The 72,089-nt window shown below is 35.2% G+C and overlaps 2 protein-coding genes and 1 long non-coding RNA gene across 3 annotated transcripts in view; 2 read left to right on the top strand and 1 right to left on the bottom strand.

The window, feature by feature from the left end:
- The first annotated feature begins 1,509 nt into the window (after positions 1–1,509).
- On the top strand, positions 1,510–2,060 carry LOC142241821 (uncharacterized). Its single transcript, XR_012723827.1, has 2 exons — positions 1,510–1,702; positions 1,778–2,060. It is a non-coding gene; the product is annotated as an uncharacterized LOC142241821 (long non-coding RNA).
- A 28,877-nt stretch (positions 2,061–30,937) lies between these two features.
- On the top strand, positions 30,938–66,349 carry resilin. The gene is made up of 6 exons (XM_075309085.1): positions 30,938–32,333; positions 32,822–32,956; positions 40,578–41,166; positions 53,837–54,783; positions 56,588–56,722; positions 65,051–66,349. Exons 1-6 carry the CDS (start codon positions 31,122–31,124, stop codon positions 65,831–65,833), a joined length of 3,801 nt encoding a protein of 1,266 aa, XP_075165200.1. The 5' UTR covers positions 30,938–31,121; the 3' UTR covers positions 65,834–66,349.
- A 4,881-nt stretch (positions 66,350–71,230) lies between these two features.
- LOC142239376 (arylsulfatase B) overlaps positions 71,231–72,089 on the bottom strand; it is a 21,411-nt gene continuing 20,552 nt past the window's right edge. The window contains exons 7-8 of the mRNA XM_075311158.1: positions 71,524–71,961; positions 71,231–71,466 (exon numbers count right to left, since the gene is read on the bottom strand). Of these exons, the coding sequence (XP_075167273.1) occupies positions 71,295–71,466; positions 71,524–71,961 (610 nt within the window). The 3' untranslated portion in view covers positions 71,231–71,294. The remainder of the gene's footprint in view (positions 71,467–71,523; positions 71,962–72,089) is intronic.

Raw genomic sequence — 72,089 nt, 5'->3', positions numbered from 1 at the left:
AGTTCAACAAATTTACTGTAATATAGTTCATTTTTCGTAACCACAACGAAAATTAACTTAGCTAAAGGAAAACTTATAAAAATTCAGTAAATGTTTTTTAGTTCACTAACTACGAAATGGGAAGGATTTTTCCTTAAATAAATTTCCAACACAGAAGTTAATGCATCGTTGATTCTATTATAAAAATACATGGGCAATATAAAAATCTTACTACGAAATGTGGACAATTTACTAAGAAAAAATTTTGTATGGAAAAAAAATTTTGTAGTAAAAATTAACTTAACGACATTACCGATTCGTACGATGGCTACCTACAGATTATTTCCCATTTTATTATAAGTTGGAGTGTTTTTCCTCACATTGAAAATTGTAGATAAAGTAGAATAAAAAGTAGTTAATATAATCCTTGCCGGGTGTATATCATTTTTTATAGATTCCTCATAGATTTGGTATATATTTTACCTTAACTTATAGATAGAATTCCAACTAATCAATAAACGTGCTACTGGAAAATGTGAGTGCATCATGTGAGGGAGTTTTTAGAGACATTTTGAATATATCTCGTATAATTGTTTGTGTTTGTTATTGCGTCATTTATGCTGTTGTTGGTTGTTTTGATTCTAGAGACAATGGAATGTTCCTTGTGTGTTGTTGGTATCTTTTGTGGTGAGAGTTGTTTTCTTGCAATAGCGAGATTAGAAAGGGATCGTGTGTGTGTGGAGTTGTTTTTCTTTACGGAGTTGTTTTTCTTTATGGCTATTTGTGTCTTTGAGTTTTATTGTTGCATTCAGTTATGTTGATGCATTTATGAAGTGCACACGTGGTTTTAATTTTGCAAAATTGTACGTGAGGTATTGGTGATTATTAATGAAAATACATTTATTTCGAAACATTTTATAAACTGAGAATTGAATGATGTGATGTTAGAGTAATCAAAAACGCTTTTTATTGATAAAAATTCTGTTATTAACTGTATATTTCTGTTAATAGTTTAAAATTAGTGCGGATTTTTAATTGATTTACATAAAAAATATACAACATGAGTGGTAATAGGATGATCTATATTTATTCTACATCTGGATCACAGGTTGGAGATGCAACCAAGTTTTTGAATCTATATTTTTTATGTTACAGCAATTCCTACAGGTGAGTACTAAGTTCGAGTTTAGACGCTAAAAATAAAAATAAATTACTAAGAAAAGTGTAAAATTGTAGGTCTTCCGATAAAAATTTAAATATAACTTGATGGAGAATAGCCCAAACCAAGTTTTTTATAAAGATTTATTTTTTTATAATGGTTTATTAAAGAAAACATATCATGAAAATTGCGATTTTAGCCTCTAAACTCGAACTTAATATCCACCTTAAATACTAAATGCTATACTGACAATTGGAAATTATGTCTATTTTTTTTTCATTTTTTATTTCAAATATATTCTGAGAATAATTTCAAAAACGTCCCATTAGTCCATGGATATGATTTCAATAATGTACCAACTGGATGGATTTTTCAATGTGGTAAGTTTTCTATAAACGGTATTTTGTCCGTTTTTAATAAAACTAAAATTTCAATTTATTAAAAATTATTATTTTCACTTGCAGGTAAACAGGTCTTGTAATGGTAATTTTTTTGAATATTCTTACTGTTTAATGCTAATTAAGCTGATATCCTTATTGGCTCTAGGAAATACTCTTGAAAACCGTAAGTTAAAAATCAATATGAACGATAGAATTTGATAATATTTTTCTTATATTTTGTATAACTTTGCAATTTCAGATGCTTATAAGACAAATCCGCCCAACAAAAGTTAGCCAAAATCGATGAAATTGGACAATTCAATATATCTTTCATCTGGATAGAAAACATGGAAATTTAAATTAATTAGTTTAGTCCTAATAACGTAGAATATTACTCTTTTGAAGAAGCAATTACTAACTACCGACAAGTAACTGCATCCAACGTACTAATAAAAATATTTCCTTTATTGTATATCATAAACCATAGTTTTGTGTAATATAATAATAATTTTTTGGAATAAAATACTGGTGGTTATAGAAAATTGACTTGTTTTGTACGAAAAATTTATTAGTTGTATACAGGCTTGTTGTACCTTTGATTCCTCAATTTCTCTACTCTTTTGAAAATTATACCGACAAACAGTTTATTTCAAACCAATTTCTTAATACAGGTTTCCCAAAAAATTGTTCATTTTTCCGGATAGCAGGAATATTTTGAATGAGTTTAACTATATTCTTCCCACAGCATAGTAATAATGAACTAAAATACGATGCAATACATGAACTAATTTATAAGAAAATCATGAACTTATCTAGATGAAAAAAATCTTTGGCGCCAAATCATGGTCATTCTTACTATGGGTTAGTTCATTTTTCATAAAAAATAGTAAACTTTTTTTTCGGTGCGATTTCCCCCCGATCCAGACTTCCTAGCTGTCGACAAACGTTCCCCAAACACTTTAATTACATTTGTAATGGTTGATTTGGCAACTTTTAGCGATTTTGCCAGCTTTGCGTGCGAGTAGCTCGGATTTTCGCGAAGCGCGAGCAAAATTTTGATACTCTGCTCTTCTTGCTTGGACGGCATTTTGACAACTGAAGAGTGAATTCCAAAATCAAAATAGGAGCAACATTCTACACACACACCTTCAAAATGAGGGGTGTTCAGGTTTTTTAAATGCAAAATTGAAAGAAATACGTCAAGTTTATATTGACCAAATTTTGCCCGTATCACCCTTTATATCAGATTCTGGATTTATAAGAAAATACCTCTAGATTTCCAATTTAAGGAAATTGGATAAAAACTTCGGATTCTAGAAGCCCAAGAAGTAAAATCGGGATATCGGTCTATATGGGGGCTATACCAAAACATGGACCGATACTCACCATTTATGGTCCTAAAATACCTATAAATTTCCAATTTCAGGCAAATTGTATATAAGCTACGGATTCTATAAACCCAAGATGTAAAATCGGGAGATCGGTCTATATGGGGGCTATACCAAAACATGAAACGATACGAACCATTTTCGACACACCTTTTGATAGTCCTCAAGTACCTCTAGATTTTCAATTTCAGGCAAATTGGATAAAAACTACGGTTTCTATAAGCCCAAGACCCCAAATCGGGAGATCGGTTTATATGGGGGCTATACCAAAATATGGACCGATACTCACAATTTTTGGCACACGTATTTGTGGTCCTACAATACCTCTAGATTTCCAATTTCAGGTAAATTGAATAAAAACTGCGGTTTCTATAAGCCCAAGAAGTAAAATCGGGAGATCGGTTTATATGGGGGCTATACCAAAATATGGACCGATACTCACCATTTTTGGCACACCTCTTTATGGTCATAAAATACCTCTAGATTTCAAATTTCACGCAAATTGGATAAAAACTACTATTTCTATAAGCCCAAGACCCCAAATCGGGAGGTCGGTTTATATGGGGACTATACCAAAACCTGGACCGATATAGCCTATCTTCGAACTTTATGTGCCTGCAGACAAAAGACGAGTTTGTGCAAAATTTCAGCACGATTGCTGCATTATTGAAGACTGTAGCGTGATTACAACAGACAGACAGACAGACGGACGGACATGGCTATATCATCTTAGAATTTCTCCCTGATCAAGAATATATATACTTTATATAGTCGGAAATCGATATTTCGATGTGTTACAAACGGAATGACAAACTTATTACACCCACGTCATCATTCTATGGTGGTGGGTATAAAAACCTATGAAAGTAAAGGAAACTTTCTAATAACATAATAATTCCATGAACTAAAAAGAGTTAAACTGCAAAAATATGCAAAAAACGAACAAATTATTTTTTTTTCATAGAATCAAGTACGCAAAACTCAAATTTAAAAGAAAACAGTGTCTTAAATTTTTCCTTACTTCAATTCTCCGCTTCATTGGCTCGGAATCAATACCAAAATCATTAGTGTAAAGACAAAATCTTTGGAACCGGGTAGGCTTTTGTTTTCAGTATATGACCACAATGTAAATACCTTCTAATGGAATTTACTACCGCTTCCGAATGCACCACTGTTTCAAGAAAAATAAATTTGAAGGTTTTATATACCAAAGCAAGCACTTCACTTGCAAGGTTTCCTTTAGTAATTTCTTTACTGCTTCCAATAATGTTATAAACATGTGCAAACCCTTATTATTAAAAACTACCAAAATAAAAACAAAAATTATTCCAAAGGTACTTACATTTTTTCAGCATGTCTAAAATTGACAAAAGTTTATGTCTTTTTACCAATGTACATCACAATTCGTATGTCTGTCCGAATTTTTCGTTTTTTTTTATGAGATTCATGGTATCCTACTAGCCATGGTATTTTGTCGGTAAATTGTAAATTATATTTGCTATTATGTTAACTTTGTCATTGTCGATATTATTGTTTTTTTTTGTGATTGCTGTTGTTGTTCATACTAAATTTAGATTAAATGTATGTCAAGTGTCAAACGATGAAAAAAGGCAATAACAACAACCACAACAAAAAGAATCCCTTCTAAATGAATGATTTTTATGTCACATCAAATGTACTCCACCATGGCATTCTACTAACTAACGATTACTGTGAGTGGCATGTAGCTACCAAATAATGCATATTTATAAAAATAAAAAAAATAAAAAAAAAAACATTAAATAAAATGTGTTTAATGTCTGCATTAACGTGGAAGTTTTAAATGATTTTTGTTATATTGCCATTGGCCAAAAAAAAAAAAAACTAATAAAATCTTCTTAATGATATAAAACAATCATAAATTATTCGAAAATTTTAGATTAAAATTTGATTTGTTGTCATTTTTGATGTTGGTATCAGAGTGCAATGACATTCATCCAACATGCATACGAAGATGTAATCAATTCGGTAACTGCCAGAGATGGCCTTTTAGATAACAACAAAATTTGATTTTGAGAATAACAAATCAAAAGCTGTCATACACATGCAGCAATTACTTGATGAGAAAATTCCTGTTTTATACAGTTTTGTGAGAACAAAATGTAAGCAATCGCAAAGAATTTTCGTAAGCAGTCGCAAGGAATTTTCGTTTCGAAAAGCAGTGTTGCCAGCTTTTTTACTCTTATCGCGAAATTGGGTTACTTTCGTCCCCAAAAATCCCCAATTCCTCACCAAAATCCCCAAGATTTCGAAATACAAAACGAGAAGACCTGTAATCGTCTTTCAAATGCTCGTGAAATTAAAATGAGAGTTCGATCACATTGCATTTATTAACGAAAATGAACTTCTATATACTCAAGTAATAAAATTGGGTAGTAGATCAATATAAAGGTGACACATCTTCATCATTTCTATATTTACCACACTGATGAGTCCGCACGAAATTATTTCATAACTGTAGAAAAATGTCTTAGCCTAGCTAAGTAAAATTATAAATTAGCACTTTGGCCTCCATAATATAGACCTGTGTCTGCCTCTAACCCAAATGCTCCATTTGCTCCCTATTACATGCACTGAAAAAATATTGTCGTGAGGCCAAAGATTCTATGTCCTAACGATACTAAGGTCAATTTGACTTTAATATTACTTCTGAAAAAATCCTCAAAATTAATGAAATCGTCTTTACGGTTCGCTGGGCTTCTTTTTTAATAATGTAGAAATAACAAGTATATACAGCAGTAAGTTCGACCGGGCCGAATCTTAAATACCCACCAACAAGAATCAAATATAATACTTTACTTTGAAAACTCTTTGTCGATTGGCTGATAAGTCTGACACATAGATGGCGTCGCTAGTATTAAATGCATATTATTTTTATATAGTACCAACCTTCAACTGATTCGTGACAAAATTTGACGTCTGTAAGTAAATTAGTTTTTGAGATAGAATGTCTTTTGTGAAGCAACTTTTGTTATTGTGAAAAAATGGAAAAAAAAGGAATTTCGTGTTTTGATAAAATACTGTTTTCTGAAAGGAAAAAATACGGTAGAAGCAAAAACTTGGCTTGATAATGAGTTTCCGGACTCTGCCCCAGGAAAATCAACAATAATTAATTGGTATGCAAAATTGAAGCTCATTTCACGAGCACGGAGGACGGTGAACGCAGTGGACGCCCGAAAGAGGTGGTTACCGACGAAAACATCAAAAAATCCAAAATGATTTTGAATGACCGTAAAATTAAGTTGATCGAGATAGCAGAGGCCTTAAAGATATCAAAGGAACGTGTTGGTCATATCATTAATCAATATTTGGATATGCGGAAGCACTGTGCAAAATGGGTGCCGCGCGAGCTCACATTTGACCAAAAACAACAACGTGTTGATGATTCTGAGCGGTGTTTGCAGCTGTTAACTCGTAATACACCCGAGTTTTTCCGTCGATATGTGACAATGGATGAAACATGGCTCCATCACTACACTCCTGAGACCAATCGACAGTCGGCTGAGTGGACAGCGACCGGTGAACCGTCTCCGAAGCGTGGAAAGGCTCAAAAGTCCGCTGGCAAAGTAATGGCCTCTGTTTTTTGGGATGCGCATGGAATAATTTTTATCGATTATCTTGAGAAGGGAAAAACCATCAACAGTGACTATTATATGGCGTTATTGGAGCGTTTGAAGGTCGAAATTGCGGTAAAACGGCCCCATATGAAGAAGAAAAAAGTGTTGTTCCACCAGGACAACGCACCGTGCCACAAGTCATTGAGAACGATGGCAAAAATTCATGAATTGGGCTTCGAATTGCTTCCCCACCCACCGTATTCTCCAGATCTGGCGCCCAGCGACTTTTTTGTTCTCAGACCTCAAAAGGATGCTCGCAGGGAAAACAATGTGGCTGCAATAAAGAGGTGATCACCGAAACTGATGCCTGAAGGAGTACTACCAAAATGGTATCAAAAAATTGGAAGGTCGTTATAATCGTTGTACCGCTCTTGAAGGGAACTATGTTGAATAATAAAAACGAATTTTGACAAAAAATGTGTTTTTCTTTGTTAGACCGGGGACTTATCAGCCAACCTGTTATATAGCATTTTGGGGGGTTTGATGACAAATCTTCTCCCAAGCAAATCAGTTAAACCAGTACGCTTCCCGAAGAAAAAATTTAAAGATTCTACCTATGAAGACCAGATCAGATTGTGGATTTATGAGAACCAATTTTGTTTGAGTTTTAGAGAAATCATAGACATATCGTGCATATGATGAAATAACGCCTTGATTTGAAATCTTAAATGTGTAGATTTTTTTCGCCATTATTTAAATGAATACGATGAATAAAAACTGGAAATTTTACTTTCAGTTTCAAACAATTTTCATTATCAGTGTGCCTGATATACCCTGAAAGAAGTGTTTTCTTTTCTGAGGAACGAAATTTTAGGCAAGCAAAGTTTTCTTCTGACACAAAATTTTAGAGACAATCGTTGAATCGCTTATCAAAAATTCGGATTAATTTGCTCTAAACGAAAATACTTTAGACGAAAGGGGAATTTCGTTTGTCTAAAATTTCATTCCGGATGAAAATAGTTTTTCTTTGATCGGTCTATATCGATGCCTTACCAAACGGACCGGTAAAAATAAATGCGATACAGATTTTTGAGGGTCTAAAATTCCAGTATATTTAAATTTTTGTGCAAATCGGATAAAAACTACGGTTTCTAGAAACCCAAAGAGTTAAATCTGGAGATCGGTCTATGTGGAGGCCATACTAAAACATGGGTCGACACACACCATATTCGGCTGACCTATTTGTGGTCAACCGGATTCCAGAAGTCCTAGAAATAAATTCGGGTGTTAGGTCTATATGGGGGCTACACCAAAACATGGACCAATATTCACCACCTCTTAATGTTGCTCAAATACCTGTAGAATTCCACTTTCAAACGAATTGGGTGAAAACTACAAATTCTAGAAGCCCAAGAAGTAAAAACGGGAGATCGGTCTATATGGGGGCTATACCAAACCATGGACCGATATGGACCATTTTCGACACACCTCTTTATGGTCCTAAGATACGTCTATATTTCTTATTTCCGGGAAATTGGATAACAACTACGGATTCTAGAAGCCCAATAAACAAAGTCGGTAGATCGGTCTATATGGGGCCATACCAAACTATGGACCAATAGGCACCATTTGCGACACACCTATTTGTGATCTTGAAATACCTCTAGATTTTCAATTTCAAGCAAATCGGCTAGAAAATATAGTCTCTAGACGCCCAAGAAGTAAAATCGAGAGATCGATCTATATGGGGGTTATACCAAAAAATGGACCGATACACCTCAATTTCTAGAAGCCCAAGAAGCAAAATCGGGAGATCGGTCTATATGGGGGCTATACCAAAACATAGACCGATACTCAACATTTGTTATCGATTATGTACATTGTTCTCCCAGAAGAAATGCATGTTAATAGTGTAATATTTGTACACAAAAAATATATACACTGCACTCAACAAAAAAAAATGGTTGCAATAAAGCAAATTTAACTTTTAGTTCATTGTAATTATTATGCACACAGAGAACAGACTGGTTGGAAATTTGTTGTAGCAATGAAAATTCCACATTTCGAAGTCATTGATAGTCGGGTCAAATTACATTCACTTTTTACAAGCATTTTTTCGTCATTTCTACCACTTGGTGATAAGAGGAATGGATTTTCGTTTGTGATACAAGACAAACAGTTGTAGCAGCCAAATGTCTCTCCATTCAAAAAATTTTCTCAAAATCGATCAATACAACCTACTTCAAATCGAATTAGTAACTGAGAGTTAATAATCACAACTTACATACGGTAGCCACTGCCGAATGTTATCTTAAATATTTTTCAAATGTCATTTTAATCATTGCTAATTTAAGTTTAAGGGAAACTTACTTTTACAAATGTCAAAATTCTAAATCGAATTTATTATATTTGTCTTCTAACATGGACATGACCAATATTAGCTGTGGATGCAAAATTTCAAAAATCGGTTCGAAATATTCCTGAACGTTTGAGAAGTCATTTTATGTCCCAAACATAATATGTTCTAACATATTAACATATATGTCCCAAACATGTTATGCTAGTTTATGAACATTATATGCTTGCACTCAAAAATATTGTGTTTAAAAATTTGTGTTCCAAACATATAATGTTTATAGCCAAACATATGAAAAACAGTCTTTTTCATCCGTGTAGACACAATTTTGTATCTAATATTGCCTCAAATTAAACATACATTTAGCGATTTAGATTTATTTTTGCTATACATATATATAAATAAAATATTTAACTGGAAAGTAATTGAGTTTTAATTCGGTCATGAGTATTAGTTAGGTTGGGCAACACAACCGAATAATGAAGTTTGCCACAACCAATTGTCGTCGGCAGACCCAATCAACACCATATGTGGTGTTAGTTGTGTCGACCGAATCAGTCGGGTGACACAACTACCAACTGATAGTAGCTGCAACTGCCAAAAGGAGGTTGGCAATAAATTCGGTTATCACAACCTATCTGTATTCTCTGTGTGTTTTATTAAAATTTCCCCAATATAGGAAAGTTTCCTTCACTTTATTTATTTATTTCACACATTATCCTACACAACAAGATTTTAATCTTACAATCTTGCAGAAGAAAAAATATACACAAGTGAACCAAAAAGATTTATCAAATTCGTATTTTCCATAAAATAGTTCAGAATTTCCTAAAATTTTACAAAAAAAAAAAACCATGCCCCGTTCCAAAGATTTTGTCTTTACACTAATGACTTTGGTATTGATTCCGAGCCAAATAAGCGGAGCATTGAAGTAAGGATACTTTTAAAAGATAAATCTATAAAGATAATTTAAGTTTTGCTTACTTGATTCTAGGTCAAACAAAATTTTCTTTATTTTAAAGATAACCATTTTTAAGGCGAATCGCCTAACAGGTTGGCCGCTAAGTCCCCGGTCTAACAAAGAAAACCACTTTTTTTTGTCAAAATTCGTTTTTATACCCTTCACCATAGGATGGCGGGTATATTAACTTTGTCATTCCGTTTGTAACACATCGAAATATTGCTCTAAGACCCCATAAAGTATATATATTCTGGGTCGTGGTGAAATTCTGAGTCGATCTGAGCATGTCCGTCCGTCTTTTGAAATCACGCTAACTTCCGAACGAAACAAGCTATCGACTTGAAACTTGGCACAAGTAGTTGTTATTGATGTAGGTCGAATGGTATTGCAAATGGGCCATATCGGTCCACTTTTACGTATAGCCCCCATAAAAACGGTCCCCCAAATTTGCCTTGCAGAGCCTATAAGAGAAGCATATTTCATCCGATCTGGCTAAAATTTGGTACATGGTGTTAGTATATGGTCCCTAACACCCATGCAAAAATTGGTCCATATCGGTCAATAATTATATATAGCCCCCATATAAACCGATCCCCCGATTTGGCTTGTTGAGCCTCAAAGAGAAGCAAATTTCACCCGATCCGGCTGAAATTTGGCACATGTTGTTGGTATATGGTCCCTAACAACCGTGCAAAAATTGGTTCACATCGGTCCATAATTATATATAGCCCCCATATAAACCGATCCCCAGATTTGGCTAGCGGAGCCTCAAAGAGAATCAAATTTCATCCGAAGCGGCTGAAATTTGGTACATGGTATTAGTATATGGTATCTAACAACCATGCAAAAATTGGTCCATATCGGTCCATAATTATATATAGCCCCCATATAAACAGATCCCCAGATTTGACATCCGGTGCCTTTTGGAGAAGCAAAATTCATCCGATCTGGTTGAAATTTGGTACGTGGTGGTAGTATATGATATTTAACAACCATGACAAAAGTGGTCCATATCAGTCCGTAATCATATATAGCCCCCATATAAACCGATCACGAGATTTGGTTTTGGAGCCTCTTGGAGGAGCAAATTTCATCCGAGTCAGTTGAAATTTGGTACATTGTTCTAGTATATGGCTGTTAACAACCATGCCTAACTAGGTCCATATCGGTCTATAGTTATATATAGCCTTCAGATAAATCGATCCCCAATCACACAAATATTGGTCCATATCAAGTTCATAATTGTATATAGCCCCCATATAAACGACCCCCATATTTCAATTCTGGCTCTCTACGTATGGTGCAAAAAGTCCATACGATTCGTAATTATTTGTAGACTTACCTATACATAACTTTTTTGTCTAATATATACCACGTATGGACTAACTCACAATTTAGAAAACGATGTTAAGAAGTTTTAAGATACCACAACCCAAGTAATTCGATTGTGGATGACAGTCTTTAGTAGAAGTTTCTACGCAATCCATGGTGGAGGGTACATAAGATTCGGCCTGGCCGAACTTACGGCCGTATATACTTGTTTTTATTGTTTTAGTTAATTTTTAAAATTTTTTACAATGAAATTTTCTTTATTTTAAGTATGCCTCAAAATAGTATGAACTAATCGCGAGTATAAATTTCCATGACCGTACAAATAAGTTCAATGCTAACTAAAGCAAAATATACTTTTTCTACACTTTTCAAAAAATAGTAAGAATGAACTACGATGTGGTTGTTATGGTAATGATTTAAGCTAATGATATGTTTCTTTACTTTTAGTTAATTTTGGTAGCGAAAAATCAAAAAAAAAAAAATATCAGTAAATTTTCGCATTAGATTGTTCTTCCCATAAAACAGTTCACTTTTTTTTCTGTATATATAGAATTTAGCTAAAGATTTCTAAAATTAAAAATGTTCGTTCCTGGTGGGTTTTGTCCTTAGAATTGGCAATGTTGTTGTTGTTGTAACAGTTTATTGTGATCTCATCCATTTCATGTTATACGCTTGGTACATCAGCTTGTTGGCAGATCAAGGAACTCTGCGACTAAGGTGGGGTGTGTCCAGAGTGATCTGGTGGTAAGTCGGGTTGGTTTGGCTGGGCAAGATAAAAGATGACGCGTGTCGTGTGGCCCTTGGTTGCAACTTGGACAAACGTCAGCTACGCTGCTATCAATCACCGATAAGTAGGAATTGAGGCGGCTGCACTTGCCTGATCTTAATTGGGCCAAAACTACCCTAGTCTGCCGTGGGAGGTCTCTTTCCTCCGGTGCTATGGGCGGTGGTCGGACTCCAAGAACAGGATTAAACTTGTAGCTTCTCACCGCTTCAGCTACAGTATCCTCATGAATCCTGTTCAAACCTGCCTGGTACGCTGCTTGATCTAGAGGCTCTCTTTTATAGCGCTGGATCTCGCGCTCTAGATTATGTATATCAACCCTTACGTTCCTGGATGGTGGTTGTGTATCCATAAGATGGTGGTTTGGATGATTACTGCGATAACAACCCAGGAGATACTGCTTTGACAACATGTAGTTGTGTCTTCGCACAGGGATGATCTTTGTCTCCACATAAAGGCGATCCAGGGGTGTGCTGCGGAGACACCCAGTCGCAGTTCTAAGAGCAGCGTTCTGGCAGGTTTGTATGTTATTCCACTGCGTATCACTGGTCTGTGGTGTCCACACCGGCGCTGCATAGTTTACGGAATTATTACTCCATCGACTCTGATATTCAACTGTCTGCGCACTTCTGCCGTCCATGTAGTAAATAGTGTGGCTGAGGATTTGGTGGGGGATATCCTCAAGTTTCTCGCAGTGAAATAACTGGTAAGATTAGCTATGTAGACGTTCAACCGATCGCAAATGTCATCAACATTGGGCCCAGATGCCAAAATTGTACAGTCATCCGCATATGATACAATCTCGACGCCGTCAGGAGGGGGTGGAATCGAGGACATGTAGAGGTTAAACAGTGCCGGAGATATCACCCCACCTTGGGGAACTACTCCCTGTTTAACTCTACGCGGTATCACAATGGACTGAATAGTCTAAGTGAGCCTGATACATCGGGCTGCCACATAACCTAACCTAACCTAACCTAACCTAACTCTACGCGGTCTTGACTTTCTGTCCCTGAATTCCACGTACGACTGGCGTCCACACATATAATTCAGCACCCAACGCTTCGCTCCTGCCGGTAGGGACGTATTCTCGATGTCCTCAAATAATGTGGCATGGTTGACCGTATCGAATGCTTTCGATAGGTCAAGCGCCACGAGGACCGTCCTATGACACGGCCTGGGCTGGTTAAGTCCCTATTTAATATGTGTCGAAATGGCATGTAAGGCTGTTGTCGTACTATGTACCTTACGGAATCCATGTTGATGGTGGGCAGCTGGAAAATTCTCCACAAGGCTGGGGAGGAGTAATGCCTCAAGTGTCTTGGCTACTGGCGAAAGAAGGGATATCGGTCTGTACGATTCACCTTTGCTCGAATCTTTGCCCGGTTTCAGTAGTGGAATCACCCTTCCCATTTTCCAGGCATCGGGTATAATGTGTGATTCCAAAGACAAATTGAGGAGTCTGGTCAGGTACTCAACTCCCAGTATTCCCAGATGCTTCAGCATTAGCATTGAAATTTCGTCAGGGCCCAGCGCCTTAGATGGTTTCGCGCTGTTGATGACATTGGTAACTTCGGCTGCAGTACATTGTGGTGTGTCATCGGCTCGGAGACCACGTACACGACGGGTGGCTCTCCTTTTCGCTCTATCATTCTCGGGATGCTCGACAAACTGTCGGTTGAAGTATTTGGCGCACCTCTTCGGATCAGTCACAGTCACGTCGCCAAATGTGACTGAAATCCCATCATCCCTTGTGGAGGGGTTCGAGAGGGCTCTAACTGTTGACCACAATTTACCAGTTCCTGTTTCTAAGTTACATTGCTTCAGGTGCTCTAACCAAGTGTTCCGCTTGTGCTCGTCGACTATCTTACTAATCTCTAGATTTAGTTCTCTGATTCTAGGATCAGCAGGGTTAGCACGACGGCGTTCATCACGCTCGTCTGCGAGTCCCGCCGCTTCGGCTGGGAAGTTGGGCCTCACTTGGGCAATTCGACCAGCGGGTATGAAGCGAGCGGCTGCTGCGTTGATGATGTCCCGGAACTCCCTCTGGGCAACATGAACATGTGAAGGGGACGGGAGCTCACTGAAGCGGCGATCGGTGTATTCTCTGAAGCCTTCCCAGTTGGCTTTCTTTTGATTAATAAACGTCCGGCGTTCAGAGGTTATGAAATCGGCGAGCGATGGTGGATTCGATTTCGGCAGACGGCACAGTACCATGGTCCGGGGTTTTCCTCCATCCCGGCTCGGACCAAAAGCAGGCGGAGAAGGCTCCCCGGGATGGACCTTCTCCAACACGAAAAAACGGACGAGACAACACGTACACTGAGGTGGCAGCCGCTGGCCGATGGCTGGTATCCATCGGGTCAATCCGGTGCGTAGAACCCGCCGCCGTGGGATTGGATAGAATTGGCAATGCTTCGAGTCACCTGCTTTGGGGACACATACGATCTAATTATGACTTTTTTTCCAAATTCCAAGAGATCGTTTTTCAGTGAAAACAAAAGGAAGATATTGCTCTTGTAACACATTTTAATGTGCCTTAGCCAAATAGTGGTGTAGGTTAAACAAACAAACGCACCAAATGCCGATTGATTGATGCTAGTGTTGGTGTTACCAACTTCCTCGAAACGTGATAGCAATTCCAATTTAGGTTTCCGTTCGAGCTAAACAACAAAACTATTCTTGGCTAATTATAAAATTCTGCTCGTCTATTCAATTAAAAATTAAATAATATTTAATAAACCTACGTAATGAAATGTGTGTCTGTAGATTTCAGAATGCATTGTCACATTAAGAGGATTGCGTTTGCTTTTGTCGCATCGTTCCGTTTTTTTTTTTGTTTTCTATGGTAAATCTTAAGTTTTGCAAAAGGTTTCACGACTTTTTATTGTACTCCTAATCCAAGCAAGTGTATATACAAAGGTACTGATTTTTTTTCTTGGCAAAACAATCTCCCAGGTTTTAAACAATGACATAAAAATGGGGGAAAAAAATAAAATACTGAATGGCTGCATTGAAGCTTAAACAAAAATAAATTTACTACAATCGACTTTAAAATCCCTGCAAATTAAACTTCAAAAGATGGATTATTCCAAAACAAGATTTCTCATCACTTTTGTAAATACAATAAAATCCCCAAAAATATATGAAAACATTGGTATTAACAGTACACTCAAAAAAAAAAAGTTGAGACCAATATGCGAGTTTCATACACGGATGAAAAAGACTGTTTTCCATATGTTTGGCTATAAACATTATATGTTTGGAACACAAATTTTTAAACACAATATTTTTGAGTTCAAGCATATAATGTTCATAAACTAGCATAACATGTTTGGGACATATATGTTAATATGTTAGAACATATTATATTTGGGACATAAAATATTTGTAAATATAATATGCTTGGATGCAAACATATATTAATTTAGAAATAGCCTATAAACATATATGTGTTTAGTAGCTTGGAGCGCTATTTAACAGGGAGCGATATTGAATTAAGTTGGTGGTTGTTGCTTGTTATTACAAAATTAACATTTTATTTTTCCTTGGGCAATTGATCAGCTACTTCTTTGATCCTTACAAACTGCGTGGTCCGCTGTTCGAATCCCCGTCTGGCAAAAGGTAAAATTAAAATAAAAAAATTGAATAATTTCTTCTACAATGTTTGTATTACAGAAAAAGTGCTAAGAACTAAAAAATGTCGTGGAAGTGAGAAAGATGTGGGGGAATATACAATTAGGCAGAAACAAAATTTTTTATTTCTATTTTTATTCTATAAACTCGGTCCCTTTTTTAAAATTTTTAAAAAGTCAAATGAATGCAAATTCAATTTTCGACAGTCTCTACTCAACCCGCATAGCCTTATGGGCAGTTTGGTGTATAATTTAACCATGAATGAAAGTCGTACAAACTAATAAATTATGGATTTTTATACCCTTCACCACTACTGTGGTACAGGGTATAATAAGTTTGTGCATTTGTATGTAACGCCAAGAAGGAGCAATCATAGACCAACCTTTTAGTATACGGATCGGCTTAGAATTAAATTCTGAGTCGATTTAGCGATGTCCGTCTGTCTGTCTGTCCGTCTGTCTGTCTGTCTGTCTGTCTGTTGATGTATTTTTGTGTGCAAAGTACAGCTCGCAGTTTTAGTCCGATTGTCCTAAAATTTGGTATAGGGTCCTGTTTCGGCTCAAAGACGATCCCTATTGATTTTGGAAAAAATCGGTTCAGATTTAGATATAGCTGCCATATATATTTTTCACCGATCTGGTCATAATTGGCGTGTATATCAACCGATCTTCCTCAAATTCCGTACATCCGAATATTTTATGAGTCTCGAAAAACTTGCAAAATATCAGCAAAATCGGTTCAGATTTAGATATAGCTCCCATATATAGCTTTCGCCCGATTTACACTCATTTGCCCACAGAGGCCAATTTTTTTCTCCGATTTAGTTGAAATTTTGCATAGGGAGTAGAATTAGCGTTGTAACTATGCGTGCCAAATTTGCTTGAAATCGGTTCAGATTTGGATATATCTCCCATATAAAGCTTTCGCCCGATTTACACTCATATGACCACAGAGGCCAATTTTTAACTCCAATTTAGTTGAAATTTTGCACAGGGAGTAGAATTAGCATTGTAGCTATGCGTGTTAAATTTGGTTGAAATCGGTTCAGATTTAGATATAGCTCCCATATATATGTTTTTCTGATTTCGACAAAAATGGTCAAAATACCAACATTTTCCTTGTAAAATCGCCACTGCTTAGTCGAAAAGTTGTAAAAATGACTCTAATTTTCCTAAACTTCTAACACATATATATCGAGCGATAAATCATAAAAAAACTTTTTCGAAGTTTCCTTAAAATTGCTTCAGATTTAAACGTTTCCCATATTTTTTACTAACATTGTGTTCCACCCTAGTGCATTAGCCGACTTAAATTTTGAGTCTATAGATTTTGTAGAAGTCTATCAAATTCTTCCAGATCGAGTGATATTTAAATGTATGTATTTGTGACAAACCTTTATATATAGCCTCCAACACATTTGACGGATGTGATATGGTATCGGAAATTTAGATCTACAAAGTGGTGCAGGGTATAATATAGTCGGCCCCGCCCGACTTTAGACTTTCCTTACTGGTTTTTTTATCAAAAAGCGTGCTCTGTTAAGAAAGTTCGTCGGGCGCTTCTTATCGAAAAATTGTGTTCAACGACAAAGCTCATTTTTGACCCAATGGATACATAAATCAGAAGAATTGTTGATTTTTGGAAGGTCAGGCAGAAGCATCGCAAAGGCACCAAGAAAAAGTCACAGTTTAGTGCGGTTTTTGGGCTAGAGGCATCATTGGACCCTATTTTTGCAAATATGATGTGAATCATAATTGAGGTTGGCTGGTCCATTTCCCATAGGAAATATTTACCTGTTCACAAATGCCGTACGTTTTACTCTAATTTTGCCATATCATCCCCATCTCTACATTGTTATGTCTTGAACACCCAGATTATTCTAACACCCAGAAAAAAGTGCCTTCGAAACTAAAGGAAAAAATTTTCATCAATATAGTTTATCCATTTTATTTCCATTAAGGTACATTTTTGTGAAAAATAATAAAATTTACTCGTTTCAGTAAAAAAAATCCTAAACTGTAAGCAGTTAGGAATAGTTCATTAACTAGAATAAGGCATGGAATTTTACTCATACTATTTTCTTCGCTGGGTATAAGAATTTACTACTGAAAAAGAAAATTTTATTCACCGATAACAAAGCATTCGTAAAAATAAACAAAAACCGAACTAAAACCAAGTTTCCTCAAAATTAGTAAAATTTCTTATAAAATGATAATTGCGACTTCCTTTATAATAGAAAGTTTTTCATACATACGAACAACACTTGGCATAGAAAAATATTTTAGTTCATTCGTACTAAGAAGTATGCAATCCTTTCAAAACTTAAGGAAACACACTTGTTAGAATATAGGAAATTTTCCTAAATTTCTATTGTCTACCTGTAATCGATACCTGTCATCGTAATCGATGTGTTTGCGCGTGGGTGTAATCGATATATTTGCGCGTCGGTTGTTTTTTTAGTTGGAATCGCGTTGTTTCGGAGAGATTGTTAAAAAATAATATGGTAAAATAATATAATAAATAACAAATAAAATATATAAAATATTTGTTATTTTAAATTAGTGAGAAAAATTTTCGTTTTTTTTAAATAAATCTATCAATGTTCGTGATAGTGTATAAAGAAAGAAAACACCAGCAGAATAACAACCCTTTCATTTGTCTTCATTTTGGAATCTTCAATTATCAGGTAATATTTAGTGACGCTAACCTTTTGCAACAAAAATGTTTTATGATTTTTTATATTTGTAGGTATTGAAATTGTAAAAGGAGGACAAAATCGTTAGGCAGCAACTTATTAAAAGTGAAAAGTACAAGAAGAAGAAAAAGTGCGTTTTACAGTTGATAATATCACACGGAAATTGGAAATAGTGGAATAATAAACTAATATTTCAAAGAGATTCGATGCTGTTGATTCTTAATAAATATATTCAATATATTAATAAAACATGTCTTTTATTGAAGATAAAATTGCTTATAGAAATAAATAAAATTGTATTTAAAAACGAAGGTAAGCTGTTCTAATTATGAAGTAAAAGTTTTACCACAAATGTGTAAGATTTGTCGAAATGAATGAAAAAATTTCAATAAAATCATTCCATATATGAATTCAAATTAGTTAAATTTTTTCATTCTGTAGTATAGTGGTATATAAATATAGGAAAATGTTAACTAATATATGGAATGCATTATTCCTAATTTCTACGAAAATCACATCGTTCAAACAAATAAAAATGTCTTTGGCGCTATACGAAGTTCAACTTTCTTCACAATGAGTTCATTTTAACTTAAAGAAGGGGTCACTTTTTTCTGGGTGAATGATCAGAGAAAAAAAGATTTTAAATTTTAACTTTCAAATCACAAAATATCAAATTTGTTTTGTGTTAAATTTTCAAATTTTAATATTCACTAATATATTTTTCAGTGTACGAAATATATTTTCAGTCTTTCAAGAAAACCGTTGGAAAATCAAAATTAAATAGATTGTTATAAGAAACCACAATCTATTAGATGTGATCAGCCTAATATCAGCAGCCAATTCTACCATCTTTTATATGAATACGGGAAGATGGTCATGATCATTAGTGTAATCATCAGTGCTGGATTGAACTTGAGCTCAATGGTGTAGCTTTTCTTAGAGATAATGGGGGAATTTGTTATTTTCCATGCCCTGGAAAAAAAGTAGCTCGTACACTGAAAAAAATATTGTCTTGAGGTCAAAGATTTCATGTGTTTAAAATACGAATACAAATTTTGCTTAGCATACACCCAGAAAAAAGTGACCCCTTCTTTAAGTTAAAATGAACTCATTGTGAAGAAAGTTGAACTTCGTATAGCGCCAAAGACATTTTTATTTGTTTGAACGATGTGATTTTCGTAGAAATTAGGAATAATGCATTCCATATATTAGTTAACATTTTCCTATATTTATATACCACTATACTACAGATTGAAAAAATTTAACTAATTTGAATTCATATATGGAATGATTTTATTGAAATTTTTTCATTCATTTCGACAAATCTTACACATTTGTGGTAAAACTTTTACTTCATAATTAGAACTGCTTACCTTCGTTTTTAAATACAATTTTATTTATTTCTATAAGCAATTTTATCTTCAATAAAAGACATGTTTTATTAATATATTGAATATATTTATTAAGAATCAACAGCATCGAATCTCTTTGAAATATTAGTTTTTTATTCCACTATTTCCAATTTCCGTGTGATATTATCAACTGTAAAACGCACTTTTTCTTCTTCTTGTACTTTTCACTTTTAATAAGTTGCTGCCTAACGATGTTGTCCTTCTTTTACAATTTCAATACCTACAAATATAAAAAATCATAAAACATTTTTGTTGCAAAAGGTTAGCGTCACTGAATATTACCTGATAATTGAAAATTCCAAAATGAAGACAAATGAAAGGGTTGTTATTCTGCTGGTGTTTTCTTTCTTTATACACTATCACGAACATTGATAGATTTATTTAAAAAAACGAAAATTTTTCTCACTAATTTAAAATAACAAATATTTTATATATTTTATTTGTTATTTATTATATTATTTTACCATATTATTTTTTAACAAACTCTCCGTATACCAAAACAACGCGATTCCAACTAAAAAAACAACCGACGCGCAAATATATCGATTACACCCACGCGCAAACACATCGATTACGATGACAGGTATCGATTACAGGTAGACAATAGAAATTTAGGAAAATTTCCTATATTCTAACAAGTGTGTTTCCTTAAGTTTTGAAAGGATTGCATACTTCTTAGTACGAATGAACTAAAATATTTTTCTATGCCAAGTGTTGTTCGTATGTATGAAAAACTTTCTATTATAAAGGAAGTCGCAATTATCATTTTATAAGAAATTTTACTAATTTTGAGGAAACTTGGTTTTAGTTCGGTTTTTGTTTATTTTTACGAATGCTTTGTTATCGGTGAATAAAATTTTCTTTTTCAGTAGTAAATTCTTATACCCAGCGAAGAAAATAGTATGAGTAAAATTCCATGCCTTATTCTAGTTAATGAACTATTCCTAACTGCTTAAAGTTTAGGATTTTTTTACTGAAACGAGTAAATTTTATTATTTTTCACAAAAATTTACCTTAATGGAAATAAAATGGATAAACTATATTGATGAAAATTTTTTCCTTTAGTTTCGAAGGCACGAAGGGTGTAGAAGACGCATTTCTCTAAAATAAAGTTATTTTCCTTGTCCAAAGTCGATAAACTTTTCAATGAAGTCGTACTGTCCTTATAATTAAGCGATTTGACTTAAAAATGGGTATCTTAACATGAAAGAAAAAATTTATAGGCTAAGGTCAACTTGACTTTAATAATTCAGAAAAATTCTTTAAATTTAATGAAATTGTCTTTAAATTTGTTGTCTTTTTGCATCTTGACTACAAAGCAAAAAATCGTTCAAATATAGGACATGTTTTTCAAATCTTAATTTTAAAGAAGTTTTTTACTTCAAACATAGCATAATTTCTACTGGAAGTCAAGTCCTAATTTGGAAAATAAAGTTGCCGTTAACTCGTTTTTAAAGGACTTTGATAGCATATGAAGAAAAAAGCTGAGAAAGTGAAAAATTAAAATTTGCTTCCTAGAAGCAAGTACACAAAACCTAAATTTAAAAGAGAATTGTGTCTTAAAAGTATCCTTACTTGTATTCTCCGCTTCTTTGGCTCGGAATCAATACCAAATTTTTTAAAGTAAAGACCAAATCTTTGGAACCGAGTATGCTTTTTTTTCAGTGTAATTTATGGAATTTTTGAAGTTCATTTTTTTTTACTAATACTGTTGAATACTAATACAGTTGAATCCCCAATACTGGGGAAAATCCCCCAGTATTGGGGATTTCCCCCAAACTGGGGATATTTTTTCGTGAATGGGGATGACATTTCTGAGTTGGGGACTTGGGGTTTTGGCGGGGAATTTCTATAAATTTGGGGATTTTTGAGGGGATTTTTTCAAGAAATCGGTTTAATCTTTTTTTTTTTAAGAAAGATTTCTATAGAAAATTTTGTAAACATTTTATTTCTACAGAAAATTTTGTCAACATTTGTTTTCTATAAAAAATTTTTTCAAAATTTTATTTCTATAGAAAATTTTGTCAAAATTTTATTTCTATAGAAAATTTTGTCAAAATTTTATTTCTATAGAAAATTTTGTCAAAATTTTATTTCTATAGAACATTTTGTGAAAATTGTACTTCTACATCGAAAAAAAGTAAACAGTTTTATAGGAAGAATGAACTACCTCGCACGAAAATTGAACTAAAATTTACTCAACATTTTGAGATTTCCATAAAGCGTTGTTAAAACCGGGAAAATTTAATGCACTGTTGTATTTTTTAACTGCAGTTCACGAAATTACATCCTCTCATAGAAGAAAAAATTAACTAAAAGTAAAGAAGAAAATCATTGGCGCCAAACCATGACCATTTTAACCATAGTTCATTCTTACTATTTTTGGGAATCGTAGGAAAATCTTCTTTTGCTTTAGTTCATATTGAACTTATGTGTACGGGCATTGAACTTTATACCCACGTTTAGTTCATAAAATTTTTTAGACATACTTAAAAAAAAGTAAAATTTCATTAAGCTGTGGAAAATTTCGAAAAAAAATCAACTACTAGCAAATAATTTATTTCCAATAAAAATAAGTTAAATTTAGTGTTAGTTTAACTACATATTTTTTTCTGTATAAAGAAAATTTTGTCAAAATTTTATTTCTATAGAAAATTTTGTCAACATTTTATTTCTATAGAAAATTTTGTCAAAATTTTATTTCTAAAGAAAATTTTGTCAAAATTTCATTTCTATGTAAAAAATTTTCTCAATTTTTATACTCTAAACCACATAGTGGTCAGGGTATAATAAGTTTGATCGGCCAAAAAATGTGCCTACCAGAAATATTGATTTTAGACCCCATAAAATATATACCGATCGACTCAGAATCATCTCCTGAGTCGATCTAGCGCTTTGTGTCCGTCCGTCCGTCTGTCCATGTATTTGTTGTTCACAGGATTCCGGTCGCAATTATTAACCGATTTTGATGAAATTTGGTACAGGGAGTTGTTTGGGCACAAGGACGAACGCTATTGAATTTGGAAGAAATCGGATCAAATTTAGATATAACTCCCATATATATGTATCGCCCGATTTCGACAAATGGGGTCACGTTGCGCGTTTTTCGAACGGATCGTCACCAAATTTGGCAGAAGGTAATATTTTCCATGGCCCTTCAAGTCTGCAAAATTTCATCCAAATCGGTTCAGATTTAGATATAGCTCTCATATATATGTATCGCCCGATTTTCCCAAATTTGGCCACAAAACCTTTATTTATCAACCGATCTTACTCAAAGTTGGCTAAATATAATCTTCTATAGCACTAACTATATTTGCAAAAAATCATCGAAATCGGTTCAGATTTAGCTATAGCTCCCATATATATGTACCGCCCGATTTTTCTAAATTTGGCCATAAAACCCTTATTTATCAACCGATCTTACCCAAATTTGGCTAAATGTAGTCTTCTATAGCACTAACTATATGTGCAAAAAATTATCGAAATCGGTTCAGATTTAGATATAGCTCCCATATATATGTATAGCCCGATTTTCCCAAATTTGGCCATAGAACCCTTATTTATTAACCGATCTTACTAAAAGTTGGCTAGATCCAGTCCTCTATAGTACTAATTATATGTGCAAAATTTCATCGAAATCGGTTCAGATGTAGATATAGCTCCCATATATGTATCAGCCGATTTTGAAAAATTCGCCCCTAATAACCTTATGTTTGACCATACAGGCCTCATTTCTTAACTGATCTTACTCAAATCTTGCACAATGAAACCTTTTGTGGTATTAATCAAACCCGCAAAATATTATGCAAATTGGTTCAGATTTAGATATAGCTTCCATATATATGCATCTCTCGATTTTCCCAAATTTGGCCATAGTACTCTTATTTATTAACCAATGGTACTCAAATTTCAAATTTTGATGTACTAGCCGATAGTACTTATACATACTTGTAGCTCTTACATAAGAATATTGCTCAATTTTTACAAATTTGTATTTATTACCCACACTAATTTAACGATTTTCTCCTTTTTTTAAATGGGCTCAATATTAGTGGCATACTAACTCCGTAGGTGCAATATCAACACAGCCAGTGTTGCTAGAAGTAGGGGAAATTCCCTATATGTAGGGTTTTCTAATATTTAGCGTCTTGGAGGGACGTAGGGCCACAATGTAGGACATTTTCACTCAACACAATTTGTAATAATTTTTACATTTTGGTGGCTCTAGAGGAGGAAATTAGAAGCCGACAAGGCTTGATCTTTAAAAATGTGTGGTAAATTTTATTCAAATTTTGTCAACATTTTATTTCTATAGAACATTTTGTCAAAATTGTATTTCTATAGAAATTTTTTTCAAAATATTATTTCTACAAAAAAATTTTCTCAAAATTTTATTTCTCTGGAATTTTTTCTCAAAATGTTAGTTCTATGGAATTTATTGTCAAAATTTTATTTCTATAGAAAAATTTCTCACAAACATTTGTTTATAGAAACTTTTTCCAAAATTTTATTTTTATAGAGATTTAACAAAAAAGATTACTAATTTGGGCAGAATTCTACCAACTGTGGCAACCGTGTATTCATGTATATTCATGTTTTAAGATAATAAAGTACTTAGAACCATTCTTGTTTTGTAATTTTTTTTTAAATATAACGAAAAATATAGTAGGGAAAATTGTTTGGGAATGTATGGGAAAGTAGGGAACATTTTTTGTCCTTGTAGGGTAAAACGAACATTTTCCCTGGCAACATTGACTATGAGCTATGGTCAGATTGACACAAAGCACCCATAGACATGTACCCCTTAATTTTCTTAAATATGCAACTGCGGTTTATCTCCCAGACCTATATGTTACCCCACAAATGCTTATGATTACTAATTCTGTAATGGTGGTTTAGGGTATGATATAGTCGGCCCCGCCCGACTTTCTACTTTACTTACTTGTTTTTATATAAAAATTTTTCTGAAAATTGTATTTCTATATAGAAAATTTTGTCAAAAGTTTATTTCTATAGAAAATTTATGAAGTACTTCTGTGCAAAATCTACGAAAACATCAAAAAATCCAGCAATCTACCAAACAATAATAAATCTACCATTTCTGGTAGAATTCTTGCAATTTTGGCAACGTTTAAACCACCCAGTTTTACTACTTTAATATTTAGAAGTAAATTTTCGTTCATAAATACAAGGTTACCGAACTACCATTTTCAAATCTCCAGCACTTGGATTACCAGTCGCTTGATGTTGTGGTTCGAAATCTTGATCTTATTACAACTTGGTGGATTTGAAAATTTGAATTTTTAAATTATTACTGTTTTTCTACAGCAGAGCCTTTTGCTTTATTATTATTTTTTTGTCAAAAATTTATTCGGGATTTTTGTGAGGTATTTAAATTTTAATTGAGTATTTTTGGGGACGAAAATATGATAATTTGGGGACAAGCGCCAGAAAAATACTGCCAACACTGTTGGCATCTGACTATTGAACAACCACTGTGAGGATAAAATCAAGTGCCGAAAGTGATTTTAAACAATTCTTGGTCTTTAGATGTTCATACCATGACTTCCCAGCATCAACAATTTGAAAGTATTTCTAAAGGCACAATTTTAAAATCACTTCCAAAAATGTCCTCTCAAATATGTTCTTTATTTTAACTACAGAGGAAGTTATTTTAACCCTTAAATGCACAAGATCACAGATTTCTTCGATGCAAAATGGTAAAAAAGAACATCTGCATCTTTTTCTTTTCAAACAAAAATTTTTATATTTTTATTTGTTGTTTTTTTTTTTTTTTTTGAAACAAAAAATAGTGGTTGTATCTTAAAAACTATAGTGCGCATTAAACTAAGTTTTTATTTACAAATAAACAATTTGATTTTAGTAGAGAATATAGAAAAGATATCTTTTTTCGCTACACAGTTTTTTGTACCCACATTACTTTAATCTCTGGTAAACATTATTTAACTTCCAATTTGTAGTTTTTTGAATTTTTGGTCAAATTTGATTTTCAATTTTGACTACAGATTACTCAGAAATACTATAAATTTTCTAGAAAACATACTTTAAAACTAGCGCTATGACGTTCTAAATGCAAAAAATTTAATTTCATGGAATTCGGTCAAAATTTGAAGACGTAAGAATTTTTTTTTTCTGGTTTTATCTTAAAAGATTCAATGCGCATTTAAGGATTAATTCAATTTGTTACATCTCGCTGTTTTCATATTTTTAATTGTTAATTTTGAAACAAACAACAATTCATATAGTTTAAAAACAGAATAAGAATTAATCAAATAGTACAAATTATTTAAATTTTGTCGAAAGGAACGCTAAATCCATTCTAGAAAAATTGCGAAAATATTTGGGGACAAACGTTTCAGATAAGAAAACATACAAAATTATAAAAATTATTTATTCGGCAAAATATCACATTTTTTAAATTCATATCCAAAACATTGAATTCAGATCACACGTTAAGAAGTGTTACAAATTCAGTGCAACAGCTGTTGAAATGGTGGACATCCGTCCTATGACAAGCCCATGTTAAATTCATCACTTTTGCGCCAATTTTGCACCACTTCCGGATACAAAAACAACATCTTGACTACTTTTTTGGCGACGCTTGTTTGCTGGGTTGAGATAGAAAATTACTTCATAGAACAAAATGTTCGAAAATTCACCACTTTGGAACTTCTAAGGGTTTATCGTGAGCTTAATATATATTTTGCGTCCTTTCAAGAGATTATTCCGGAGCTTTACGCATTTGAGTGCAAATACTATTCATTGGTGCTTTGTGTGCCTTAAATATACATAATATTGGCCCTATTCAATTGAAAAGTGTCAAAGCTGTTCCGAGGAAGAATGCATTCTTGTATTATCGACATTTTACCACGTCTCTGATAATCATCCGTTGTTTTTATTCCCACCGTTCTATGTTATTATGAAGATGATCAATATTTGATTGTATCAATGTATGGTATCTAGCTCTTATGAGTTTTGTTGCAACAAAAACCATGTTATAAGGAAAACAAAAATTCACATAATATTTTGAATTGAAGCTGAGATTGTCAACAATGGCAAATACAAGTGATACAATAAGAACCCAGTGAAAAATTTTATGTATGGGTGAATAACTATTAAACACAGTGGTATGATATAATTTTTGGGCTATACGTATATTTAAAAACATCCTGTAAGAAATATTGTCTCAGACACTATCTATCGGACCACTTCTAAATAGTATAGATCCCATATAAACCGATTCCCAGATTTGGAGCCTCCTGGAAGAGCAAATGATGTCAGTATATACCCTCTAACAACTATGCATAACTCGGTCCATATCGGTGCATAATTTTATGTACACGGACGAAAAAAACTGTTTTTCATATGTTTGGGTGTAAAAATTATATGTTTGGAACTCAAATTTTTTAACACAATATTTTTGAGTGCAAGCAAATAACATATATGTTAATATATTTGGGATACAAAATGTTTGTAAATATAATATATAGAAATAAAATTTTGACTAAATTTTCTATAAAAATAAAATTTTGAGAACATTTTCTAGAGAAATACAATTTTGAGAAAATTGTCTATACAAATAAAATTTTGACCAAATTTTCTATAGATATAAAATTCTGACAAAATTTTCCATAAAAATAAAATTTTGACCAAAATTTCTATAGGAATAAAATTTTTGGCAAAATTTTCTATAGAAATAAAATTTTTAGCAAATTTTCTATAAAAATAAAATTTTGACCAAATTTTCTATAAAAATAAAATGTTGACTAAATTATCTATAAAAATAAAATTTTTACCAAATTTTGTACAGAAATAAGATTTTCTATAGAAATAAAATTTTGACGAAATTTTCTATAAAAATAAAATTTTGACAAAATGTTCTATAAAAATAAAATATTGACTAAATTTTCTATAAAAATAAAATATTGAGAAAATTTTCTAGAGAAATAAAATTTTGAAAAAATTTTCTATAGAAATACAATTTTGAGAAAATTTTCTATAGAAATAAAATTTTGTTTTGTTTGTTATTGTTGGTTTGTTCTTCAATCATTATTGTTGTTTTGATTTAAGCTTGAAACCATACATTGACTAAACTACAAGTGTAGCTGAACCAACAGACCCAGCAAAAAAATTGGAAGTTCTTCTAAAGGCACAACTTTAAAAGCACTTCCAAAAATTTTCTCCCAAAGATGTTCTTTGTTTTAACTGCTCAGGAAGTTCATTTGAGTCAATTTTTTTATACCCACCACCATAGAATGGTGACGGGGGTATAATAAGTTTGTCATTCCGTTTGTAACACATCGAAATATCGATTTCCGACTATATAAAGTATATATATTCTTGATCAGGGAGAAATTCTAAGACGATATAACGATGTCCGTCTGTCTGTCTGTCTGTTGTAATCACGCTACAGTCTTCAATAATGAAGCAATTGTGCTGAAATTTTGCACAAACTCGTCTTTTGTCTGCAGGCAGGTCAAGTTCGAAGATGGGCTATATCGGTCCAGGTTTTGATATAGTCCCCATATAAACCGACCTCCCGGTTTGGGGTCTTGGGCTTATAGAAACCGTAGTTTTTATCCAATTTGCCTGAAATTGAAAATCTAGAGGTACTTGGGGACCATCAATAGGTGTGCCGAAAATGGTTCGTATCGTTCCATGTTTTAGTATAGCCCCTATATAGACCGATCTCCCGATTTTACTTCTTGGGCTTATAGAATCTGAAGTTTTTATCCAATTTGCCTGAAATTGGAAACTTAGAGGTATTTTCGGGCCATAAAGAGGTGTGCTGAAAACGGTGAGTATCGGTTCATATTTTAGTATGGCCCCCATAAGAACGATCTCCCGATTTAACTCCTTGGGTTTCTAGAAACCGTAGTTTTTATCCGATTTGCCTGAAATTGTAAATATTCTGGTATTTTAGGCTCACAAAAACGTATATCGGATTAAGTTTTTATCGGTCAATTTGGTAATGCCTCCATATAGACCGACTTCACTTCTTGAGGGTATAGAAGGCGCACTGATCATGAAAATTGCTTGAAACTCAATATAAAATTTCCAGATTTTACTTCTCGGGTGAAAATCTACTGACTTAAGATTTCAAATCAAGACGTTACTTTATAATTTTCTTTCACACTTACAAGAGATGTTAATGATTCCTCTAAAACTCAAACAAAAATGGTTCTTATAAATCCAGAATCTGATATAGTCCTCATACGTGAAATCTTTAAATTTATCTTCGGGAAGTGTCCTCAAGTCCTCAAGCCCTCCTAAAATTTCAAAGGAAACCCTAATATTTGGTTCATGGTGGTGGGTATTTAAGATTCGGCCCAGCCGAACTTACTGCTGTATATACTTGTTATTACTCGCTTTTTTCATATTTTTAATGGTAAATTTAAAATTTTATTGTGCCAAATAGGTTGAAAACAGATTAAGAATTAATAAAATAGTGCAAATTATTTAAATTTTGCCGAAAAGAATGCTAAATTCTTTCTAGAAAAATTGCGAATTTTTAAAAATAGTTGATGTCAAACATTCCACACAAACGTTATAATGCATTACAAATCATAAAAAAAATTTAAAAATTATTTATTCGTCAAAATATTACAAAATTTCTTAATTCACATCCAAAACACTGGATTCGCATCACACCTTAAGAAGTGATGCAAATTGAAATGATGGACATCCGTCCTATGACAAATTCATCACTTCTACGTAAATTTTGCACCACTTCCGCATCCAAAAAGAACATTTTTACTACCTTTTTGGCGCCGCTTTTTTTTTTGATGGGAGAGGAAAAGTATGCTTGTCAAATTTATTTGGGCAAAGCTCTATAGACTGCAAGACGGTTGGATGGACAGCTGTTTCGGAATTACCACATTCCTCATCAGCATCCTCTACTCGCAGCAAAACTATCAAACAATTGTCAGAATAAATTCGGGTAATTCACTAAACCCAAAGTGAACTACACTTAAACCTCCGGAAAAATGGTTTTTGATAGTCGGCTTTGCCTAAACAAATTTGCATCATATCTCTTTTCCTTTTCCTTTGCCAAAGTCAAATAATCTATTTGAGTGCATATACTCATATATGCACGAATGGCAACCTTTTGTATGTTATGTGGCTTATACCCTTCCTTAACCTCAAACAAAAAAAGCCGTCATTAATGCCACAAAAAAAATGAAGTCCGTATGGAAATCCAAATGAATTTCGAAAATAACTTCAAATCCTCTGGATTTTTTTAGAATATTCCCTGAAGGATATGTTTAACTTGGTTAACGCAAACTGTTCCTTATTTTTTTTTTTAAAGAAAAATCAGGAATACGCAGTTGCTGATTAAGGGTTAGTAGCCTGGTTCGGCTATAAAAAGCTATGTAAACAAGAACAACCACAAATAAATCCTAGTAACCCAGGCGTGTTTGCCAACCAAACCATGGTCAATCTTGACAAAGATGAAACCAAACCACTGTCCATGGACAATGAAGATGCATAGGTATCTTTGTAAAACAAGAGTATTAGCGATCTAGTAAAGTCTACATACATATGCTGTGCAACCAAATAAAGCGCGCTTACATGCCCTATAGATCTTCTGATCTTGGCTTTTTGTTTTCTTCTTCTCTATGGCCCATACATGTTCATATGTAATCTACTACGAGTAGATTTTCTAAGACTTGCCGTCTTGCAGACAATGTGTTTAGCATGTGGCACGAGTTGTGGAGATTGCCGATACTGAGTGTTGTTATTGCGATTTTATTCATTTGTCCGTCCTTCTAGTTGAACTAATCTAAGGTGACGTAGTTGTCAAAGACATGACTTGGTGTTTCCATTGCACAGAGCCATTGTTGTCGTTGTCTTCTAAATCGCAGTCATTGAATTGCTCAAAAATTCATAATTCAAATATCCTCTCGCTTCTGACAGCTTGGCTTAGCTGTGAGGAATAGGCGAACTGATAGTCGGGTGGAGATGTACAAGGTACGATAGGACAGACGGCGGCCAACAGTCAGCCTCATCGGGTTTCAAAATGCTGATGGATTGTGGAAACTGCGGCGGCTGTCCTCATCTATATTGGCATTGATGATGACGGCGCAGCATTGGTGGTGTCGATGATGTTCCAATCTGTAACATTTCGTTGTGGCATTGCACTCGTGCCGTGCTACGACCGGCGTTCTGAAGCGAAAGATATTTTCATATAAATATTTCAGCACCTCGAGTTGGGGACATCAGTTAGAGCTTAGATTTTCATTACAACGGTCTTGAATAGATTAGAAGGGAAACACACACACGCAGACAGCAATAAAGGAACTTAAGTGGAATAAATTATTGTGTGTTCTTCCCCACAAGAAACTCCAAAGACCTTCCCCCAAAAAATCAAAGAGGGAGTTAAAAATTATTGGAGATACAGGATACTGGCTTGTGTGCAATGTTTAAATTAGTGTGTGTGGCTTTAGTGATATCATCGGTTCTGGCAAGACCAGAACCGCCTGTCAATTCGTATTTACCACCACCATCGAATAGTTATGGAGCTCCTGGGGCTGGCGGTGGAAGTTCAGATGGATCACCTTTAGCACCCTCGGATGCTTATGGTGCCCCAGATTTGGGCGGCGGCAGTGGTGGTTCTGGCCAGGGACCTTCATCTTCCTATGGAGCTCCCGGTTTGGGAGGAGGAAATGGTGGAGCCCCATCTTCTAGTTATGGTGCACCAGGCTTAGGTGGAGGTAATGGTGGATCCAGTAAACCTTCTTCGAGTTATGGAACTCCTGGTGCAGGTGGTGGCAATGGAGGAAGTGGAGCCGGTGGTAGACCTTCATCCAGCTATGGTGCTCCCAGTAATGGTGGTGGTTCTAATGGAAATGGTTTCGGTTCACCTTCTTCAAGTTATGGAGCACCAGGTTCGGGAGGTTCTAATGGTAATGGTGGGGGCCGGCCCTCTTCTACATATGGAGCACCTGGTTCAGGGGGTTCTAATGGTAATGGTGGTGGTAAACCTTCTTCGAGTTATGGAGCTCCTGGTGCTAGCGGTTCCAATGGTAATGGCGGTGGTAGACCATCTTCTTCTTATGGTGCTCCTGGTGCTGGAGGTTCCAATGGTAATGGCGGTGGTAGACCTTCATCGTCATATGGGGCTCCTGGAGCGGGCGGTTCTAATGGAAATGGTGGTGGTAGACCTTCCTCATCATATGGTGCTCCAGGTGCTGGAGGTTCCAATGGCAATGGCGGAAGTCGACCTTCATCCACATATGGTGCTCCTGGTTCGGGTGGTTCTAATGGTAATGGTGGTGGTAGCAAACCATCATCTAGCTATGGAGCTCCAGGTGCTGGTTCTAATGGTAATGGCGGTGGCAGACCATCTTCTTCATATGGTGCCCCCGATCAAGGAGGTAGCGGAAGTCCATCTGACAGTTATGGACCTCCAGCTTCAGGTACAGGCCGTGGACGCAATGGTGGAGGTGGTGGTGGTGGTGCCGATGGCGGTCGAGCCGGCCAACCCAATCAAGAGTATCTACCTCCAAATCAAGGCGATAATGGAAACAATGGTGGCTCTGGAGGTGGTGATGATGGTTATGATTATTCCCAAAGTGGCAATGGTGGACAAGGGGGTAGTGGCGGATCCGGTGGTGATGACGGCAGCAATGTGAGTATAGAAATCTTTTTAATATACCATTCTTTTTTAATTAAAGTGGTATCACAATGGACAATATGTCCAAGTGAGCCTGACCTAAAGGGATGCCACTATAATCTAATCTAACCTAATACCCAATATTCCGCTTATATACTCGTACATTAAAATTACCAAGATGAAACCTACTGAAATAACCTGATTACACAACTAAAATAATCATTACTTGCTTTCCCAGCGCAATACCGTTAGGTCAACATCGATATCACACCTTGCACAGGGTAGCTTACACCATATGAATACGGGTACTTTTCCTTACAACTAGATTCACTTTATTACACTACTAAGACATATCACAGCCACTTGGGGATTCAAAAACGAAAAAAAAACAAACAACAGAAACTTGCTTCCACAAAGCGCTTCCTTATCGCTGCTTAGTGCCAATATATCGTACAATTAATTCGTTCTTACACTATCCATTTGATTTAATCGCTATTTTATAGGAACCAGCTAAATATGAGTTTAGCTATCAGGTTGAAGATGCTCCAAGTGGTTTATCGTTTGGCCATTCGGAAATGCGTGATGGTGATTATACCTCTGGCCAATATAATGTCTTACTGCCCGATGGAAGAAAGCAAGTAAGAAATTGTAGACAACTAATTGCAGATAGTTATGATCTAAACTAACCATAACCTTTGAAAGTATCGCTATTGATTTGTATCTTCGGAATTAGAAATTTCGAAAAAAATGTGAGTGATAAGAGAGTTTTTGGGTAATATTTATCCGCTAGTTGTATTTTAAAGTATGGCAACTATAGACATCAATGGAACATTGTTATCGACAGTTTCCTATTTATTGCATTATGAACTTCTAGGCAAAGTTGGAGCCACCGTGATGCAATGGTTAGCATGCCTGCCTTGCATACACAGAGTCGCGGGTTCAAACCCAGTTTCGACCTAACACCAAAATGTATTTCAGCGGTGGATTATCCCCTCTCAGTAAGGCTGGAGAATTTTGTTGAGTATTTCAAAGTTTCTCTAAATGGTTCGGACACGGCTATTATAAGGTGGTTCCGTATCATTGTGCTTAACATAGAATCGGACAGCACTCATTGAAGTTCACCACTGTGGTATCACAATGTACTGAATAGTCTAAGTAAGCCTGAAATATGGGGTTTCCACCATACCTAACGTAACCTTGGCAAAAGTACTGTTGAAAACTAATTGAGATATTGCGATGTTTTCTATATATAGATATCGTCATCAATATTGTTTGGATTTTGCAAACAATCGTGTTATGCACCTCTACTCTAAAAAAGGATTGCTCAGTTCCAAGGATTTTGTCCATATTTAAATTATGTAGGTATTGATTCCAAGTCAAGGAAGTGATATCGAACTCCTTCATAATCATGTTGATCGCGAAAGAATGAAGATATTTTGAAGAATTTTTAGATTTATTAAAATGTTCACAGTTCAAAGGAATTTTCGTTTTTGTAAAAGTATCCATTTTAAAGCCGAACCATCTAACTCTAATACTACGTTCGCACTAATACTACGTTAAAACCAAAATCTCTTTACAAATCTCAAGTGTTCGGACTGGCAAAATAACGAGATTTGGTAGATTTGAGGATTTAACAGCTGTTTGTAAATATATCAATACAAACACAAACCTGTATGTGTATACGCATACACACATTCATCTACAAGGAAATTTGGGGCAGGGTTGCAAAAAGCGCATTTTTAGTACTAAAACCACAGTTGTACAAGGCAGTATAGGGGATTTTGAAAGAGGTTTTGTAGAAATCCTCTACGAGCCAGCTGATATTTGCCTATTGCAAATCAACTGAGATCTAGGAGGATTTCGGTCAAATCCTCGTGTCTAGTGCGAACGTAGTGTAAGTACAAAAAGCCTCCAATGAAAAGTTGATCAACTTTTAGTCAATGGAAAAATCTTTGTATGAGAGAATTGTTCTTCTATGCTAGCGAAACTGGCATTCGAAAATGTTTTTTTTTTTTATTCAGTGTAAAGCAAATTTCGTTGGAGTAACAATAATACGGGTTATATTTCTAATTGAATCGGAATGTAAATAATTGGTAAAACGCATCTTATGAAAATTTCGTTGGCAAAAATAAATTAAGCCCGGTATCCATCTATTGCGAGATTTTGTCTATCCACACAAAAAAAAATAATGTTTTCCTCCAATAAAACAACCACTGCCTTTTTGCCAAGTTAGTTTGGAACAAAAGTATAAACTTTTGTGATACACGTTTTACAGAATGTGAAACGAAAATGTATACCCAATTTGGGGAAAATACCCAATTCCGGTAACACTACCGCGGACCATACACTAACCACTGACCATCAACTTGCAAGCAACGCATACAATCAATAAATTCTATTTATAGACCACATTGTTGGGCGTACACAAGCTGACGTAAGAAAACGTTATTTAAAGAAAACAAACGGCTTTAGTCGATCTCTTTCTTACAAATCATATACTTAATACCAGAGACAGTGTTTGAATTTTGCTCAAAATGAGCTGAAAAAAACATAAAATCCCGGAGCACACATGAAGGTCGGCGCTTTTCAAAAAGAGCGGGCCGACATAACAGCTCCGCTCACAACTGCCAATGAAATGAGCAGGCCTTTTAAAAACTCCTAGAACTGTTCTGTAAAATGAGGGTTGTTTTGAATTTTGTATACATAACTGAGATGCCAAATTGTAAATTTTAAACATTTTTCTAGGGAAACAAATGGAAATAAAAATATGCAAATGTGAGGATAACAAGAAACTATGAAAGTATGTGAAAAAGTTTAACAAAATTCAAAATAACACCCATATTCATGAAAGTTAACGTAAACGCTAAATCTACTGTTACCATACAAATTCCTTCGATAAACTGTCAGTAAATTATTGTGTATATGGACGCATAAATGTAGAGCGTTCCGAAAGGCGGTAATCAGTCCAGTATAGAACCAACTAAGACCCATTGAAAGAAAATGGTTTGAAAAAACAATCAAGAATTTGTGGCATCTCCTTAACAACTCTCGATGTTGTTGGAATATGTGTTATTGACAGTTACATTTAAAATTTACTAAAGTTTTAAAATAACGGAAATTAACAGAAATTTTGCCTGCAAAAAATTTTCGCAAATGAGCAATTTGCCGTACCAAAATTTGATATTGATAATTCGCCGTGGAAAATTTTTCAATTAAATGAAGAGACTGGTGAAGTTGTTTGCAAAAAATGTAATCGATCAATGAAATCATTAAATCTGGCTTACTATCGTGGTTTAATATTTAGAGGGTTATATACAAATTATATACGAACACAATTAAAAAATCAAATCAGAACTCACAACGTGTTTGCCCGTCTCCATTCATTTCATTTGTATTTCAAGTTAAAAAAAATACACATATGGCATAACCAATTTCAATTTATGTCACACATTCTACTACATATTTTTTGTGTCACATATGAAAGAGTTTTGTGAGCAGGAGTTTTTCGTTTAAATTAGCTCGAAAAGAGCCTATTTTTCAGTGCCGCTCATTCACTTTGGCACTTTATTCATAGGGCTCCGAGAGCAAGAACTAAAAAACTGAACAGCCCTTTTAAAAAAAGTGCTGAGTCAGAGCTTTGGAGCCATTTCGAACACTGACCAGAGATGTGGAGTCGTAGTCTTCAGATTTTGATGGAGTCGGAGTCGTAAAAGTTTTGTTCGACTCCCACCAAAATGATAAAAACACTTATGTTTATGTTTGTAAATAAACAAATATTTACGCAAATTAGATTTCGTTGAATTCTTCAAGCCATCAATGAACAGCATTAACAGGTTGGCTGATAAGTCCCCGGTCTAACAAAGAAAAACACATTTTTTTGTCAAAATTCGTTTTTATTATTCAACATAGTTCTCTTTAAGAGCGATACAACGATTATAACGACCTTCCAATTTTTTGATACCATTTTGGTAGTACTCCTTCGGTTTTGCCTCAAAATAGACCTCAGTTTCGGCGATCACCTCTACATTTTTTCCCTGCGAGCATCCTTTTGAGGTCTGAGAACAAGAAAAAGTCGCTGGGGCCAGATCTGGAGAATACGGTGGTTGGGGAAGCAATTCGAAGCGCAATTCATGAATTTTTAGCCATCGTTCTCAATGACTTGTGGCACGGTGCGTTGTCTTGGTGGAACAACACTTTTTTCTTCTTCATATGGGACCGTTTTGCCGCGATTTCGACCTTCAAACGCTCCAATAACGCCATATAATAGTCACTGTTGATGGGTTTTCCCTTCTCAAGATAATCGATAAAAATTATTCCATGCGCATCCCAAAAAACAGAGGCCATTACTTTGCCAGCGGACTTTTGAGTCTTTCCACGCTTCGGAGACGGTTCACCGGTCGCTGTCCACTCAGCCGACTGTCGATTGGACTCAGGAGTTTAGTGATGGAGCCATGTTTCATCCATTGTCACATATCGACGGAAAAACTCGGGTGTATTACGAGTTAACAGCTGCACACACCGCTCAGAATCATCAACACGTTGTTGTTTTTGTGGTCAAATGTGAGCTCGCGCGGCACCCATTTTGCACAGAGCTTCCGCATATCCAAATATTGATGAATGATATGACCAACACGTTCCTTTGATATCTTTAAGGCCTCTGCTATCTCGATCAACTTCATTTTACGGTCATTCAAAATAATTTTGTGGATTTTTTTATGTTTTCGTCGGTAACCACCTCTTTCGGGCGTCCATTGCGTTCACCATCCTCCGTGCTCATTTCACCTCGCTTGAATTTTACATATCAATCAATTATTGTTGATTTCCCTGGGGCAGAGTCCGGAAACTCATTATCAAGCCAAGTTTTTGCTTCCACCGTATTTTTCCCCTTCAGAAAACAGTATTTTATCAAAACACGAAATTCCTTTTTTTCCATTTTTTTTACAATAACAAAAGTTGCTTCACAAAAGACGCTCTATCTCACAAACTAATTGACTTACTATCGACGCCATCTATGTGTCAGACCGGGGACTTATCAGCCAACCTGTTAAGACCCCATTACGTATATAAATTCGCGATCGTGGGGAAATTCTGAGTCGATCTAGCGATGTCCGTCCGTCTGTTGAAATCATGCTAACTTCTGAACGAAACAAGCTATCGATTTGAATCTTGGCACAATTAGGTGTTATTTATGTAGGTCGGATAGTGTTGCAAATGGACCATAACGGATCACTTTTAGGTATAGTTCCCATACCCAGATTTGGCTTGCGTAGCCTCTAGGAGATCATATTCCTTCTCTGAGTATTAACAACACATTATGGAAATCTATAAAAAAAGTAGAATTGAATTCAATTTTCGCTACCCGTGTCAGATATTATTAGATCTCCTGCCATATCTGATTAGATATGACAGTATATGTAGGCAGATCTGGTCAGATCCGAAAAATGATAATATCTGATCTGATCTAATTCTAAAGGAATTAGATCTGACCAGATCTCAAATTTGGCCCACATCTAATTATATCTTATTTAATATAATTAGATGTTAATATATCTAATTATATATAATTTTATCTACATATATAATGAGATCTTGAATCAGATCTAATCACTATACATAACATATCTCCGTAGATCTATTTATATCTACAACCATATCTGAGCAGATATAATTATATATACTTTGATATTATTAGACATGATTAGATCTCTCAATTTCTACACGGGTAGGTTAGGTGGCAGCCCGATGTATCAGGCTCACTTAGACTATTCAGTCCATTGTGATACCACATTGGTGAACTTCTCTCTTATCACTGAGTGCTGCCCGATTCCATGTTAAGCTCAATGACAAGGGACCTCCTTTTTATAGCCGAGTCCGAACGGCGTTCCACATTGCAGTGAAACCACTTAAAGAAGCTTTGAAACCCTCAGAAATGTCACCAGCATTACTGAGGTGGGATAATCCACCGCTGAAAAACTTTTTGGTGTTCGGTCGAAGCAGAAATCGAACCCACGACCTTGTGTATGCAAGGCGGGCATGCTAACCATTGCACCACGGTGGCTCCCGGGTAATAGTTAAATTTTCCCATAAATCTTTTACTCAATTAAGATGTACTTCAATTTTCTATAGAAACAACATTTTGACAAAATTTTCTATAGAATTAAAATTTTTGCAAATATTTCTATAGAAATAAAATTTTGCAAAAATTTTCTATAGAAATAAAATTTTGTTGTTGTTTTTTATTTCAGCTTAAAACCATACATTGACTAAACTACAAATGTAGCCAACAGAGGAAAAGAATGTTTGTCAAATTTATTTGGGCAAAGCCCTATAGACTGCAAGATGGTTGGATTATCAGAATAAATTCAGCCAGTTCATTAAACCCAACAATGAACCACACTTGAACTTTCCGAAAAAAGGTTTTGTATGATAGCCGGCTTATGCCGAAATAAATTCGAAACAAACATATCTATTTTCCTATGCCACTGTCAAATCATCGATTTGAATGCAGTTGGCTGGGTTTATTTTTTCAAAAAAATTTTTATAGAAATAAAATTTCGACAAAATTTTCTACCTAAATAAAATTTTTCTTTGGTTTTTTATTGTTGGTTTGTACTTCAATCATATTTGTTGTTTTGATCTCAGCTTTAAAACCATTTTGTTGACTAAACTATAAGAAAAGCTTAACCAAAAGTTAGTCATATTTGTTGTCTTGATTTCATCTTAAAACCATTGCGTTGACTAAACTACAAGAGTAGCTTAATCAAGAGAGGAAAAATATATTTGTCAAATTTATTTGGGCAAAGCCCTGTAGACTGCAAGATGGTTGGATGGACAGCTGTTTCGGAACTACCACATTCCTCATAAACATCCTCTAATTGCAGCAAAACTATCAATCAATTATCAGAATAAATTAGGTAAAATTTTGCAAAAAGTTCCTATAGAAATAAAATTTTGACAAAATTTTCTATATAAAAAAATTACAACAAAATTTCTATCGAAATAAAATTATTGACAAAATTTTCTATAGAAATAAAATTTTGCAAAAATTTTATATAAAATAATATTTTACAAAAACTTTCTATAGAACTCAAATTTTGCAAAAAGTTCCAATAGAAATAAAATTTTGACAAAATTTTCTATATATATATATAAAATTTTCCAAAAAAAATTCTATAGAAATAAAATTCTGCAAAAATTTTCTATAAAAATAAAATTTTGAACATTTTTGTATAAATTCAATATAAATCATTTCAAAAACAAAATTTTTATACTAAGCACAATGTGATCAACAACTTCAAAATTAATTTTTTTTTAATTGGTAGATTTTTGGTAAAATTTTCTTTAAATTTTGGTAAATTACTTTTGGCACGATTGGAAACCGTGGTGCAATCGTTAGCTTATCCGCCTTGTATACAGAGGGTCCTGGGCTCAATGCCACTTTCGACCAAACATCAAAAAGGTTTTCGGCAATGGATTATCCTTTAAAGGTATATACCAAGCTTAATAATCACTGTCATCACAATTCAAGCAAATTGGGAACGCTGTTATCGAGTACTTAACATACATTTTCTCCAATAAGAAAGATGGTGAAGATGGAAAAATTGCGTTATTGACAGGTAACAGGCATTTTCGCAAGAACTACATACCAGGCTTTACCGAAAAATTCCCTTATTATAAAATTTAAAATTTAATTTTAAATGTAAACATATAAAAAATACATGCAAAATAGTATTATCGGTAAACGAAATGTTTAAACCCGAGCGGAATGTTTGCTATCTATAAGAAATAACATATATGGCTATTTTTGCTAATGGGGAAATTCTAATTGGATCCATCAAAAAAGCTATATTATTAATATGCAGACGAATATTTCGCTCTAGGTGCATGTAGGGATTTACTTAACAACCGGCATACGATAAAAAATAAAAGAAAGCGAGTTTAGCGGTTATTAACATGTTCCTCGAATAATAATAAAAACAATTAAAATAATGCAAAAATTAAAAAAAAAATAAAACAATAATATTACAACAATAATAATTTTACAATTTTATATACTTCGTCTTAGTTTAATTTATTGTCATTAAAATTGTTTTAATATTAATCTGTTCGTATGAGTGCTAATGCCTGTATTGTAAATTATAGGACCTGGAGTCTTATTGTGTAGGAACCAAATGAAATAAACAAATAATTGTACTAATATGACAGAAAAAAAATAAATGTTAACAATTCTAATCTGTTCATTTATTATACTCTTAACAGATCGTTGAATATGAAGCTGACCAAGAAGGTTATCGTCCTCAGATACGTTATGAAGGTGAAGCTAATGAAGGAGGCCAAGGTGGTGCAGGCGCTGGCGGTTCAGACGGAGCTGATGGTTATGAATATGAACAGAATGGTGGAGATGGGGGTGCTGGTGGTGCTGGCGGTCCAGGTACTGGTCAAGACCTAGGAGAAAATGGCTACTCTAGTGGACGTCCAGGTGGCGACAATGGCGGTGGCGGCTACTCTAATGGTAATGGCCAGGGAAGCAGTGGTCAAGATTTAGGTTCAAATGGTTATTCAAGTGGCACACCAAATGGTCAGAATGGTGGTAGACGTAATGGAGGTGGTCAAAACAATAATGGCCAAGGTTACAGCAGTGGGCGTCCCAATGGCAATGGAGGTGGAGGTCGCAATGGAAATGGCGGTCGTGGCAATGGTGGTGGTTATCGTAATGGAAATGGTAATGGTGGCGGCAATGGCAATGGTAGCGGCGGCGGTGGCAATAATGGTTATAACTATGATCAACAAGGTTCAAATGGTTTTGGAGCGGGTGGTCAAAATGGTGAGAATGATGGCAGTGGCTACCGTTATTAATAATTACATCGGCAAAAATCCCACGGTAATGTTTTGGTATTTTCTATGGATTATGAATATGGACATGAACATGAATTAATAGAACAAATTAGATTTTTCTTTTATTGAAATAAGGCTACAACTGCACTAGACGATAATCTAGTTAATTTTTTTTAATATTAAATATTTATACAATATAAGTTTATGATTATTTAAAGTTAACAAATGTGGCATATTTAAAACCATTCCCTTTGGAAATTCTTTTAATGAATTTCAAATCCATTTTACCTCAAAACTTTTTATAAATTGTTCATTACTTTTTTCTCTCGCTACTCTCCTTTTACTTTTCAACACTTCATTATCGACTTTTTACATTAGTAGTTTTTTTTTAGAACTTTCCGATTTTCTCTAAAACTAATTCACACAGACATTTCGTAGATTTAAAGAATTTCTTTCTCTCATATTTGTCATAATTTAAGTCTATATCTTTTGTAGTATATTTTATAAAATAATGAATGAATATATCGTACAAATTACGAATAAAAAACCTCAATAAAAATATATGAAAAACATCGAATATGATTTCTTTAAGGCTCACAAAGTTCTGTCAAATTAGAAAAGACAGCTAAATGATATTTGCTTTTTTGATAGCACAATTATTCATTGCAAGCCACTAAAAACATTTGCTTCCGAGTTTAATTAAAAAACAAGTATAAACAGCACTAAGTTCGGCCGGGCCGAATCTTAAATACCCACCACCATGAACCAAATATTAGGGTTTCCTTTGAAATTTCAGGAGGGCTTGAGTACACTTCCCGAAGATAAATTTAAAGATTTCACCTATGAGGACTATATCAGATTCTGGATTTATAAGAACCATTTTTGTTTGAGTTTTAGAGGAATCATTAACATCTCTTGTAAGTGTGCAAGAAAATTATAAAATGACGTCTTGATTTGAAATCTTAAATCTGTAGAAGTAAAATCTGGAAATTTTACATTGAGTTTCAAGCAGTTTTCATGATCAGTGCTGCTTCTACACTCTCAAGAAGTGAAGTCGGACCGATAAAAACTTAATCCGATACACGTTTTTTGTGAGTCTAAAATACCAGAATATTTACAATTTCGGGCAAATCAGATAAAAACTAAGGTTTCTAGAAACCCAAGGAGTTAAAGCGGGAGATCGTTCTTATGGGGGTTATACTAAAATTTGGACCGATACTCACCGTTTTCGGCACACCTCTTTATGACCCGAAAATACCTCTAGATTTCCAATTTCAGGCAAATAGGATAAAAACTTCGGATTCTAGAAGCCCAAGAAGTAAAATCGGGAAATCTCTATATGGGGGCTATACCAAAATATGGACCGATACTCACCATTTTCGGCACACCTCTTTATGGTCCCAAAATACCTCTAGATTTCCAATTTCAGACAAACTTGATAAAAACTACGGTTTCTATAAGCCCAAGACCCCAAATCAGGAGGTCGTTTTATATGGGGACCATACCAAAACATGGACCGATACTCACAATTTTTGGCACACGTATTTGTGGTCCTACAATACCTCTAGATTTCCAATTTCAAGTAAATTGAATAAAAACTGCGGTTTCTATAAGCCCAAGAAGTAAAATCGGGAGATCGGTCCATATGGGGGCTATACCAAAATATGGACCGATACTCACCATTTTTGGCACACCTATTTATGGTCATAAAATACCTCTAGATTTCAAATTTCAGGCAAATTGGATAAAAACTTCGATTTCTGTAAGCCCAAGACCCCAAATCGGGAAGTCGGTTTATACGGGGACTATATCAAAACCTGGACCGATATAGCCCATCTTCGAACTTGACCTGCCTGCAGACAAAAGACGAGTTTGTGCAAAATTTCAGCACGATTGCTTCAGTACTGAAGACTGTAGCGTGATTACAACAGACAGACAGACAGACGGACAGACGGACATTGTTATATCGTCTTGGAATTTCTCCCTGATCAAGAATATATATACTTTATATAGTCGGAAATCGATATTTCGATGTGTTACAAACGGAATGACAAACTTATTATACCCCCGTCACCATTCTATGGTGGTGGGTATAACAAGTAAGGAAAGTCTAAAGTCGGGCGGGGCCGACTATATTATACCCACCACTTTGTAGATCTAAATTTTCGATACCATATCACATCCGTCAAATGTGTTGGGGACTATATATAAAAGTTTGTCCCAAATACATACATTTAAATATCACTCGATCTGGACAGAATTTGATAGACTTCTACAAAATCTATACACTCAAAATTTAAGTCGGCTAATGCACTAGGGTGGAACACAATATTAATAAAAAAAATATGGGAAACATTTAAATCTGAAGCAATTTTAAGGAAACTTCGCAAAAGTTTATTTATGCTTTATCGCTCGATATATATGTATTAGAAGTATAGGAAAATTAGAGTAATTTTTACAACTTTTCGACTAAGCAGTGGCGATTTTACAAGGAAAATGTTGGTATTTTGACCATTTTTGTCGAAATCAGAAAAACATATATATGGGAGCTATATCTAAATCTGAACCGATTTCAACCAAATTTGGCACGCATAGCAACAATGCTAATTCTACTCCCTGTGCAAAATTTCAACTAAATCGGAGTTAAAAATTGGCCTCTGTGGTCATATGAGTGTAAGTCGGTCGAAAGTTATATACGGGAGGTATATCTAAATCTGAACCGATTTTAACCAAATTTGACACGCATAGCTACAATGCTAATACTACTCCCTGTGCAAAATTTCAACTAAATCGGAGCAAGAAATTGGCCTCTGTGGTCATATGAGTGTAAATCGGCCGAAAGCTATATATTGGAGCTATATCTAAATCTGAACCGATTTCAACCAAATTTGGCACACATAGCAACAATGCTAATTCTACTCCCTGTGCAAAATTTCAACTAAATCGAAGCAAAAAAATTGGCCTCCGTGGTCATATGAGTGTAAATCGGCCGAAAGCTATATATAGGAGCTATATCTAAATCTTAACCGATTTCAATCAAATTTGGCACACATGACTATACTACCAATTGTACACCTTGTGCAAAATTTCAAGCTAATCGGGATAAAACTCTGGCTTCTGGGTCCATATAAGTGCATATCGGGCGAAAGATATATATGGGAGCTATATCTAAATCTGCATTGATTTCAACCAAATTTGGCACGCATAGCAACGATGCTAAATCTACTCCCTGTGCAAAATTTCAACCAAATTGGGCCAAAACTCCGGCTTTTAAGACTATATTGGTCCATATCGGGCGAAAGATATATATGGGAGGTATATCTAAATTTGAACCGATTTCAATCAAATTTTGCACACTTGACTATACAACTAATTGTACTTCTAGTGCAAAATTTCAACCAAATTCAGCCAAAAATCTGGCTTCTGCGGCCATATAAATCCATATCGGGCGAAAGATATATATGGGAGCTATATCTAAATCTGAACCGATTTCAATCAAGTTGCACACTTGACTATACGACTAAGTGTTATGTTTGTACAAAATTTCAAGCAAATCGGTATAAAACTCTGGCTGCTGGGTCCAGATTAGTGCATATCGGGCGAAAGATATATATGGGAGCTATATCTAAATCTTAACCGATTTCTTCCAAAATCAATAGGGTTCTATTCTGACCCAAATTAGGAACATGTGCCAAATTTGAAGGCGACTGGACTTAAATTGCGACCTAGACTTTGATCACAAAAATGTGTTCACAGACAGACGGACGGAAAGACGGACATGGTTATATCGACTCAGGGAACCACCCTGAGCATTATTGCCAAAGACACCATGTGTCTATCTCGTCTCATTCTGGGTGTTACAAACATATGCACTAACTTATAATACCCTGTTCGACAGTGTGGCGCAGGGTATAACAAGTATATACGACCGTAAGTTCGGCCAGGCCGAATCTTATGTACCCTCCACCATGGATAGAAACTTCTATGAAAGACTGTCATCCACAAATTTGAACTCACTCGGATGAAATTTGCTCCTCCAAGAGGCTCCAAAACCAAATCTCGAGATCGGTTTATATGGGCGCTATAAATGATTATGGACTGATATGGACCACTTTTGGCATGGTTGTTAAAAATCATGTACTACCACCACCAGAGATGGTCTGTATCAAACTTTTTAAGGTTTGCGACTGTCGCAAAGTTATAAACGTCACATACGCGTCGTAAATGTAGAAAAAGTAACAAAAGTCGCAAACTGAAAATACTTTAGTCGCGTCAGCTAGGCAGCGAATTCGATGATATCCAAGACGATGGTATGTGCGAAGAAGTTTCAATTCTTAGGAATGTTCATAATTTTCGGTTTTAGTCTCCACATTTTCCTATTGCCTTTTGCACGAGTGCAGGGTAACCGTGGATTTTCTCGTCCTTTATTAGCTTTAAGTTCAGTCTCCTGTCCAATATAACCCCAAGGTCTTTTTCCACACTCACCAACTCACCAAAATAGGCTTGACCATGGGAAAACTTTCACAAATTTCTGCAGAAACTCACAGCGAATGTTGTCAAAATAAATTAAAAAAATGTTCAGGATTTCTTCTATTCAAAATTTGGTTTTCTACAGTAGGTTTACGACTTTTGCGACATACGTATTATACCGTCGCAAATGTATGTCGCAAAAGTCACAGTTTGTGACAGGCCAACCCTGACCACCACGTACCAAATTTCAACCAGATCGGATGAATTTTGCTTCTCCAAAAGGCACCGGAGGTCAAATCTGGCGATCGGTTTATATGGGAGCTATATATAATACACCAATTTTTGCATGGCCATAAAATACCATATACTAACACTATGTACCAAATTTCAGCCGGATCGGATGAAATTTGATTCTCTTAGAGGCTCTGCAAGCCAATTCGGGGGATCGGTTTATATGGGGGCTATATATAATTATGGACCGATGTGGAGCAATTTGGTTGTTAGAGACCATATACTAACACCATGTACCAAATTTCAGCCGGATCGGATGAAATTTTCTTCTCTTAGAGGCCTCGCAAGCCAAATTTGGGATCCGTTTATATGGGGGCTATACGTAAAAGTGGACCGATATGGCCCATTTGCAATACCATCCGACCTACATCAATAACAACTACTTGTGCCAAGTTTCAAGTCGATAGCTTGTTTCGTTCGGAAGTTAGCGTGATTTCAACAGACGGACGGACGGACGGACGGACATGCTCAGATCGACTCAGAATTTCACCACGACCCAGAATATATATACTTTATGGGGTCTTAGATCAATATTTCGATGTGTTACAAACGGAATGACAAATTTAATATACCCCCCCCCCCCTATGGTGGAGGGTATAACAATTACTCCGGGACGAGATAAGTAAGTATAAGTAAATAGTTTGCAAAAATTGAATGTATGGTAATTGATGATGACAAGACATTATTCCAAAACATACACTCAAAAAAAAGTTTACTTGGATCCAAAGATTTTACCCTTCCCTTAAGGATTTTGGTATTGATTCCGTATCAAAGATGCGTCTTCTTTGAAATAAAGAATTTTTTTACCGACCTATTTGGCTTTATATCTGGGACCAATGAAATTAAAATTAGGATGCAGATCTCATTTATCAAATGTTCATTCTATTTTCGCGGTTTATTAACCCTGGAAAGTCATCCTTATTTTTTGTACACTAACGTCATCCTTCGTCATTTTGACTACGGCCTATTTCAAGACGCTATATTTTACATCATGAGCAAAAATGAGAACCAAAATTGATTTTATTTTCTTATTGAATTAGTTTTCAATTAGTATAAAACAAAAATGCATAAAATAGTTGAATTAATATAACTTAAATTTATCATTTTCCAATCGACTAAAATGCACTTCAAATGGAAAAATTAAATTAGCGTCGTCATTTTGACGAAGGATGACTGTCTAGGGTTAATAAAGGTACTCACGTACGACCAAATGCCAGTTAAAAAATTCAAATTATAACGGATACATCAAAGTAAAGAAAGGTTTTTTTAATTCCAAAAAACAGTTTAAACCAAAGACACTAAATCCTCAAAATAAGTCTTAGCCTATATTTGAAGCGTTTTTATCTTAAATTTAAAGTTTCAATATTTCAGTTAATTTAAGGACAATTTCTTTAAATCAAAAATGTGTTTTTTTACTTTAAGGAAAATTAGCCTTAGTTCAAAGGCATGGGACTTAACCGGAGGGACGCGAATTTAAAAAAAAATTGTGTCCTAAATTTAATGAAAAACAATTTTTGAAGCAAAGATTATAAACTTTATTTTAATTAAAATTTTATTATTTTAAAGAAATTTGTCCTTAATACTTTGTAAATTTCGCATCCTAAAATTTAAGTTGCGTAATCTTTAATATCATGTAAATATTTTTTTCGGTGTACGGTATTGCTCATGGTATGGCCTAAATGCAGTGTACACTTATAAGGTAGAAGCATAAGCCAGCTGATTTCATCCTCCACTTTCTCATCCTCTGATTAATACTTAACCGGAGAATAGACCACCGGCTAGTAAAATTTTTTTATGGGATCAGCTGTCTTATCGACACGATAAATAATAACAAGATATTGAGAAACCGGCCCTTAGTAAAATTAAGGATTACAGGTACAGATTTTTGGATTTTATTCTGTGGACAAATAGTTGGCGTAGCAACATATCTAGATTGTATAAATTCTTCTCTAAAACATACACCCATACCGAGAGTAATATGGACACTAAAGGGAATATTATGGAATCAATAGAGTATACACAGAAAAAATATTCAATCAAAAATTTAATTGATTCAACAAATTTTTAATTGAAACAAAAATCAATCACAAAAATTGTGATACTATTTTTTTTATCAATTAATTTTTTAATTGTATCAGTTAATTTTTTAATTGACTTTCAATTAATTGATACTAACATTTCTGTGATTGAAGACATTTCAAGTAAAAAAATAATTGGATCAATTAATTTTGTGATTGATTCCGAGCAAATACGCAGCTTCTTTAAAATAGAGACATTTTTAGCGAACTATCTGGATTTAAATGTATGATCAATAAAATTAAAATTAGGATACAGATCTCATTTATCAAATTTTCATTCACTTTTCGCGGTATATTAATAAAGCTGTTCGCGTGCAATGTCATTTTAAAAATCCACATTATAACGGCTACTTCAAAGTAAAAAATGTTTTCTTAATTCCAAGAAACCTTTTTACCAAATATGCAAAATCCTCAAAATAAGTCTTAGCCCATATATGAAGCGTATTTATCTGAAATCTGAAGATGTCCTTTAGATCTTTTGGATAAATAGATAATTAAATTAAGGATTTCTTTAAATTAAAAATTCATTCATTTATTATTTTAAGGAATATTGGCCTTTCCAAAATATATGTCCTAAATTTAATTAAAAACAAGTGAGTAAAGTAGAAAGTCGGGCGGGACCGGCTATATCATACCCTAAACCACCCCTACTGAAGTAGTAAACATAAGCATTTGTGGGGTATCATTGGTATAGGTATCATTGGTATAGGTTTTGGAGTATCATTAGTATAGGTTTTTGGAGAACATAAAGGGGGGTACGTGTTTATGGGTGTCTTGTCACAATCTGAACAGAAATGTCTAATATTAGGAGCTATAGTTTATTTTGCACCAAAAGAGTTAGTATGCCACTAAAATTGAGTCCATTATTAAAAAAGGGGAAATCGGTCAATTAGTTGTGGGTAATAAATCCAAATTTCTGCAAATAGGGCAATAGATTTATGTTGAATAACATAGGTTAATAAATAAGAGTATTATGGCCAAATATGACAAAATCGAGCGATGCATATATATGGGACCTATATCTAAATCTGAACCAATTTATATAATATTTTGCAGGTATGATTGATAAAGGGTGATATGGTCAATATAAACTTGACGTATTTCTTTCAATTTTGCATTTAAAAAACCTGAACACCACTCATTTTGAAGGTGTGTGTGTGTAGAATGTTGCTCCTAGTTTGATTTTGGAATTCACTCTTCAGTTGTCAAAATGCCGTCCAAGAAAATTTTGCTCGCGCATCGCGAAAAATCGCTAAAAGTTGCCAAATCAACCGTTACAAATGTAATTAAAGTGTTTGGGGAACGTTTGTCGACAGCCAGGAAGTCTGGATCGGGGGGAAATCGAAAACCGGAAGCCGCTGAGACGACAAAGAGAGTTGCCGGTAGTTTCAAGCGAAACCCTAACCTCTCTCTCCGAGATGCCGCAAATAAGCTGGGTGTATCGTCTACAACCGTGCATCGAGCCAAAAACGAGCCGGACTATCGACTTACAAGAAGGTAGTGACTCCAAATCGCGATGATAAACAAAAGACGACGGCCAAAGCGCGATCCCGGAGGCTGTACACGAAGATGCTGACGAAGTTTGACTGCGTGGTAATGGACGACGAAACCTACGTCAAAGCCGACTACAAGCAGCTTCCGGGACAGGAGTTTTATACGGCAAAAGGAAGGGGAAAGGTAGCAGATATTTTCAAGCACATAAAACTGTCAAAGTTCGCAAAGAAATATCTGATTTGGAAAGCCATCTGTACCTGTGGCTTGAAAAGCAACATTTTCATAGCTTCCGGGACTGTCAACCAAGAAATTTACGTGAAAGAGTGTTTGAATAAACGTCTGCTGCCTTTCCTGAAGAAACACGGTTGTTCCGTACTGTTTTGGCCGTATTTGGCATCTTGCCATTACGGTAAAAAGGCCATGGAGTGGTACGCCGCCAACAACGTGCAGGTGGTTCCCAAGGACAAGAACCCTTCCAACACGCCAGAGCTCCGCCCAATTGAGAAATACTGGGCTATTGTCAAGCGGAACCTAAAGAAGACCAAAAACACTGCTAAGGGCGATCAGCAGTTCAAGGCAAACTGGCTTTCTGCGGCGAAGAATTTGGCAAAATCGGGCGATACATATATATGGGAGCTATATCTAAATCTGAACCGATGTCGATGAAATTTGGCAGACTTAAAGGGTGATGAAAAACTTTACTATGTGCAAAATTTGATGACGATCGGTTTGTAAAAAAGCGCAACGTGACTCCATTTGTCGAAATCGAGCGATACATATATATGGGAGCTATATCTAAATTTGATCCGATTTCTTCCAAATTCAATAGCGTTCGTCCTTGTGCCCAAAAAACACCCTGTACCAAATTTCATCCAAATCGGTTAATAATTGCGACCGGAATCCTGTGAACAACAAATACATGGACAAACGGACGGACGGGCGGACGGACACCAAGTGCTAAATCGACTCAGGAGGTAATTCTGAGTCGATCGGTATATATTTTTGGGGTCTAAAATCAATATTTCTGGTAGGCACATTTTTTGGCCGATCAAACTTATTATACCTGACCGCTATGTGGTTTAGGGTATAAAAACAACTTTGAAGCAATAATTAAAAACGTTATTTTAATTAAAATTTCATTATTTTAAATTTTAAATTTGTCGCTATATTTTGTAAATTGTGCGTCCTAAAATTTATTTGATATTCACATAAATATTTTTTTAGTGTAAAAGTCAAAAAATTAAAACAAAATACTTTTCTCAAGTTTTCCTTATTTATATAACAACAAAATCAAAAAAAAAAACAAGTGAGTAAAGTAGAAAGTCGGGCGGGCCGACTATATCATACCCTAAACCAACCCAACTGAATTAGTAAACATTGTTTATGTAAGAACATTAAGGGGTACATACTTACGGGAGTTTTATCACAATCTGAACAGAAATGTCTGAATTTAGGAGCTATAGTTGATTCTGAACCTACAGATTTTGCATGGCACTAATATAGCTTCCATTATTAAAAACAAGTATATACGGCCGTAAGTTCGGCCAGGCCGAATCTTATGTACCCTCCACCATGGATTGCGTAGAAACTTCTATGAAAGACTGTCATCCACAATCGAATTAATTAGGTTGTGGTATCTTAAAACTTCTTAAAATCGTTTTCTCAATTGTTAGTTAGTCCATACGTGGTATATATTAGACAAAAAAGGTATGTATAGTTAAGTCTACAAATAAGAGCCAGAGATTGAAATATGGGGGGTCGCTTATATGGGGGCTATATACAATTATGAACTTGATATGGACCAATTTTTGTGTGATTGGGGATCGATTTATCTGAGGACTTTATATAACTATAGACCGATATGGACCTAGTTAGGCATGGTTGTTAACGGCCATATACTAGCACAATGTTCCAAATTTCAACTGACTCGGACGAAATTTGTTCCTCCAAGAGGCTCCAAAACCAAATCTGGGGACCGGTTTATATGGGGGCTATATATAATTATGGACTGATATGAACAAATTCCTGCATGGTTGTTGTATACCATATACTAACATCACGTACCAAATTTCAACCGAATCGGATGAATTTTGCTCCTCCAAGAGGCTCCGGAGGTCAAATCTGGGGATCGGTGTATATGGGGGCTATATATAATTATGGACCGATTTCGATCAATTTTTGCATGGGTGTTTGAGGCCATATATAAACACCACGTACCAAATTTCAACTGAATCAGATGAATTTTAGTCTTCCAAGAGGCTCCGGAGGTCAAATCTGGTGATCGGTTTATATGGGGGCTATATAATTATGGACCGATGTGGACCATTTTTTGCATGGTCATTAGAGACCATATACTAACACCATGTACCAAATTTCAGCCGGATCGAATGAAATTTGCTTCTCTTAGAGGCTCCGCAAGCCAAATCGGGGATCGGTTTATATGGGGGCTATATATAATTATGGACCGATGTGGACCAATTTTTGCATAGTTGTTAGAGGCCATATACTTACACCATGTACCAAATTTCAGCCGGATCGGATGAAATTGGCTTCTCTTAGAGTCTCCGCAAGCCAAATTTGGGGGTCCATTTATATGGGGGCTATACGTAAAAGTGGACCAATATGGCCCATTTGCAATACCATCCGACCTACATCAATAACAACTACTTGTGTCAAGTTTCAAGTCGATAGCTTGTTTCATTCGGAAGTTAGCGTGATTTCAACAGACGGACGGACGGACGGACGGACGGACATGCTCAGATCGACTCAGAATTTCATCGCGACCCAGAATATATACACTTTATGGGGGTTTAGACCAATATTTCGATATGTTACAAACGGAATGACAAACTTAGTATACCCCCCATCCTATGGTGGAGGGTATAATAAAATTTTGCTTATTTTGAATGAGTAGCGTCATTTTCGCAAAAGTTTACAAACTTTTGCGAAAATGACAGGTGAAAATTTCAATTTTTCCCTTTTGGGCCATCTTGGTGGTAATTTGAGGATTTGTAACAAAAAAATATATCTCTGAATTTCATTTCTTTTTTCATTTTGGTTTGTATTTGTTGTTAGTATTCAATTCACTAAACAAAACTTCAAATTTTTCTTAGTTTTGACCATCACCAAGTCCCTTCAAAGTTTCGCTTTCATACGATGCCTCCTTCTACTTTTGTGCATTGGTTGTATAGGATAGAAGCACTGTGGGTTCAATCCATGCTTCGACTGAACACCAAAAAGTTTTTCACCGGTGGATTATTCCCTCTCAGTAATATTTCTGACTGTTGTCGTTCGGACTCGGCTATAAAAAGGAGGTCCCATGTCATTGAGCTAAACATGGAATCGGGAAGCTCTCAGTGATAAGAGAGAAACTCATAATGGACAGAATTTGCTAATATCGGGCAAAACTTCCCTGGTTTGAGACAAACGTTTACTGAATGTAGACTTTAAGGTTTTATGCATACACAGCTTCGAGTAAGAGGAATTATTTTTGTATATGACAAGAATATATCAATTCTTGAAATGTGGGCGGGTTTCACTATTCAATTTTTCTTATTTTTTTCCACATAATAATAAAGAAAAAAACAACCCACCGTCCTCATTTGGTTATTGCAATATTAGGGATTTTGGTTTCCAATGATGGAAGCTTAGATTTTTCCAAATGAAGGGTTGTTGTTCATTGTACATTGATTAATAAGTGGGACGAATGCTATTCATATATGTAACATGCATTCTGCACGAGTAGTGATGATGGTGTTTGTTCTTCATGCCTATCTCAATGCATCTAAGGTGAAAGAATTGTCAAAGACATCATGACTACAACATCTTCTTCTTTTTCTGCTAGGCAAAACCAAATCTAAATCACTGAATACCAATTTACAAAAGCCATGATTCAACAACAATCCTCTCGCTTTTTTTGACAACCTCTAGTGTAACAGCGATGCAGTTCACTGGCTGGCGGATGGACAGACGGATGGAAGGTCGCCTCTGTCGACGGTATGGATGGTATGGTTAGGACAGACAACTAGTCTGAGGCCATGGGAGTTGCATGATTACCTACATGTTGGTGGCGGCGTCATCAGCATTCGGATGCGCTGATTTTCTAATGTGTAGCACTTTGTTGTTGTCGCCGTTAAGAGGCACTCGTGTTGTTACCTTCAGAGGCAGTCACAAAAGGCATTTTCCTATAAATGTTGCAGCATCTCTAGATAAAACCATCAGTTATTGTTTAGATTTTCATTACAACGGTTTGTGGATTGGAAACAGTGACAGAGTGCAATTGTCTTGCGATAAGAGTAAAAGATTAGAATATCTGCCCTCAGCATCAGGATTACTTCTAATCCTGAACGTAAAACGATTCAAATCTCACATTGAGAAGATATTGTCCAAGTCTAAGCTCAACTATGTTGAAGTTAGTGTGTGTGGCTTTTGTGATAACTGCAGTTCTAGCACGACCAGAACCACCTGTTAATTCATATCTACCACCTTCAAGTAGTTATGGAGCCCCTGGCTTAGGTGGTTCCTCAGGATCGAGTCCATCGTCTTCTTATGGGGCTCCTGGTTTTGGTGGAAATGGTGGCGGTAGCGGTAGCGGTGCAGGTGGTAGACCCTCATCCAGTTATGGTGCTCCTGGTTTTGGTGGAGGGGCAAATGGTAATGGTGGTGGAGGTGGCGGCGGTGGTTCGGGTAGACCATCCTCCAGCTATGGTGCCCCCGGTTTTGGCAGTGGCTCAAATGGCAATGGAGGTGGTGGGTCTGGCAGACCTTCCTCCAGCTATGGCGCTCCTGGATTTGGAAGCGGCTCAAATGGTAACGGAGGGGGTTCCGGCAGACCTTCCTCCAGCTATGGTGCTCCTTCTAATGGCAATGGCTTTGGTGGTAGTAGTCCCTCTTCTAGCTATGGTGCGCCTGGTTTTGGAGGAGGCTCTAATGGTAACGGCGGTGGTTCTGGAAGACCCTCTTCCAGTTATGGTGCCCCTGGATTTGGAGGCGGTTCAAATGGTAACGGCGGTGGTGGTTCCGGTAGACCTTCCTCCAGTTATGGAGCTCCTGGTTTTGGAAGCGGCTCAAATGGTAACGGTGGTGGCTCCGGTAGACCTTCTTCCAGCTATGGGGCCCCCGGTTTTGGAGGAGGTTCCAATGGCAACGGTGGTGGTTCTGGCAGACCTTCTTCTACCTATGGTGCTCCTGGCCAAAATGGAGGTCGCGGTGGTAGTGGTGGTGCTGATGGCTATGACTACTCACAAAATGGTGGCCAAGGAGGTGGTTCTGGTGGATATAACGACAATGGAAATAATGTGAGTATTACTTTGCATTAATTCAATTAATTTTATAATTTTATTAATTATTAATCAACCAATTTACTTGCTTTGCAAAAACTCAAAATGGCCACGGGTTTCCAACGGCACCACACGTTGCACAGAGTTGATATTGGGAAACACTTTCAAAATTCACTATCCTATAAACAACCACTTGGACTCTAACGATGTTTCCAAATCTATTGCTTTTACTAAAAAAATGCTTCTTTAACTGCCTAAATGTTTATACCCTCAGTTTCTCAAATTTAGGGAATAGGTTTTCATGTGAGACAATGCACAAAAATTTCTTTGTAGGTCTAAATAGGACCAAAAAATTTTGAAAATTATTCTCTGACACCTGGCCAAATCATTTAAAAATTCGTGTAACCCTTTAATAATTACATAAAAATTGCACCATATTGGTCCAGATTAGGGAAACAAAAGTCGAAAATTGACATTTCGATTAATCGACTCCAGATAATCGAGTGAATAGAAGTAATCGATATGTAGCCAATGTCGAATAATCGACTTTTAACGAAAATATGGAAAAGTTGAAAGGGAACGTGATGTACATTTTTATGCTGAAACCCCATCAAAAAATCGATAGCCGAAACATCGAAAGTTGATGTTTCAATAATCGAAATCCACTAATCGACTTTATGTTATACAAAGAATACCACTAATGGACTTATGATTTCAGAAAATCGAATCAATTGGACTAATGGAATTTTAGCCCAAAATCGACTAACCAACTTTTGATAATGACTAAAACCGATTAATCGGCATTAATCTAATCGACTTTTAACGAAAAAATGGAAAATTCGTATTTACATTATAAAGGGAACGTGAAATTTGAATAAAATACATGCCAAATTATGAAATGGCCAAAAAAATTTATTTGGTAGACAATTTCTTGTCATTTAACATGTAAATATAATTTCGGGCATATGGCCACACCACGACTATTTTGCACAACACCTTTTTGGCATTTGACGGCGTATTTCAGCATTGAAATGTTGGGTTTCAAAGTATCAATTGTTGTTGGTTTATCTACGTAAACCTTCAGGTATCCCCACAAAAACTAATCGAGTGGAACGCGGAGGCCAATTCACCGGTCCATTTCTCGAAATAGAAACAACATTTCGTTTACATTCATATCTTGAAGTTTAGACAACAGGTATCCCCACAGAAACTAATCGAGTGGAACGCGGAGGCCAATTCACCGGTCCATTTCTCGAAATAGAAACAACATTTCGTTTACATTCATATCTTGAAGTTTAGACAACAACAAATCGTTTATCATGATTCTGTATAGATTTCCATTCACGGTAACGCTTCGTCCTTCCACCGTGGTGCAATGGTTAGCATGCCCGCCTTGCATACACAAGGTCGTGGGTTCGATTCCTGCTTCGACCGAACACCAAAAAGTTTTTCAGCGGTGGATTATCCCACCTCAGTAATGCTGGTGACATTTCTGAGGGTCTCAGTGTTGATAATTCTTGAACGGCGTGTGGATTATCTTTGTGGCAATTTTGCTTGTTGACATATCCATTCAACCCAAAATGCGCCTCATCACTAAAAAGAATTTTGCGGTGCCAATAAAACAGTGTTGTGCTACCTCCAATTCAATAAAGCCACTATTTTAAGTGTATTTAAGTGTCTTTTCTCATCCAGAGTAGAATTTGTTATTGATAAAAACAACCAGGAGAAACTGAGAGTATAAATAATCCGATTTGCTCATACATTTTTTTTCTAATTTTTAATCCAATGAAATCAAAATTCTGTGATATCATCGTTTTTGTAGGAACCTGCTCAATACGAATTTAGTTATCAAGTTGAAGATGCTCCAAGTGGTTTATCGTTTGGCCATTCCGAAATGCGTGATGGTGATTTAGCCACAGGACAATATAATGTTTTGTTGCCTGATGGAAGAAAACAAGTAAGATTTATAAAAGAAAATATATCTAATATCAAATTAAAACTAACTACGCCATGAGAATAGAACTGGAAGTACACGGTACAATTATTAAAGGTATTATCATTAAATCTATATTTATTTTATATGTGTATACACCGAAAAAATATTTTCGTGAGACCAAAGATTTCATACGAATGTGAATTTTGATTAACATGGAACACGCATTTCTCTAATATAAAGTTTTCTTCCTTGCCTAAAAGTCGATAAACTTGAAGTGGATTCTGAATTTGAAAATTTAAGTTGTCGTTAACACACTTTTAAAGGACTTTATCGCACATGAAGAAAAAAGATGAAAAAATTAATACATTAAAATATGTTTCCTAGAATCAAGTACGCAAATCAATTTTAAAAGAGAATTGTGTCGTAAAAATATCCTTAACTAAATTCTCCGATTCTTTGGATCGGAATCAATACCAAAATCATTAGTTTAAAGACAAACTTTCCCTTGCTGGTGCAAGCAAAATCGTTAAAACTTTTAAATTCGAAACATTAACTTTTCAAGTAATATTTATGCACCCAAAACATTGTCACTAATAGGACATAATATTTAATGTTTCAAATACTAAAACAAAATTTACAAATAAAATAAGAAGAAACACAAGTAAGGAAAGTCTAAAGTCGGGCGGGGCCGACTATATTATACCCTGCACCCATTAGCGTAGCTAGACAATTTTCCTAGGGGGGGCTATAGCCCCCCTAGCTAAAAATTTATAGACTGAACTTATAGGTTCAATTAATGTTTTATTTCATAAAATTGAATAAAAAATTAGACATCAAAATAACTCGACAATTAATTTATAATAAAGCAACTAAAAGTAGTTTCACACTTTTCCCAGCAAAAAAATTGTGAGATGTTCTAAAGGCACAACTTTAAAAGTACTTCCAAAAATGTCCTCAGGAAGTTTTTTTACTTTTTTTCATATTTTAATGTGTAATTTTTTGTTTTCTTTTTTTTTCAAATAGTTTAAAAAAAGAGTAAGAATAAATAAATTGGTACAAATTATTCAAATTTTGCCACAAAACTGCTAAATCCATTATAGAAAAATTGATAATTTTGGAAATTATTCGAGGAAAAACGTTTCAAACAAGCGTCGGAATGCATTAAAAATCATAAAAACAATATAAAAATTATTTATTTGGGAAAATATCTCAAAATTTTTTAATTAACATTTAAAACACTGAATTCGGATCTCACCTTAAGAAGTGATGCAAATTCATTGCAACGGCTGTTGAAACGGTGGACATTTGTCCTATGACAAGCTCATATTACATTCATTGCTTCTCCGCCAATTTTGCACCACTTCTAGACCCAAAAAGAACATTTTCACTACTTTTTTTGGCAATGCTTTTTCGCAGCTTATTAAGATATTACTTTATGAAAGAATAGTTTTAATATCAATTACTATTTTTTTAATTAAATTGATTAAACAAAATCAATCATAAGTTCAACCACAGCTTTATTTCATAAATATCTGACTTCAAACATTGCCATCGGCAACTGCTACCACAACCCAAGTAATTCGATTGTTCATGAAGGTTAGGTTAGGTTAGGTGGCAGCCCGATATATCAGGCTCACTTAGACTATTCAGTCCATTGTGATACCACATTGGTGAACTTCTCTCTTATCACTAAGTGCTGCCCGATTCCATGTTAAGCTCAATGACAAGGGACCTCCTTTTTATAGCCGAGTCCGAACGGCGATCCACATTGCAGTGAAACCACTTAGAGAAGTTTTGAGACCCTCAGAAATGTCACCAGCATTACTGAGGCGGGATAATCCACCGCTGAAAACTTTTTGGTGTTCGGTCGAAGCAGGAATCGAACCCACGACCTTGTGTATGCAAGGCGGGCATGCTAACCATTGCACCACGGTGGCTCCCATTGTTCATGAAAGTCTTTAGCGGAACTTTGTGCGATTGTATATTCTTGTTTAATTTTTATAAACATTTAAAAAAAACTATTGACATTTATTGAAAAATGGAAAATCATAAATAGAGTTTCAAATTCTGGGGGGGCTAAACTTTTTCGGGGGGGGGGGGGGTATAAGCCCCCTCCCCAGAGGCCTTCCTACGCTTATGCCTGCACCACTTTGTAGATCTAAATTTTCGATACCATATCGCATCCGTCAAATGTGTTGAGAGCTATATATAAAGGTTTGTCCCAATTAAATATCACTCGATCTGGACAGAATTTGATAGACTTCTACAAAATCTATAGACTCAAAATTTAAGTCGGGTAATGCACTAGGGCGGAACACAATGTTAGTAAAAAACAAGTAAGTAAAGTCTAAAGTCGGGCGGGGCCGACTATATTATACCCTTCACCCTATGTAGGCCAAAATTTGTGTTACCATCTCAACTACTTCACATTTGCTGGAAGCTATATAAAGGAGACAATTTTTTTTACTTCTACAAAATCTCTAGAATTAAAATTTAAATCCAGTTAATTGGAGGAAACTTCCATTGAAAATAGGTCTAAAATGTGTAACTGTATACCATATTTCCCCAACTCTGGTGTACGTATATATGGGAGCTATATATAATCTGAACCGATTTTGGCTAAATTTGACATGTATAGTTAGAATAATAATTCTGCTATCTATGCGACATTTCACGTAAATGGCAGTATAACTTTGGCCCCCTGGTCATATGAGTGCAAATCGGACGGAAGATATATATGGGAGCCATATCTAAATCTGAACCGATTTCAACCAAATTTGGCACAATTACCGATACTACTAAACGTACTTCTTGTGCGAAATTTGAAGCAAATCACGGCAAAACCCTGGATTTTGAGGCCATATAAGTTCAAATCGGACAAAAGATATATATGGGAGCTATATCTAAATCTGAATCGATTTTGACCATATTTGGCACATACAATAGTATCGTTAAAAGTACCGCTTGTGCAAAATTTGAAGTAATCCAGGGCAAAACTCTGGCTTTTGAGACCATATAAGTCCAAATCGGGCGAAATATATATATGTGAGCTATATCTAAATCTGAACCGATTTTAACAAAATTTGACACACTTAACGATACTATTAAACGTACCCCTTGTGCAAAATTTGAAGCAAATCACGGCAAAACTCTGGCTTTTATGGGCATATAAGTTCAAATCGGACGAAAGATATATATGGGAGCTATATCTAAATTTGAACCGATTTCAATCAAATTTAGCAAGCATTGGTAGAATGTCAATACTGCCCCCTGTGCAAAATTTCGGTAGAAAACTTTGGTCTCTGTGGTCATATGAGTCTAAATCGGATGAAAGATATATATGGGAGCTATATCTAAATCTGAACCGATTTGGCTGATATTTTGCAAGATTTTCGAGATTCATAAAATATTTGGATGTACGGTATTTCAAGAAAATCGGTTGATAAACACGTTAACTATGACCAAATCGGGGATAAATATATATGGCAGCTATATCTAAATCTGAACCGATTTTTTCCAAAACCAATAGCGATTGTCTCTGTCCCAAGAAACGGTCCTATGCCAAATTTGAGGACGATCGGACTTAAATTGCGAGCTGTACTTTGTGCACAAAATTACATATACAGACAGACAGACGGACGGACAGACAGACAGACAGACAGACAGACAGACAGACGGACATCGCTAAATCGACTCAGAATTTAATTCTAAGCCGATCGGTATACTAAAAGATGGGTCTATGACCTCTACTTGGCGTTACATACAAATGCACAAACTTATTATACCCTGTACCACAGTAGTGGTGAAGGGTATAAAAATATGGGAAACATTTAAATCTGAAGCAATTTTAAGGAAACTTCGCAAAAGTTTATTTATGATTTATCGCTCGATATATATGTATTAGAAGTTTAGGAAAATTAGAGTAATTTTTACAACTTTTCGACTAAGCAGTGACAATTTACAAGGAAAATGTTGGTATTTTGACCATTTTTGTCGAAATCAGAAAAATATATATATGGGAGCTATATCTAAATCCGAACCGATTTCAACCAAATTTGGTACACTTGGCTACAATGCTAACTCTACTCCCTGTGCAAAATTTCAACTAAATCGGAGTTAAAAATTGGCCTCTATGGTCATATGAGTGTATATCGGGCGAACGATATATATGGGAGCTATATCTAAATCTGAACCGATTTCAATAAAATTTGGCACACTTGACTACACTACTAATTGTACTCCTAGTGCAAAATTTCAACCAAATTGGGGTAAAACTCTGGCTTCTGGGAGCGTATTAGTCCATATCGGGCAATAGATGTATATGGGAGCTATATCTAAATCTGAACCGATTTCAATCAAATTTAGCCCACATGACTATACTACGAATTGCACTTCGTGTGCAAAATTTGAACCAAATTGAACCAAAACTCTGGCTTCTAGGATCGTAATAGTCCATATTGGGCGAAAGATATATATGGGAGCTATATCTAAATCTGAACCGATTTCAACCAAATTTGGCACATTTACCGGTACTATTAAACGTACTCCTTGTGCAAAATTTGAAGCAATTCAGGGCAAAACTCTGGCTTTTGAGGCCATATAAGTCCAAATCGGACGAAAGATATATATGGGAGCTATATCTAAATCTGAACCTATTTGAACTAAATTTGGCACACATAACGACACCGTTAAACATACCTCTCTTGCAAAATTTGAAGCAAGTCAGGGCAAAACTCTGGCTTTTGAGGTCATATAAGTGCAAATCGGACGAAAGATATATATGGGAGTTATATCTGAATATGAACCGATTTCAATCAAATTTACCAAGCATTGGAAGAATGCCAACTCTACTCTCTGTGCAAAATTTCACGAAAATCGGTAGGGCGAAAGATATATATGGGAGCTATATCTAAATCTGAACCGATTTCTTCCAAAATCAATAGGGTTCTATTCTGACCCAAATTAGGAACATGTGCCAAATTTGAAGGCGATTGGACTTAAATTGCGACCTATACTTTGATCACAAAAATGTGTTCACAGACAGACGGACGGACAGACAGACAGACGGACATGGTTATATCGACTCAGGGACCCACCCTGAGCATTATTGAAAGACACCATGTGTCTATCTCGTCTCCTTCTGGGTGTTACAAACATATGCACTAACTTATAATACCCTGTTCCACAGTGTGGCGCAGGGTATAACATTTTTTTTTGTTCATATAACCAAAAAATGTGATACAAAAACTTCAAGATATATCTTATATTTTTTAATTTGGTAGATTTTTAGTAAAATTTTCTTTAAATTTTGGTAGATTATTTTTTACACGAGTGGCAACTGTGATTGAGATTTTGGTGATCATTGGGCGGTAGAAATCGATTGAGGAACCAACTTCCTATTTAAGTCAATCTGAGTCCTGTTAGAACATCTGTGGCCGAAATGTTTTTCTGCACAGGGCTTAAATACTGTCTTTAGTACAATTCCTCGATAATATTTGACATTTATTTTGAGCCCACGGTCGTTGATTGCGAGTGGGAACCGACCTTTGGCCATTATGGTGACCCACACCAATAAAAGGTGTACATTTTCAGCTGACCGTTTTGGCAAGTAAACTCGATCATTGTTTTTTCATTATCTGCTTAATTTGGAATGGCTTCTCATCGGAGAACCCCAAATTCGATATTTAGCCCCTTACGTACAAGCGAAGTAACTCCCTAACTCTGTCCAGTCTAACTTTTTTGTGCATCGGTGAGCTCTTGCACTTTTCGGAACTTCAATTAAAAGTTCATTTTGCAATCGTTCTTATGAAAAAAATATTTACGTGATATTAAAGATTATGCAACCTAAATTTTAGGATGCGCAATTTACAAAATGTTAAGGACAAATTTCTTTAAAATAATGACATTTTAATTAAAAGAAAGTTTATAATGTTTACTTCAAAAATGTTTACTTACTTTTTTCATTATATTTAGGACACAAGTTTTGTAAATTTGCGTCCCTCCGTTAAAGTCTCATGCCTTTGAACTAAGGAAAATGTTCCTTAAAATAAAGAAACACATTTTTGATTTAAAGAAATCGTCCTTAAATTAACTGAAATATGGAATCTTTAGATTTAAAATAAAAAAGCTTCAAATATAGGCTAAGAGTCATTTTGAGGATTTAGCATCTTTGGTTTAAAGTTTTGTTTTGGAATTAAGAAAACATTTTTACTTTGAGGTATCCGCTATAATTTGGATTTTTAAACTGGCATTTGTTTGTACGTGAATAGCTTTATTAATATACCGCGAAAATAAAATGAAAATTCGCTAAATGAGATCTGAATCCTAATTTTAATTTTATTAATCCTAGATTTAAGACCAGATAGGTCGCTAAAAAATGTCTTCATTTTAAAGAAGCCGGAATCAATACCAAAATCCTTAAAAGAGTTCAAAATTTTTGGATCCAAGTAAACTTTTTTTTGATTTGGTACGAGAAACATAAGATTTATTCATATTTAAATTCTGGAGGGCTCTAAAGATATCCGCTTGCGGCTATCTATTCACACTCCTATTATAATCAATTTAGTCACCGCCATGGCCGCCGCAGTTTGACTTATAGATGTTCAGAAACGTCTCTATATCTCGCTTACTCCGAGAAAAAAAAACAGTATAGGTATGTGTTATAAAATTCTTCCATTGAAATAAAATGTTGACTCTCGACACGTACTCCTTGGCTTAAATACGTATTTTTAAAGTCTTTCCTTTGGATATTGGGTTGATTTTGTACATACTGCCCTTCGTAGACCCCAAGAGTCAAAGGATGATGATTTTGCCGCCACAGAGGCCTAGTTTGTCGCCCTCGTGATATAAGCACGGCTGCCAGATTTTTTTAAAGAGAGATCCCCCAACGTTCGAAAGTATATCCCCAAAACATTTCCAACCTGTAATTGGTAAGGATTTCAACAAGTCTGTCAGGTGGCCATCAGTTAAAAAAAATTGTCAGCTTTTTGTCAAGAATCTGCCGAATGTTTATTTCAGAACAAAGACTTGCAATGAAAATGTATACAAAGTTATACCGTATCCATCATTCTGATTTACGAAATTGCAAAACTAATTATACAATTATATTACATGTTAGCCTGATACCGAAACAGGCAATTGACGTCCAAATGCATTATATCTAATTATACAATTATTATTCGAGCTTTATGGACAGATATAGATTAAGGAACATGGTTAATAGAGCCATTGAAAAGAAAACGCCAGATACAAATCTATACACGCCTGGACTGTACATGTTTCGGTTCGGGCGAATGAACCTTTCCACAGCCTTTAGTATAGATCTGGCTGGGAGAGATAACTCAATTTTGGGCCCTTTATGCTAACTCCTTATGGAGAAAACATTTGGGAAATTTCCTCTTACAAATTGAATCATCTTTTCTCCCACTGTACATCATCTTTTCATATAACTTACAAGTCCCTTAATCTTATTTTTATTTCGTTTTGTTACATAGTAATGCAACAACACGAAATTTATTTTTAGAAAGCTTATTTGTTAGAATTCACCTAAGTGGTGAACAGTCGAACAATGTTTATTGTTTCTACAGTCAACTACAACATATGACAATTAACAGAAACTGGTTTCCAGGAAACAACAACAATTCTAACACGTACATTAGTCGTGAAACAACAACAAAACGCAATATTTTCAATAAAACTACAAAAAGTCAAATTTTTAATACGCTTCTCGGACGGTCACAATATAGAAATTAGAAAGTTTTAACAAACATTTGTAATGGTTTTCCAGAAAAATCCCCAACCCACTATTTTATCCCCAACGGGAGCCACCGTGGTGCACTGGTTAGCACGCCCGCCTTGCATACACAAGGTCGTGGGTTCGATTCCTGCTTCGACCGAACACCAACAATTTTTTCAGCGGTGGATTATCCCACCTCAGTAATGCTGGTGACATTTCTGAGGGTTTCAAAGCTTCTCTAAGTGGTTTCACTGGAATGTGGAACGCCGTTCGGACTCGGCTATAAAAAGGAGGTCCCTTGTCATTGAGCTTAATATGGAATCGGGCAGCACTCAGTGATAAGAGAGAAGTTCACCACTGTGAGCCTAATACATCGGGCTGCCACATAACCTAACCTAACCTAACCATCCCCAACGAAATCCCCTGACCCCTAAATTAAAAAATGGTCCCGAACAAGAAAGATTCGCCAGTTTGGGTGAAAAATACTCAAATCTGACAACACTGAATTAAAGAATGATTTGAAAAAAAAGTTCCCTCGAAGAGAATTTTTCTGTGTAAAAAAAATAATTTCCCACCAAACATAATGCTAATATGTAAACAATATTCTTCCACAGGTCGTTGAATATGAAGCCGATCAAGGCGGTTATCGACCACAAATTCGCTATGAAGGCGATGCTTCTGGAGGTGGTGCCGGCGGTGGTGCTGATGGCTATGACTATCAACAAAATGGCGGATCTGGTGGTGGTGGTGGCGGCGGCGGAGCAGGAGGCTATAGTGGAGGACAAGATTTGGGAGCTAATGGTTATTCTAGTGGTCGCCCAGGTGGTAATGGAAATGGTGGTTATTCCAATGGTCAAAACTTAGGATCGAATGGTTATTCTGGTGGTCGTCCAGGTGGCAATGGAGGAGGTTCTGGTGGCTACAGCAACGGTCAAGATCTTGGAGCAAATGGTTACTCAAGCGGTCGCCCCGGAGGAAATGGCAATGGCAATGGTGGCGGCTATTCAAATGGCAATGGTGGTCAACGCCCCGGTGGAAATGGCTACAGTAACGGCAGATCCAATGGTCAAAGTCTAGGTGGTAATGGATATAGCAGTGGCAAACCAAATGGACAAAATTTGGGATCCAATGGCTATTCAAGTGGAGCGCCCGGGCAAGGTCGTAATGGAGGTGGTGGTGGTGGATCAGGTGGCCAATTCAATAATGGTCAGGGTTATAGCAGCGGTCGACCCAATGGCAATGGAGGCGGTGGCAATGGACGCAATGGCGGTGGTTATCAAAATGGCAATGGTGGTGGCGGTGGTAACAATGGTTACAACTATGATCAACAAGGATCCAATGGATTCGGAGCCGGAGGTCAAAATGGTGATAATGATGGTAGTGGCTATCGTTATTAATTACTCATCGGAAGAGATACATACGACTAACATGACGACATATGGAAAGTTTTCGGTTTAAGATTTTTGACTATAATGTTTGGGTTATTTTATTTTCTGAAAAAGGCTATATGGCTAGGCTATTAATACAATAATCTAGTACTACATTAACTTAATTTACGGTATATATTTATAAATTTAAGTCAATTTTATGAGTTTCTCTATGCTCAAAAATCCTTGTCATATGATTGTACTCCACATTTTACCTCAATGCTATTTATCTCTTTTGGTCTTTCTCATTTTCTCACTAAGCCCATCTACATATCCTTTTTTGGATTTCTATCATCGTCTCACTTCCTTTGTTGCTCTACAACATCGTTATGGAAAAATGTCCTTTTATGGGGGCTCCAAAAAAATATATTACTTAATATTATAGATTGTACAAGAAATGCATTTTGTATATTGATTTAAGTGTTAGTGGCATCTATAATAAGTAAATTGAAAAATAAATAAATATTTTTTTATAAAAATGAAAAATTTCCAATTGTAGTTTCTTTAAATTCATTAACTATCGAATCCGATGCCTTTTATTAGTTTTAGGTAAAATTTCAAGTATTTTATTACCTTACATATTTTGGGATTATTTTTTAATTGATTCCATTAAATTTCTAATTGGCTCAATTAAAACTTTAATTGATGTTAATTTCAAAAAAATCAATTTTAATTAAAAAATTTAATTGAGGTCGATTGAGAAAACTCAGTTTTTAATTGATTCAATTAATTATTTAGTGAAACTTTTTAATTAAATCTGTTAAAAAAAATAATTGACTTTTGCAATCAACATCGACTACAGTTAATTGTATCAAGTTAATTGTATCAATTAATTTTTTTAATTGAAAAAGTTTTCATCTTCAATTAATGTTTAAATTGGAAAAATTTTCGTGATATTTTTTTCTGTGTATGGATACTACATCAGAATAATTTTTATTTTAGTTTTAGAGGTATCTTAAACAACTCGTCTATTTGTGCAAGAAAATTCGACGAAATAGAGCCTTTCATAGGATTTGAAATCAAATTTCTCTAATTTTAGGAAATAAGGAAATTTGTTTTTAGTTTTGGGCAATTTGGATGATCAATAAGTCAAATCGGGAGATCCGTCTATATGTACAGAAAAAATATTTTTTGTTGTTTTTTTAATTGAAATTTCTTCAATGGGGGAAATTTAGTATCAATCACCAACGTCACTTAAAAAATTAATTGATAAAATTACAAATTTAATTGATACAATTAATTTCTGTCATTGATTTTTGTTTCAATTAAAAAATTGTTGAACCAATTTAGTTTTTAATTGACATTTTGTATAATTCAATTAAAATTTTAGTTGGAAAATTTTTGGTGATATTTGGTGTGAGGCTATACCAAAACAAGGCAAATCTGACAAAAATTGCGGTGTTTAGAAGCCCATGAAGTCAAATCGGGAGATCGGTCTATATGGGGGCTATACCAAAGCATGTGTACCTAATACACCTGTAGATTTCCAATTTTACTCAAATCAGATAAAAATTACGATGTGTACACGCAAAGAAAAAAAAAACGTTTGGAAAACGTCTACCGAAAACGTGTTTCTTTTGTTAGAGTTTTTTGAATTGCTTCGAAAAGTATACACTTTTATCACCAAAAAAATTCGTTTGTTACAAAATATTAATTTTTTAAATAAAAAAGTTATTTTTGAATCAACAACTCAGTCAATTTCGTTTATATCAAACACTGTTCTTTTCTGACTTTAGGTCTTTAATAAGACACATTTTACAGTTCAAAATTTAATATACTACAATGTAATGTTGACAATTTTTTCGGAATCTTCCTAACATATCTGGAATATATGTAAAAAAAAAAAACAAAAACTTTGCTCGAAGCAGGGATCGAACCCACGACCCTTGGCATGCAAGTCAGACGTAGCAACCACTGCTCCATGGTGCCCAACTAAATGTATTTTTCTGTGAAATAAACTTTGTTTAATCGGCTCGTGGGCGCCGCAAGCTATGCTATATAAATATAACTTATATGGGTAATTGTCTATTGATGACAATAACGGCTACATAGCTCAGTGGATAGTGTGTTGGCTTACAAATTGCATGGTCCGCGGTCCGATTCTCCGTCCAGGCGAAAGGTAAAAAAAAATTTAAAATTTATAAAATCGTATAATTTCTCCTACATTGTTTGTATTATAGAAAAAGGTGCTAAGAACTAAAAACTTCGTGGAAGTGAGAAAGATGTGAGGGAAAATGCAATTAGCCAGAAAAAAATTTTTGAGTTAGTCTTTATGAAATTGTTTTTACATCCTGGAAAAGAATAAACGTTTATCACAAAAAGTATATACTTTTCTTCCAAATACACTTCCTTTCAACGAAAAGCAAATGAGAAACGAACTTTGTTTGTCTAAAATTTCGTTTGGGAGGAAAGAATTATTTTTTTGCGTGTAGGATCCCAAGAAATCAAATAGGGAAAGATCGGCCTATGTGGGGGCTATACCAGAATATGGACCGATACCCATCATATTTAGCACACCTATTTCTGGACCTACAATACCACTAGATTTCTGGCAAATCGGGTAAAAGTTACGGTTTTAGAAGCCAAATAAATCCAATCGGCAAATCAATCTATATGAAGGCTATACCAAAACATGGACCGATACACATCATATTTGGACCGCATAATTTTGATCCTACAATACCCCAAGATTTTTAATTTCAAGCAAACCGAATAAAAACAAGTAAGTCTAAAGTCGGGCGGGGCCGACTATATTATACCCTGCACCACTTTGTAGATCTACACGCAAAAAAATAATTATTTCCTCCTAAACGAAATTTTAGACAAACAAAGTTCGTTTCTCATTTGCTTTTCGCTGTAAGGAAGTGTATTTGGAAGAAAAGTATATACTTTTTGTGATAAACGTTTATTCTTTTCCAGGATGTAAAAACAATTTCATAAAGACAAACTCAAAAAAAATTGTTTTCTTGCTAATTGCATTTTCCCTCACATCTTTCTCACATCCACGAAGTTTTTCAGTTCTTAACACCTTTTCCTGTAATACCAACAATGTAGAAGAAATTATACGATTTTATAAATTTTAAAATTTTTTTTCACCTTTCGCCTGGACGGAGAATCGAACCGCGGACCATGCACTTTGTAAGCCAAAACACTAACCACTGAGCTATGTACCTGTTATGGTCATCAATAGATAAATATCCATATAAGTTATATTTATATAGCATAGCTTGCGGCGCCCACGAACCGAATAAACAAAGTTTATTTAACAGAAACAAAAATTTAGTTTGGCACCGTGGAGCAGTGGTTGCTACGTCCGACTTGCATGCCAAGGGTCGTGGGTTCGATCCCTGCTTCGACCAAAGTTTTTTTTTTGTTTTTTTTTTTTAACATATATTCCAGATATGTTCGGAAGATTTCGAAAAAATGTTCAACATTACATTGTATAATATTAAATTTTGAACTGTAAAATGTGTCTTATTAAAGACCTAAATTCAGAAAAGAACAGTGTTTGATATAAACGAAATGGACTGTGTTGTTGTTTCAAAAATAACTTTTTTTATTGAAAAAATAAAAATTTTGTAACAAACGAATTTTTTTGGTGATAAAAGCTTAAAATTTTCGAAGCAATTCAAAAAACTCTAACAAAAGAAAAACGTTTTCGGTACACGTTTTCCAAACGTTTTTTTTCTTTGCGTGTAAATTTTCGATACCATATCACATCCGTCAAATGTGTTGGGGGGCTATATATAAAGGTTTGTCCAAAATACCTACATTTAAATATCACTCGATCCGGACAGAATTTGATAGACTTCTTTAAAATCTATAGACTCAAAATTTAAGTCGGCTAATGCACTAGGGTGGAACACAATGTTAGTAAAAATGTGGGAAACATTTAAATCTGAAGCAATTTTAAGGAAACTTCGCAAAAGTTTATTTATGATTTATCGCTCGATACATATGTATTAGAAGTTTAGGAAAATTAGAGTCATTTTTACAACTTTTCGGCTAAGCAGCGGCGATTTTACAAGGAAAATTTTGGTATTTGGACCATTTTTGTCGAAATCAGAAAAAACATATATATGGGAGCTATATCTAAATCTGAACTGATTTCAATAAAATTTGGCACACTTGACTACATTACTAATTGTATTCCTAGTGTAAAATTTCAACCAAATTGGGGTAAAACTCTGGCTTCTGGGACCGTATTAGTCCATATCGGGCGAAAGATATATATGGGAGCTATATCTAAATCTGAACCGATTTCAATAAAATTTGGCACACTTGACTATAGTACTAATTGTTCTTTTTGTGCAAAATTTTAAGCTAATTAGGATAAAACTCTGGCTTCTGGGGCCATATAAGTCCATATCGGGCGAAATATATATATATATGGAAGCTATATCTAAATCTAAACCGATTTCTTCCAAAATCAATAGGGTTCTATTCTGAGCCAAAACACATACTTGTGACAAATTTGAAGACGATTGGACTAAAACTGAGACCTAGACTTTGATTACAAAAATGTGTTCACGGACAGACGGAATGGCTGTATCGACTCAGGAGCCCACCCTGAGCCTTTTTGCCAAAGACACCATGTGCCTATCTCGTCTCCTTCTGGGTGTTGCAAACATATGCACTAACTTATAATACCCTGTTCCACAGTGTGGCGCAGGGTATAAAAATTTGGCGAATCTGCGATAGCGCCATTATTGAAGTCTGTAGCGTGGTTACGACAGACAGACATGTTTATATCGTCTTAGAACTTTTACTTGATCAAGAATATACTTTCGATAGTAACCCTTATGTGAGTAGGACAATTTCGCGAGAGTACAATCCCTGTGATCGGAATAATCTGGAATTATTTGAAAACCCGTGCTTTTTCCATATCGATACTGTAGTAGCCTGACCAGAGAATGAAGCCGGAGACTGATGCTAAATTTTTGCCAATCCAACGCCGTAGTTTACGGCTAAGCCGACGTCTACCTTGCTGATCTTACCAGTTATTTCAACTTCATTCTCTGAGCCTGACAGTCGTTGTTGTCTGTTTGACCAATATATCAATACTATGGGAATCTTACATTCTTTACAGTTCATAACTTGTCCTGTCTTTAAAGGTTTTACCCCAAACTTTTCTCCCTCGTCCGTTTCGCTGCAATCCATAGGGATCTCAGTATTACAGTATATCTGGTGAATTGCCAAGGAGGGAAACACTATTTATAACATAGTAGCACTTCAAAATAAAGGCGATGGAACATCTCCTTGAGAATTCTCATCTGGTCGCTTACCTTTGAAGTTTTGCTTGCTCTGGAGTCGCTAATCACAGACAATTTGTGATAAATACTCAAAATTATCAAAGAGCCATCCATATGTTTTTTGTTGTACTTATATTTTATTCTTTATAAATCTTAAAACTAAATCTTAATATATACGATTATAAACTACCTATAACATCATTATTCTCTTTATAATCTCCAAAATTAGTCCAAGTATAACCCCATCGGTCGGGATACCCTTTAGGATCTAATGGTTTGTTGGAGGGCGGTACTGCTGTAGCATTGATTATTCGAAGTTCTTCCAACAAAGCCCCCAATATACTGGGATATCTGAAAAATATAAAAATAAATTTACCACTGTAAAATTTTACTCTCACGTAGACTTACTTATGAGCCAGATTATATTTCTCACAGGGATCATCTTTAACATTAAACAAACAGGGTTCCTCCAAAGGTTTACAAACTACGCCTTCCTTCAGATAGGGTTCACGAGCAGAACAATCAATATTCGATTCCATGCGCATGCGTGAAACATCAGCCAAGGCTGGTAGCATATTAATAGCATCCAAAGCCCGACCAGCAAAACTATTACGAACTGCTTTATAGTTATATGATCGTGGATTACGATCTCCCGGTGGGCCATACCAACCATCCCATCCTCCGTTGTAATTGGTGCCCACAATAACCTTCCAATCACTACGGGTTAGAGCAGCGCTACCCCATATGTCATCAATATTATGTAGAATGGCTTTGCGTGGAGAAATTTCATCATTGGACAATGAGTCCCAGACACTGATACCATCCAAAGGAACAGAGGATACATTTCTGGAGATAGTGTAAAAATAAAAAGACCTTAATTGATTGATTGCAGAAGACAAAAAAGACAAAATTTCCGTCCTACACTCAAAAAGAAGTGAACCCTATATTTCACTAAAGTTGATTTAATTATATTT

Source organism: Haematobia irritans, chromosome 5, assembly GCF_050003625.1.
Source record: "Haematobia irritans isolate KBUSLIRL chromosome 5, ASM5000362v1, whole genome shotgun sequence".
In the NCBI taxonomy this organism is placed as follows: domain Eukaryota; kingdom Metazoa; phylum Arthropoda; class Insecta; order Diptera; family Muscidae; genus Haematobia; species Haematobia irritans.
The sequence above is the reverse complement of the archived record's forward strand: the minus strand, read 5'-3'. Positions and strand labels throughout refer to the sequence as shown.

Coding starts and splice junctions, on each gene's coding strand:
- resilin (XM_075309085.1), top strand. CDS start 31,122: ATGTTTAAATTAGTGTGTGTGGCTTTAGTGATATCATCGGTTCTGGCA. Junction 32,957..40,577: donor TGCCCGATGGAAGAAAGCAA/GTAAGAAATTGT, acceptor TACTCTTAACAG/ATCGTTGAATATGAAGCTGA. Junction 54,784..56,587: donor ATAACGACAATGGAAATAAT/GTGAGTATTACT, acceptor TCGTTTTTGTAG/GAACCTGCTCAATACGAATT.